Here is a 58,599-nt window from a genome sequence, read left to right as displayed (position 1 = left end):
CATCCCTCAAATGCTTTTGAGGGTTGATTTACTTCTACTTCAGTGTCTTTCAAGCTAAATTTACTTAATTTAAAAGTACTGTTATTCTCTTACAACTTTCAGTCCTGGAAATACCCAGCATTAAATGTATCTGACGATCATGTTTCTTAGCTAAGAAACACACAGCAACCATGACAAAGATTTGACATTGAAACTCAGTTAATAGCTCTATAGTTGAAGTTTTGCCTGGAACAAAGTATAAATTACCACATTGCAGTTATTTTAGCTATGTAAGGCCACTAACAGTCAAAAGTAATAAAAGATGGATAAAGGGGTAAAGGCAATAGTATCTGGCAGTACGGACAGAAGCAGGCCTTTAAAACAAGGCCAGACTTACAAGTTAATCTTCAGCACACAGATGAATTTTGAAAATGTGCTGTTCTGCTTTTCAGAAGCCTGTAATTGTGTGCCATCAAAGTTTTTGCTGTCGATAAGGTGTGGTCCTATTTGTCCTTTTTGTTGGCAGCATGCAAGACGACAGTTTAGAATCCTCAACTTCAATATCTCAACTTCTGAGAGAAAGCTATTTAGCTGAAACTAAACATCAAGGGAGGAGTGAAAGAAGCAGATCAGAACCAGCTTCTCACAGTTTCCATTATGGCAATGCTTCTGGTGATTCAGATGAAGTAGCTGTCCAAGATGACCTTCCAGATCTCTCTGCCTTTTTGAGCCAAGAAGAGCTAGATCAAAGTGTAAACCTGGCGAGACAAGCTATTGATCAGAATCCACTGGAAACTAAACAGGATGAGCTTCAGGCACAGTCACAACGTCCCCCAGATCAACTGAAAAACACAGGAAAACACAAACAAATGGCCCAGTCTGCAGCTCTGAAAACATCAGACAATGGCCCGCACTCCAATTTTTGTCAGGACCATGTCAGAAATACAAAGAGCTCCAAAGGGAGCTCTCAAGATCTAAAGAAACACCTCCCTTCTGAATCAGAATCAAAAAAAGAATTCCTAAACAAGGCAGCAGATTTTATAGAGGAGCTCTCATCACTTTTCAAAGCTCACAACTCTGAAAGGATAAGACCCCGAACATGCAAAAACTACAGGAGCAAAATTGATTCTAAGAACAAGCCTGCTCAAAAAGGCAGCTCTAGCCTATGTAGCACATCAGACAACAGAGAAAGGCTTTCCATTCCCATACCCCAAGACTTGGAAAACAAAGCAGAGAAAACATTTGAACAAACAGATGATCAACAGGCATCAAACTTGGAATCTATCAATCAGTTAACGAGCACAGAGCTAAAACCAGAGTCAGAATCTGCATCTGTATATTCTGATGAGCCTATTGGACAACCACCACGCTTTACTCAAAAACTGAAGAGCAGGGAAGTTCCTGAAGGAACCAAAGTGCAATTGGACTGCATTGTGGTAGGAATCCCAGCACCTGAAGTCAGGTAAACGTATTCTGCACTTGCCATTTTGTATTGCTGTAACAGTAAGTGTATGACTTACTCTTTCCAGATATTTTGATGTGTATGTTTCAGTAATCTGCAGCAGAAGTCCCTTGATCTTGGTCAGTAAAATTTATTGGGAAAAAAAATTGCTTTCTTTAAGTTATACAAAAGGTTGCTTATATTTTAAGGCAACATATTTTGGGACATATTATTTTATTTGAATTTTAGAGAACTGGTTTTTAAGTACTGAACTTCCATAATTTTTAAAAAGTGCTAACTCTGTAGTGAGAAATGTTAGTTATCTTTATGGAAATCAAGACCGATTGTGTAAACCAGCCAAAAATACCAGTGGCTGTGAGATCTTAAGCTGATGCCTGAACATATTTGAGATGAGTGAACATCTGGGTTCTTGTGAACCAAAACCATGCATACATGAACACCAATGGCTGTGAGACCTCAGGCTGACGTCTGAAGGTATTTGAGGTGCGTGAACATAGGTTCCTATAAACCAAAACACATTAACAGAGAGGAAACAATTCATTTAAGTTATTACACAAATAACTAGGAGCAGCTCAGTTCTAATTCAGATTCTGACAATGACTGAAACTTAAATAAGTAGCATTTGCAAAGATGACTGGAGAGGAAAATAACGTGAAAAAACTACACTTTATTTGTTAAAGACATCAGTGGAATGAGAAACAGATTTTTGTAACTTTTAAACTTATCTTGAAAATTCTTAGATTTCATCAGCATTTCTAAATCTAAATTTGTTGATGCAGACCTCATTAGCCAAATTTACTTCTGAATTACAGTTGTAGAACTATATTTCTTTGCTGAGACTGTACAACTCCAATAGAAGAGAAAATTCTATCCATCTTTTAGAGATGTACTATACAAATTTGCATCCTAATATCTCCAGTATCATAAAGACATACCCTTAGACTAGATGGTTGCCTACCCTCTTATAGGCATTTTAGAAATCTGTGTTGCTTTCCTAAATATTGAAAATAACTGCATCTTCGGCATCTAATTAAAGGACTCTGATCTTCACAGATGGTCCCCTTTTGCCAATTGTCAGCTCACTGTCTTCCTTATATACTTAGGCAATGCTGGGTACAGCACTACTATCACTTCTACTGCAGTCAACACCTTTTATTATCTTTCCCACTGAACTAATAAGCACAATCATCAAATGAAAACTATTGCAACGTCCAAAGAGAGAAGCTCCAAAGATCTTTGCGGTAAAGAATCTTTGTTTTCCATTCCCTTGGATTTCCGGCACACCAGCTGCTAATTTTCCAGAAGGAAGAAGCTTTTACAACATATTATTAAGCACATAGGAACAAGGATCTACAAATGAATTTTCTTGTTATGAACAGCCTTGTCAGGAAGACAAGAAGTTACCCCATTCATAGGATCCCTGAGCCCATGACTACCAGACCATTTTGCCCCACTAATGCCTTCAGTAGTAACATGTAGGTTCTCAGCCCCAAACAAGACCTTGCCCCGTGGTGCCATGCAAGGTCTCTTGTCCATGACAGGAAATATCATCAACCCCCAGATATACACAACACTATCTGAAGACTCCTCTTGCTTATAAAGACTTTGAGACTTATTTCTCCAGGCAATTGCCTTGATAAGTCTTTTTGATATAACATAAAAAATGTCAGTAGGATCCCTGGACATGAGAAATCTTTTTTTTTTTTTTTTTCTCCTCTCATCATTCATAGATTATAATACAAAGAAAACAACTGAAATAATCTTCTCTTATGTATATAGACCTGTACACAAACTCGATCTGGCCTTCTTTGCATTCAGAAAAGGTGAATAATGAATTGTGTGTTCGTAGACATATACTCCAGTGCACAATGTTAATTTTATGTATTTCCTCAGAAGGCCACAACACCATCCTTATAACAGCACATCATGCCCATGCCACTGACACATACATAAAACTGACAAGGTGTTCGCACCATCTAAGTTGAGGCATTTAAACCTATATGAATTAGAAGCTGACACTACTAAAGTCACCAAAGCCTTGCAAGGGCAAACTGGAGAACTCAGGAGCAATGATTCATCCCATGAAGGATCCAGGGATGGCCAGGATGCCACTCAATGCAGGAACTGCTTGATTCCACAGAATTGGATGATGGTTATCTTTGTAACTTTGGTCTATTTTTATTCCAACACAACTTAAGCTTTTCCTTTGAAATTTCTATTTCAACATCGGCACAAAGAAGTCCCATGGGGAAAATCAGTCTCAAGCACTCAAGCTCAAGAAAAAGATCAGGCTTAGCTTTAAACTAACAAATAAATCACAAGGGGATAAGTTTGAACTATCTCTCCCCTGGTATTTGTGTGTACATGTGTGCGTGTGTATGTGCTTTATTAAGGAGAAAGCTAGAAATATTAGCTGCTTGAAGTTTCCTGATCATAACTGTTTGTTAACAAAACTTTTGTGCTGTTCATCCAAAATTCTTTCAATGCCACCAATGTTTAGTGTTTGCACACATTAAGAAAGTGTGCAAAAAAAGTTCACTTGTCTGATTGATAACTATTTACGTGCTTCCAGTGATCATGGCATATTTAGTCACTGTTATATCACAAGAAAAACAGAAAATATAATGTACTTTGCGATCTGTGTTCCATTAGCCAAGAGGACCAAGAGAATGCAGATTTTTTTCACTAAAAATAGTGCTTGTCTTTGATCTGCTGTGCAAAGCCTCCAAAATAGTGAAGGAAGCATCTTGCTGGCCATAGTTGTGGAACTGTGTCCATAACTGGGCTCAGAACTGGCAACCGTCTTGCTTTGAGTATAACAGTCTTCTGAGCTTCATGGTTAGTTCACTATCTGTGAAGCTGGGCAAGGAGAGAAGAATTCTAACAGACAAGCAAGAGAGATACAAAAATCAATAGTTCCAGGAAAGGACAAACTGCCAGTGTGGCAACTGATGAAAGAATGTTTAATGCTGATGGGCTTTAAGGCACGATTGCTTCTTCCTTCAACTTAGCTGTATGACCAAGCTCAGAGAACAAGCATCCTTTGGACACACATCAGCAAATGCAGGTTTGCCTGTGTCCTTGGACTTAAAATGGAATTCCTAACCACAGAAAGGAATCCCATGTCACTTACGATGCTTACAATATATACACTTACAATACAGAAGTTGTATGGTGGGAACCGAGAGCATTGTGAAACAAGAACAAAATTCAACAAGCTGTGTAATGTAGTTTCTCAGTTAACACTAGGAACAATCAGATGGTTAAACTGATGTAATGGAGATTATACGAGAGAAGTTAGAGGCAGGAGACATAGAAAGAAGCTGTTCACAGGAGTGGAAAGGACTGGAAAATATGATGGACAGATATCATGTTTGAAAGCAAGACAGTACAAAACAAAATTGATGATGTAAAAAAATTGTATAAATGACATTCATGATGGATCAGGGTCAAAATATCATTGGCAATGATAAAGCAGTAAAATTTACAGGCTTGCTAGGTAACTTAACTATCTGGCCTATATGAGGGCTCGCTGAAGAACAGAAAACTGGATGGTGGAGCAAGAGAAGAAACTGGGAACTGATGTGAAATATTAGTATATGGAAAGCTAAATCGTGCTTGGCTAAATACAGATAGACTTGTCCAACTGCTTGTAAAGATATCTCAGCCTTAATGTAACAAGTGTTATAGGAAGCTTGTTAAGCCTACCTAAACAGAAAGAAGTTTCCATGAAATGTTACCCATTTTCAATATCATCAGCTGAATGCAGTGACACAGAACAGATGAATAAAGATTGATATTCTAGTATGTGGGTCTCTAGCTAGCTCAAACATTAGCTCACAATTAAAGAGCATTACTGCAATTACTGATTGATTACTTTATTCTGACTATACTGCAGGTTAGAAATAAGCATTTAAGAGAAGTGTGTAGTATATTTCCAAAGTGTTAAAGGTTTTGATGACCTACTTCTCCTGCTTCCTTCTACATCTCTGTGTCTGTAAGAGTAGTGACATTCACTCTCCTTTGTGAGCAGAGTGCTCCTTATTCCCTCAAGTTCAGAGGTGCCTACATTTTTCCAAACTGTTTGGCACATCACTCCTAGGTTAATTTTACTTATGAATCACATTGCATAGTTTGGCATACACAGCTATCCTGGAAGTGTCATGAGGATTTGATGTTCTAAAAACAGGCTGCATGTCATAAGGTTTCCATGAAAACATTCTTTAACACAGGCATACAAAGCTTAAAAAGTGCATTTTAGTGCTTCTTTGTTTAAGGAGAGGGACTGCAACTAATCACAGATTTTTAGAGACTCTGAAGCCATATAGGATCGATTAGCATTATTTCTTCCTGGCTGCCAAATGAAAAAATTTACCTGTTTTAGTGCTCAAAGCCCAGAGAGCTAAACTTCTCTTACATGCAACTCCAGTCAAGTCAACGGCTTAAGACCTAGGATGAATTTGGCACAGCAGATCATACTGCTTGTGCTTAATGTGCATCTGCCTTGTCTGATGAAGCTATCGTTACAATTCATGGCAGGAATGAAATGTCAGTGACAGAAAGTATTGCTACTTCAGCCATGCCGCCAATCTCAATGTCAGAACTCCCTTTGGAACTGACATTTCATTGCTAACATGTACAACGTTTTGATGTTAAGAATAAAATAAAATGTTAATAAGCACAGAGTAAATATGGCCATAACAAAGATTTACATAAAGCTTAATTTCACAAGAGATAATTGTTTTTCATTTCTAAGCATTGCAGAGATAACATACATGTAGCACGTTCATTTTTTCAGCTTAATCTCAAAATACTCCAAATTTATAGTGAAAATAGTGACCAAAGAACACACTGCATAGGAGAACTAAACACAGGCGCTTGAAACAGAAGTTTATTCCTGAAGTTTTAACTCACTTACATGGCAAATCTTGGATTAGTCAAAGGAAAAAATAAGTGCAAATAAAAGATTTAACTCAATCCTGCTTCACTGTCTGAGTCTGCTAAAGGAATATACTACTCACGTACCACTAAAATAACTGGAGCAAATAGCTTACGCGGTAGTTTCAAATTTGCTTATAGGAAATTAGAACTGTGGCTCACAAAAGCATGCAGTACAGACTTATATCTACACAAACATAATAGGCTAATTGGAAAAGTTGCTCAGTAGTAAGACAAGGCGTTCTTTTATCTTACTGATGTTTGTATCTCAGCATTTTGTATAAAGTGTTCTGCTTTATCTGTCCTTTGAGTGAGGAGCCACATTTGAGTGGACACAAAAATATAATACCAGTGTACTACTTAAGTTATTTTATTGTTCTGAAAAGATGTTCTGAAAGTAGAATCAAATTCTAGAACAAGGGTATTCCCTTTAATAGTTTTTTATATCTGCTAAAGCCAACATGCTAAAACAAGGCTACATTATAAGGAAGAGGCATGAGTCAGGTATATAAAAAGGCATGAGTAAGTGCCATGACTCACCTCCCAAATCACACAGTTGCCTACAGAAATTACACACCTAAAAGATGACTTGTACATTCATATTCCAAATTTGGGCTTGTAATCATAGAACTATGCATGAACCTTGGGTCTTCCCTCCTGAAAATGTGACTGTTGTTAATTATCACCAATTGCAAATCTTGAAAACAACAGAAGAATAAAACACACTGTATATAGAATTTAAAAAAGAAAAAAAAGAAAGAAAAGAACAAACAAACAAACAAAAACCTTTGCTATCACAGGAATCCTATATAATTTCCTGATCTGGAACTTAAAAAATGGCACTCATCAAAGAATCTTTTCAATCAGCTCTGGATTGTACATTACCATACTTCTCCCTTGGAACTGCTAAATGTCACCTCTGTGTACTCATGGTAGAGTTGTTCCTCTATCGCAGGCACTAGATGTTTGTGTTCTGGATACCAAGGACCCCACTACTGCTATGATGTCTGTATCTGCATGTTTTTAGAGATGTCACTGAATAGAAAAGCAAATGTGATATGCACTTCTGGGGAGTCAGTCAAAAAAACCCCACTGTATCTAATTATTAGTGGGGAAAATACCAGATTTGGGCAAGTCATGATGGGCAAAGTCTAAAATAGATGTAGCTTTTCCTTCTGTTTGAAGAGGTCTGTGTTAGAGGTTCTAGACTGGACTATGAGTGAATATGAACACTACAGCTCAATCAGAAGAAGCTAGAAAGACCATTATTTTTAAAGGAAATATATTTTGAATGGAAGTGTAAACCAATTCTTTCAAAATAAACATGACATAAATAAAAAGCAGGATTTGCAAACTAAATGCTAGTGAAGAACCATACAACCTAATCTACTAGAAAATAATGGTAATGGTACTGCGAACGTGTAATCCTTTTAAGAGAGGTAGTTTGTAAATAATAATTCTAAGACCAGTGATTTTACTTTTTAAAAATTATTTTGAAGTTCTGCTTCAGGCCTTCTATAAAGTATAAAGTGAATGATAGGTAAAAGATAAAAAGGTAAAGAAAATAAAGAAAAGGTTAGATACTCCAGATGAATATATGAATATAAATACATATATATATACTCGCTCTGTGTTCATACTCTTCCCTAACCGTCTGCTTTTGGCCACTGTGAAGACAGCATGCTGGGTGAGGTGGACTTGTGCTCTGAGCCAGAACACCCAGTAAGTTCTTATTTATCTTTTTATGTGTGCTAGTTCACCTGGCATGCTAGGATATGTCTTGATGTTTTTGCTCCCTTTTGTAGGATGACAGCTGTCTCTTAAATTTCCAAAGGTGCTGCACTTTCTACAGGTTTGGTTAATATTCAGAACACTGTTTACACTGTATTGTGAAGTACCTGAGGTTTGAGAAGTAGCATGAATGGCTGCCGAAAGCTATCCTGGAGTGAAGTGTTGTCCTAGGCAGACTGTCCACTGACAGAAAGTACCTCGGAGCCTCTCATTTTGTCCATCAAAGTGGTAGAAAACCTTGCAAATGAACTGTGTCAGACTTCAGAGGGACAGGGGAATGCTGTGCCTCACACTGAGTTCAGGCAAACACCTGTGGCCATTTAAGATCCGGCTGTAGTCTCCTGAATGCCCAGTCCCTTTTTTAATGGTCATTAATATTTACCAAAAGTGATATATAGGAGAATTTGTACAACTCAGTTATCCTAGATCCACATGCCTAGTGTCCTGGTGCAAACTTGTTTTCATTAGACCAGAACTGGGGTGGCTGGGCCTGGGAACACATTTGAACCTTCTGTCCTTGCTTCAGAGCAAGAAACCTCCAGCAAAGATGTCAGCATCAGGATTTCAACATTTTAAAGTACTGCTGCGAGATCCGCAAAGCTTGTCTATCAGAGGCCTAAGGCTCAAATGGAAGAGAAATGAGTAACTTTGGCTGAAGTTCTCTGCATAAAGCAGTGCCAGTTTCTCACTGGTAAAACCCTGCAAGAAGGATGTGGCTGTATTTTAGTGAAGCAAAGCTGTACTTCAGCTGAGAAATGTCAGGGAAGAGAGCTGGGACATTTTACACCCCGCTGGCATCCTCTTTTAACATGATGACATTTACTACACAACTGTCCACTGGAGTCGCAAATGTTAAATTCATAAATGTAATTTTCTTAGATCCATTTTCAATTCTTGTTACAACGGTGGCTTTTAAAAGAGGATAAGCAAGCAGATGTAGACTCAAACCAAGACTTTTAAGTTCTAGCTCTCTAGCTACAAAGGTTTGCCATTCTAATAGGGGAAATTGTGTTAAGCAGTGTGATTCATTCTACAGTGCAGAGCTGTACACTTTCCAAGCTGTACATTATTGTCAGTTGACTGTACAGCTACAGATGACATTAACATGCAGCTTGGAGTGTACTAAGGAATGCCCTGGTTACTTTAAGAAAGCCATGCCGGACGGCTAGGACTGGTGCTGCACAAATAGTGCTTGGTTTATTTCTTAGCTACGTAATCAGCATTTCAGTTCCAGATCTGTACTCCTTCATACCTCATAGTCACTTTGAGGCTCCTCTTTCAATTCTACATTATATTTCTATTAAATTCTGGTTTTCCACTGGTATGGACTGACTTACAGGGTTTTTTCCCCCAAAGATATTAATTTGGGGTTTTCTTCATGCTCTATTTGTAGCACAAACTGTTGTAAAAAGTTGTGCTTCCAAGAGGTGAACAGAATTGAATTGTTAAACAAATTTATTTATATAGTTTTTCTAAATTATCTGAAATGGAAATATGTCGAGTACCTTAACATATGATCCAGGAAATATAAATATTATAATTTATTACTCAAAAAGCTACCCTTATCCTTTCCACAACTAATCGTATTTGCTGTAATAAATACACAACACATTTGCCATTGCTTTGATAAGCATTTGTATGCACTCAGAAACTAGCAGGTACTTTTATCAAGTTACTGTATAAAGGTGGATTAAACAACTATTCATTTTAAAAAATGACTTGAATAAAAAAATGTGGTCAGTATGACAGCCCCCACCTAGGCATGCACAAGAGGCATTAATTACCTGTACCCAACCCATGTTAAGAAAGCAGCAGTAAATAGAAAATACAAATATTTTTGTGGAGTTTTTAATCTATCTACATCTATAAGAAAAGTTATGGTGAAGATGAATGTATCTTAATTTGGCTTTTCAAATTTAGCTAGTTATCTAAAAATACAGGTATTTCTGAGTATTCTACCACTTATTTAAGTCTGGATCCCTATACATAGTACTACACATTCTCTGTAAAACCTAGACTGTTCTATTAAATTTGAATCTGGTTCTGAAAACTCATCTGTTTTTTTCTCTCTGTCTTTTCCCTACTAACAAGCAGCAGCAATCAGGGCTGCCCTCCTCTCCTACTATTTCTCAGGTTGAGCTGATGGTTACTGTCATTAACACATTCCATGGAGGTATCTTTTCAGGTGCTGCTTTTACTTTTGCTTGGATTCCTGCATTTTGTACTGAAACAACCCTTCTGAACACTGAGGGACTTAGGAATGCCCTAGATGAGAGTGTGAAGTCTCTAAAGGGCCTAATACAGTTATGGATATGTAGCTGAGTTTAAAAGAGAAACACAGCAATATGATGCAGAAAATAATTACGGGTCCAGCTGTCTCACCGGCTGTGGCCCTGTGAGGAAGTGCCTCTAGTTTGTAACAGATCACTTCTCCTCTCTTGTGATACACTCATACCACCTTTTATAAAAAGCAGATTGTCTTAAATATATGACAAAACAAAAAGTAACATTATAGTAAATTTCACTCACATTGAGAATTAACATGAACACTGGGATCACAAGTTTGAGTGAAATTTGATTACTTCATTTTTTGTGGGTTTTTTTGTTTGTTTGTTTTGCTACAGTTCAAGCCACAACACAGATGTGAATGTACCTCAAGAGAAATTCAGAGCTGGAATGATAGCATTCCAAATTCAGATCTCTTCTACACTGCCATTGAAATCCATATATCAAGAAAACTATATGCTAGAGTCACTTACATAAACTAGTTGGCTAGTATGTTTAAATACTGAACAGAAAGGAGCTCTGTTATTTGTTGTAATTGAATATTATCAAAATCATAAATATTTTGTCCCTGTGACTGTTGATTCAACACTTGCCTGAAGTACTATGTCAGAACCTTCAGGCTAAACCCACTCATTTTGTCATCAGAAAGACTTTGAACATTGCCGTTCTAGTTGTCAAGTTGTTTGCACTGATACACAATATTTTTTGCCTTGCAGGTGGTACTGTGAAGGGAAAGAGCTTGAAAACTCACCAGACATTCAAATTATCCAGGCAGGTGATCAACACTCCCTGGTTATTGTTGAAGCTTTTGAGGAGGATACAGGACGTTACTCGTGCTTTGCTTCAAACATCTATGGAACAGACTCCACTTCTGCAGAGATTTACATAGAAGGTAGTGTCAGAACTCTTGTGGAAATGGGTTGTTGAAAATAGTCATACAGGATTAAGACACTATTATGTAACAGATTTTTCACAGAAAATACGTAGCAGAGTCATCACTTTTCATCATTATTAACAGTTATTATTTCTCTATAAAATAGCCTTCAGACAAGTGACTGCCCTTTACATATAATTTTATTGTGTTGCTTCCCAGAGATTCTATATACCTCACTGCAAGACTGAAGTCTAGGAATATTCAGATTCTGATGCCACCTTATATTTTTGTCTGTGGTTACTGTACAGAAATATAAGAACCTAAACTTGTGTTTAGTTCTTATTAAACTCTTTTCCCTACAGTCATTATTACTAACTGAATATAGGATAGCTTCATCCAAACCCATTATTGGGACCTTGTATTCAAAATAAATATGCCAGCAATTTGACATTTTACTTGTACAATAGATACTGTGAATAAAACAGAATATATCTGCAGATTTAGGTCTCTCTTCTTTCTCCTGGTACTTTTTAATATATCCTACTTGGCTTAAGAGAGGTCTATTTATTATGTTTCTATTTTAACATTTTTTTGGATAAGGTTTTAGATTGCATCCATCATTCTGCTAGCAGGCTCAAAAATTTAAATAAACACACAGAATTTTTTTTTTTTTTCCTTTAGTCTTCTTTACATTTCTCAAGGTAGAAGAATATACTATGAGTACCATCACTGACAAAAGTGGAACCATTCATAAATTAAAGCACCTACCCTACTTAATACAAGTTTAATTTTGCTCTACTGTCATTCTTCTTTCATGTCTCTAATCTGACAGTGAAAGGACGAATCCTTTTTTAGTATCTGCACTGCCCCTGACATTAAGGGGAGATGTCTGTGCTTGGCAGAGATTTACTGGTTCTGGAGCATGGGGCCAAAGCCGCATTTCCCTCACTCCCTGGCTGCCGGATGGAAGCCAGGCTGGTGGCAGGAACTGCAGAGAAAATGCAAATTCCAAATGCAATGAAGGCTGAATCACAAGAGTAAAATGTCTCAGTAAGACAGCTGTTAGTAAACTAAGCTAATAGCTTCTCCAAGCTGTGCTAAAAGGCACTAGTTTAGGAATAACAGCGATGATTAATAGCTATGATTACAGGTCTTTTTTTTTTTTTCCCTTTTTTGTCAGGTGTCTGGGAAAAAAAAAAAAACACCTCTTATTTGATTCACAACAGGAATTGCAGCCTAAATCATACTAGTGGCATTTTAAAGAGAACCTGAGGAAGCCCCAGGTATACATTCACTCTTGGATGCTGTTTTCCGCATTTTAATTGCACCTCATCCCAAGTCTGCCTTATGTTAACAGCCATTCTGCATCCTACACAGCGTGCAATGTTGGTTCACTTGCACCGCAATGTGATCTTCTGTTTCAGCATAGCTTTATAAAATATATCCTTAGAATGTTGTAGAATCTAGAGGAAATTGAAATAAAGGTTTGTATCATTCAGAGATAAACTTCTCCAAAGACCCCTCTGCTAAGTGATTTTATTTTCTTTTTCATAGGAGTCTCTTCTTCTGATTCTGAAGGCGAAATCATCAAAGACGAAATGGATCAGTAAGTCTAAAATCAATTACATTTTACATATTTCTTACAGTTAAAAAAAACTCACTAGCATAAACATTTCCGTTTCCATTAATATTTTGCAACTTCCAACACATCAGGCTTTTGTTTGGGATTTGTTTTGACTGTTGGGGCTAGGTTACGTTTGTTTGTTTGTTTGCTTTACAAAGAGTATGGAACAAATACACATTTGCTTGTGTGTCTTCAACATTACCTTAAGAACTGAAACCTTAATATTAAATATAAACATAAAAAAGAAACCTCTTACCTTAAATATTATACTTATTTACTAAAAGAGATGCCATTTGACTAGACCCAACCTAAATGCTGATTTAAGCATCTGACTTGGAAAAACAGTGTAGTAAAATTTCTCACATGAAAATATGGTATGTCATTAAGTTTATGGCAGAAGATGGTAATACATGGATTGTTTAGATTTAAGATGAGGAACTTAATACATATGAACTAGAGAAAACTGAAATTATTAGTATAAAAGACTACTTAATTATAAAAAGAAAGAAAAGGTGTCAGATGTAATCTAAAACCTAGGAAGTAATTTTATTTTTCCTATATGAAATGCCTTCTCTGTACATTTAGAAGCTGATACAATGCTTTTAAAACCTACAGTCTTTCAGAATAAAAATCTTTCTAATAAATGAAAAAGGAGTCAGACTGGCTGAGAACTAAAATTTTATTTTGGACTCCTTTGTAGGCATAAATTCAACTCCAAAAGCAACCAGTGCTTTATAAAGAGGAAATGTTATTCAGATAGACTTATGCACCCTGGTTTTTTTTAAGGAGGGTTATACTCATTTACTCTTTACAAAAGTAATTTTATTTTAAAATGCAGATACAAAACACTGCAGTGTCTTTGACTGAAGACCTCATACTGACAGCAAATCCTGTCTTAGGTGATTTTTATTTCAAAGTCATAAAACACTCCAGCTTGGATTAATTTGTAGACTTTGGTAAATGTAAGGGTTTAATATAAAACTTAAGATCAAGATCTCAAAGGTTTTGGGTTGAATTGCTGAGTTTTTCTTAGCAATTTTCTCTAGCTCAGACTTTTCCAAATGTCTCAGGCATAACATTTTTCTTACTCATCTCATTAAGTGTTCATGTAGTGTTGAGCATGATTCTGATCACTTGATGGTATCTCCAAGTTGCTTACCTCATTAAATTGTGAAGTAATGTATTGTATTCTGTATTTCTTAGGGGAAAAAAAAAAAGAAAAAAAAAAAAAAAGTGCTGTTCTGCATTGTAGTGGGATGTCCTCAAATGATGGAATTATGAAAGACCAGGTTTGGGTACAAACAGCATCTTTATTTTCACTTAACTTCCAGCTGTTGTGACATGAATCTGAACACCTGTAATTAAAGGGAGTTAATATGAGAAAAGTTGCCAAGCACTACTTCACAATTTCAAAAGATAAATCAGTGATTACAACAGCTGTATATTCATTTTGAGTAAGGCTCCCACTGGTTTGAACACTGGCTTTCCTTTGGGGACCTGTAGCACATCCCAGAGTAGCCAGTGCATACCTCAAACTATTGAATAAAGACCGTCTCTTCATTGTCTGCATTGTTTTATTTAGCAATAAAAATACATAGGGTCAACTCTTTTATATCCATGTAGAAACAACCTAGAAGAGGTGTCAACCTATACACTACCAAAATTGCATGATACGTTGGTCAGAAAGCATACCTCTCTTTTCTTATTTTTTCAGCAGTAAATTACTGAATCTATATCCAAGCAGACTGTGGTATTTTCATTACCTTATAGGCCCAAATCTTTATACAAGTTCAGGGAGCACTGTAAGAGAAACTAGCACTGTCCTATGAGAAAGTAGCATCATGCTCTCATGTTGCTCTGAGCTGGTAACAGCAGCTATGAAGCCACAATTGGGTTAATCCAGGCCATTTATTACATTTGGTGTAACTGAACTAAGTATGAGAGATTAGAGTGGCAAGATATGCAGCCTGATTCTTACAAAATGCAGCTTACCTAGGAGTACATATCAGTTTAGATAAATTGGAATTCAGTCCCAGAACTGAGGCTGAGGTTGATATGTAACTGGGACAGACATAATTAAGGGACACACAATAGCTCTAGGTTCCAATTAGAGAACTTGTTTTTGGTTAATATTTCACAGCAAACCAAAACAAGCTGACACCTCCTTGAATGCTGTTCGAACTGCAACCAAGCATCAAGAATCCTCCAAGACACCATCTGCCATGGTTCAGCCTGTGTCAACACCAGTTAATGAGGTAGGGGAGACAATACAACGCATCTCAAGGACCAAAAAGCAAGCTCGTAAAAAGATGTATCTTCTACAGTTCGTGACTCAGAACCCCAAAATCTTCTAATTGTTCCTTTGCTGTTGAACTGCTCCAGAACTCATTTCAAATAATTTTCTTTCAGTGATCTTGTTATAAGCTAAATAGTTTCACTACTATTCATAACTGTGAATTCTTTACTAATAGGAAAGAACAGTCATATTTGCTTAAAAATAAAACTGAAAAGTTAATTACAAATTTGCTTTACACTGCCTTTTCCATGTTTACAGTGTAGCATTAGGTGGTAACCAATAAACAGATACTGAAATGCACATTTACTTTTGAGTACGAAGAGAACAGAATTAAGCTTTTGTGACATTTTGCCTTTTTGACAGAGGTTGCCTAAGTCAAGGCTCATAGTTATCTCAAAAAATTACCACTTTTAATCTTGTTGGCTTATAAAACACCATCTATAAAATCTGGCTGTGTTTCCTGGGATACTGAATCACCAGTTCTGCTGTTCTGGGATAGCTTCTATTCAACTAAAGTAAAAACTCTATTAATCAAGTTATATAAGGAAGTTTTCCAGGAGGAGAATAATTTCATTTTAATTTCACTGAGTAGGATCAATAGGTTGATCTTTCATCTCTGTGAACTCTTTGGTTTTGGCAAAGCAGAAGAATTACAGTAGCAGTCACACACAACTTGACTTAACTTTTCCATATTAACATCCATAAATACTTTGTTAAGCAAGAATTTTTAAAAGGAGACTAGCACCAAGCAGCCTACATAGATTTGCTTTAGTAAGGCATTAATGACAGACGTTACAATATACCGCAGTGACGTTTTCCTTGCCATGATAAACTCTATGAGCCAATAAGGCAATAGTAGCATTTTTGTTACTCAGGCAGTAATCTACCCAGGAAGATCACTAACAGTTGTCTGAAACAGAGCAATTTTTATTCATTGCATTAAATATTTTGCTTTGGACTTCATGCACCAAAATCTCTTTTGTCATTCCAAAAGTATGTTTCTCCTGTATGTGGAAAAATATCTTCTGTACACCTAGACATCATCATGTGATGTTTTGCAATCTACAGGCTCAAAGCCCTACTAACTATTTGCAAGGACTGGATGGAAGACCTATAATTGCTGCTCCTGTATTTACAAAGGTAATTTGTTCTATGACATATTTGAAAACTAAAGAGGTCAATTAATTGTACGGGGAGATAATTCAAATTTTCTATCAAAGATTAAAAAAGAATTATGCATTTCCTAAGCCATTCAAGGATTTAAGTGGCTTTAGGATATCTTACTGAAATCAGTATTACTTCCAGAACAATAATACATTTACTGACTGTCTATTCATTCTCTCTATTAGATGTTACAGGATATTTCAGCTTCTGAGGGGCAGCTTGTTGTCTTTGAATGTCGGGTGAAAGGAGCTCCTTCCCCAAAGGTTGAATGGTATAGAGAAGGAACACTGATAGAAGATTCTCCAGATTTTAGGATATTACAGAAAAGTATGTTTCTTGTGTGGAAATATTGTGTTGGATAAAATATAGCCAAGCAACAAAATTGCTAACATAGCCACACTTTGAATTTCTTATTATAATGGTAAGATCTATATAAGCCATATGTATGGTAATAAGTCTGGGGTCCATAGCCAAAATTGTGGATGAACTGAACAGCATACTCACAGGAAGTATTTGTCTCAGATTTCCCAAACTGATTAATTGCTTTGCCTTCTGTTTTGATCCCTTTGCCACTTCAATGTCCTTTTCTAATTCAGCCTTCTGCTGTTTGATTTTGCTTTTGCACCATTTACATGGAGTTCCATTGCCTGCAAATCCCTCATCTTTTAGTCAAGTGCTACATTAATAGTGCTTACAGGCAGTTGATTGCTTATTTCTCCAGAAAAGTAACCTGATGTACACATTAGCATGCTGACACATACATGTGTGTGTACATGACAAGTTGTAAACGTATACTTCTACTTGAAATGCAGTCAGAACATCTGCAATTTTCACCTGTCACCACGATGCTAAAATTGCTCAAACTCAATAGAAATTCCTTAAATACCACACTAAATGAAACCTAAATGAAACAGTTTTTTATCAGAACTTGATTTCATGTCTGTAATAGTTTCAGAAATTGTCTTCAATACACACTAAAGTAATACTAAGATTGCAAAAAAACACTTCTTGCAGAATTCACTTCCTATTCATACATTCTCAGAAGTGTTTGTAAGTGTTCATATGGGTCAGTGGATTTCACATACCCTTGAATACAAGGCCTGGCTGTCTCCACTACCCCTCAAACAGAAAATTGGATCAAAAGGAGTATTCCATCATACTGAAAAGACCAAGCTTCATATTTAGTGTTTACAAAAAATATATTATTGGTAAAAGTAAGTACATTCAATTTACTAATTCTGCTCTTCTTCCCTTTAGAACCACGATCTATGGCTGAACCAGGTGAGGATCACCAAAAGGCTCAGACTTTTTTGGTTATACAAATGTGGTGATTTAACCTCAAAAAATATTAATTATTTAAACTCTATAATTTAATTAACATATTTTTTCTTTTCCCCATGTTCTATAGCTACTAGTGAGATGCATTTTAGTATAGGCTGTTCCATAAATACATAATTTGAATTAAGTCTATCACTTTTGAAGAAAATGTTTCCATTCTACTTTAACCCAGTTCTAACTTAGGACCTAAATGTTACCATCTTACGAGCTAAAGGTAATATAAATTAATGTGTGAGGGTCTCCTGTATAACTGACATTCAGAAGTACACCAGATGATGTAGGACTGAGCTATTTTTATCTAGTTTACCGGTTAGGGAACATTGCATCAGATGTTTAGCCATGTCAGCCATTCCTTTTGCTCCCTACCAGCGTAATATGAGAGTATCACATCAGGTGTTCCACCCCTGATATCAGCAAATCCTATAAAAGTGGGTGGACTTGCTAACTTCAAGGGTCAGAGCAGAATGTAGGCTACTCTGCATGATTCGAGAAAAGAAGCCTTATAGATTTTGATTCCTTCTCCATGAGACAATCACTCTCCCCATTATGCTTTTCACTGTTAAAAATATAAAGCTGCCCCCCCTTAAGACAGAAAAGTACCAGAGTATTAATTCTTATGGAATATAAACTTCTGTAGCTCTTCTCCTTGCCCTATTGAAAGTTTTTCACCCCCAAAAGTATCTTGAAAGAGACTCTATCTCTCTGCAATGTCTCGCAACAACACTTAGAAATGAATAAGTGGAGCTTCTCCCAGAATCCATCAATGCTGTTCCTTCACTGGCCAGTGGCATCACTGCTGAGTAATGTGAAGCAGTTTTCAGAGGGTAATCATTTGGGTGCAGTTGTCACTGCCTCATCACCTGCTGCTCATTCAGAAGGAATCTAGATTTCCATGCACGCAGTGGTTGGCAAATCCAAGTACTATAAACTAGATACTATAATGCCTTAAACTAGCTCTATAATCCTAGTATTATAATAATCTATTATTCTCCTTTAGTTGTTAGGAAATAATCTCTTTGTTGCCCCTAGATTTTCCTCAGTGATGACATGAAATGTGTTTAAGTGTGGTATCATCTTGTACAGAAATACCCATAAAGTATTAACTCTGTAGGGTTTTAGGAAAGTTTCTTGCAAAGTGGTAGCACAACAGTCACTGACTAGTTAAAGAAATACTATCAGCCTAAATTTCAATACACTTTAGATGTTACTCTCCCCCACCCATCCCATCTACCTGACTAAATGAAAGATTCAAAATCCCATTACCATAGGTATTTATTAGCTGGTACTGCTGCCCAGATCTGTCAGATGTTGGTCAGCCAGAAATGTCAGAACCCCAGATTGCCTTTTCAAGATAGAATTTAATTTTTGCTAGTATAATTTTGCTAGCACATGTTTGGTACCCATCAGTCTTCTTCACAAATAACTGAAATTGCAACTTTCTATAAGCATAATTGGCACAATCCCCTCTCTGCAAATCTGCACGGGTACTTTTGGAAAATTATATGTGTGTGTTTTATATTTCCTTACAGAGTGACTCCACTTGAATAGTTCACAGTTAATTATAACTAATCTTTCAATATACAAAGACATAAAAATACATATATTTTAGTGAGTTGTGAGTATAGAGTACGCTATATTTCTCCAAATTAAATTTGAAGTTCTTCAGAGAGAAAGTCTCTACTTCATTTGATTAGGAAAACTTTTTCTAATGTTTGCAAACACTGCCAACACCTGCTCTTCACTTTCATTGGGCATGCTGGAGCACAGAGAGCACCAGTTCCTGCACACAATGCTGATAACAGCTGCTGCGCACAAAGGCTGCCAAAACTGATAATACTGATGAAACTAAAATCAAACTGTGCAAGCTGGAAAATCTTAAGGAAATGTCCCTGAGGGTAGACAAGGCTTTGTGTATTTGTACAATGCATGTTCACTTCAAGTAATAATACTGCTCTAATTCTTTGCAGAGGAAATTTGTACTCTCGTTATTGCTGAAGTTTTTTCAGAAGATTCTGGCAGTTTCACCTGTACTGCAAGCAATAAATATGGCACAGTCTCTAGTATTGCTCACCTAACTGTCAAAGGTAAGAATTTTTTTTGGTCCTTTGCTTGACAGTAAATACAACCAGAGCAGGCTGTTGCATGATAAATTCCAAACTGCTCATCAAACATACAGATTGCTCTGTCTTTTCAAAGTGTCCTGTCCCAATTAGAAATGTGAAGGAACAACGAACCTTATGGAATGAATCCCACACAGCCCTTCCAAAAACACAGCTCCTGCTGAACTCAAGATTTGTGCAATAGCCATTTTTTGAATCACTATGGACTATCTAGTTTGCTGTTTCAATAACCCTTTGATGCAGAGCTCAAAGGAGGAAACCTTAAAACAGATTCTTTCATATTGCCTACACGATTGGTGCGGCCAAGGCACTAAGCTGTTAGGTGAGCAGAGTACAGAAAAGCATAATGCACTGTTGACTCCAATTCAGCTCAAGTTCTGGCAGTGTTCTTCAGAACTACAAAGTCAGAGAATTCTGTGGAAAGAAAGTTTCTATGTCAAAGATGCTGGTGGAATTCACAGAGCATATGGATGAAGATCACTGCTGGATCTTCCAAACTAGAACTGTGTCTCTTTCTCCCGGGCGTTTACAATATTCCTTTGTTAAGAGAATTTCTTGTTCAACAAATTAGGTCAAACAACTCAGTCCAACAGCTGGAAGGACATCAGAGTGACTTTTTCCAACTGTAACTTTTGTGATTTCATTTCATTATAGTTTATTTAGATATCACCAAGTTTTATATTTGCTATTTCAGCATCTGAAGACAGTAGTAATGCTGCTACCCTTCACACAATGAGCTCAAACAACTCAATTCCTGCTGAAAATCAACCTCCTCCACGTACTCCTTCCCATCAAACCCCCAAACCTAAACTTGAAGGGGTTCTTGTGAACCACAATGAACCCAGATCGAGTTCTAAGATAGGTCTCCGTGTGCACTTCAAGCTGCCTGAAGAGGATAAAGGAGGCGAATCACCACTAGAGGATGAACCTGGTGCTGCAAACCAAATCAGACCCAACTATTTCCAAGAGAAGATAAACGGACAGCAAATGAAAATACCAGAGCCAACATCGCCATCCAAGGAACCCCCACCAGTACTGGCTAAACCAAAGCTGTAAGTAAAAGAGATTAAAAGTCCCAGGAGCATCACTGGTATTATTTAGTATTCATAGACCAGGCAATATTGCACTCAAACACAGAACAAAAAGATAGTATCACATGGTGCTGGTCTAATTAACCATACTCCTAGAAAACACATTCTAGAGAGCTGGAGATTATTTCTGTATATCCCTCTTGGGAAAGGGGTTTCCGAATCCAAAAGGAAAATGTTTTCCCTTTGAAATTGTATTTAATTTCACAATGTTTTCTGCTGAGGGAAAAAAAAAAAAAAAAAAGGTGAACAACACTGCTTGTATGCAGGCAAAATAAAAGCAGGTTCTCCAAACATATTTCATTCAATTATTCAATTTTGAGTATGCAATTTTGCCAGAACCAGATATATTCAGTCTTATACACAGTTTGGGCTAGCAACTAGCTAGCAAGTGTAGTCCCAAAGGGCATGCCTTGTGGCTTCTGTGTCTCACAAATGTAATCTCCTCCTAAAACAGATAAAATAATTGGAAATGTTTGATAGTGTGAAACTACTTGAACTAAAAAGCACCTGCATGATGAGTGCACTGTGAAATCCAGGGGAAATTTTAAGAAGTAGTGTAGTTTTCTTAGAGGACAATTTATGGAATTCACACTGCAGTTTATTATGAAATCTCTTTTCAGCGTTTTTGAAACCTCCCAAATTTAATTTAACAAAAAGCATGCAGAGTCCTTAATTTCATTTCTTAAATAGGCAGAAGCTTTAACTAAAGGCTCAGGAAGGACTTTATAAAGTATTCTTAAGCAGGGATGTAATTTCATAGCATAAACATTACAAGAGACAAGACAGAACTTACATACTCTAATTACTTTCAGAGCCATAGTGTATTGAAGGGGGCAGCAGAAGCAGTATTTAAGTTACCCAATGCTTGCATAAAGCAAAACTTCTCTCAAAACCACACCACAAAAAAAAAATCCATCAAAGGAGTGCATTATTATGCAGATGTATATATGAAGGACACAAAATCAAGACTGCAAAACTTCTAACTCTCTAACATTCTACTTTTTGAAAATCTGAAATTGTTATCTTTATCTACCTTTAATGTGATCTTTGTTTAATATTTAATTTAATTTAATTTAATTAATTTAATTTAATATCTTTGTTTAATAATATTTTTAAATAAAAAGGATGTCTGTTGACTTCATGTATTTTGTTTGCCAGTACCAGTTGTGGTTGGTCTCTACTTCTACATTCTTCACTTTTTAACAGCAGCTATTTAATACTTGACAGCATATTACATTATCATGTTCCACATCCTCCATGTCTTTTTTGGTTTTGGAAGGAGAAAAGTTAGACCGGTTTCCATATACGTAATAACTTCAAAACAAAAACAACACTTGACATGGCAAAATAATTTTCCTTAACTATAAAGTAAAAAAGCGATGAAGACATATACAGTAGGTAGCATCGAGGAAACAACAAATGCATGGAATGCAAGGCCTCTCTGAATGATGCACTTCTGCCTGTCGCTGAATGTCAACACCACCTAAACTACATTGGTAGTACCAGTTTCGGTGGATTATTACAAGGCTTTATTAGCCAAAATGCTGGTTTCAGAACCCACTTTGACAGGGTAAATAACTGTAGTCTGGCTTACAAATGCTCATATCCAGTAAACCAAATCCCGCTCCTAGTTACACAAGCAAAGAGGTATCAAGGTGATATAGAGCAGAATTTGACAATGCTATCCCTTAAATATCTTCAAGTAAGATTTAAATTTCATATGTTAAAATGTAAGAATAATCTTCAGTCAAATAACTTTCAGACAAAATCTTTTATGCCTCTGGCAAAGAAGGGGAAAGGAAGGAAATTTTAGGAGCAAGCTAGTATTATGCCCTTCTTACAAAGAATATGTCATGTAGCAGTTTCCTCTATCTCTTACTGTATCACAGGACATAGAATTTTTCTCTCACAATTCTCATAAAGAAATGTAGTCATCCAGTGCATGACCAATTTTGTTCCTCTTTGTTTTATATGTAGTGATCAGAGCCAGCTAAAACAGCTCCACAACCAGGTCTTGCTTGAACAACAGCAGGTCCATCAGACATCTACAAGAGAGCTGTTATTCAGCACAGCTGTACTGAATTCCACCACTTCACTCAATCAACAGTCCACCTCAACTGTGTACAAACAGAGCAAAGCCTCTGCTTCACAAGCATTCAGCTATTCCCGACCTAAGCAGTTCCTGCCATCACAAACCTCAATGCCTACCAGCTCCTCTTCCAGCTCCTCGGTTGCAACATTCAGCAACATCCCTCAAGGAACTCAAAGAACAAATAACAAGGAAAATTTCACAGGAAATCCTCTACCTGCCCAATCAAGGTCTTCAGGAGGTTTTACAAGCAAAAGTGAACAGTCTCTACCAAGCCCTAAAGAATCCATGGTGCCTCCACTAACGCTTTCTACATCCAGTGTAAACCAGCTCCAGCCACAGAGTGTGACTCCTGTTCCTATCTCCCCAACTGGTTGGATTCAGAATCCAGCAGCTTTCCTCAGTGCCGTTCTCCCTTCGCTTCCTACTGCACCAGCAACCAACGCCATGGGGCTGCCCAAAAGTACACCAGCCACGTAAGTACCGTCAACCATGCATGTAGAAGCAGGGGTAAGAAATACTCCTAAAGGAAACTAAAATGTATTTCTGTCCAAGGGTTCTGTGGGGAGTTTACTGAAATGCAAGTCACTCATAAAATAGAAAAGTGAGTTATTAATATATTCTGGTCATTTTATCTAACCTTTACATGCAGTTAAGAAAGGAAGGGATAGCAGCTCCTACAATAAGATACATAAAGGCTAAGAGAAAATCAAGAAATTGAAGTTTATAAGCAGACACATACAAGAATTTGGGGGCTCAGAGATTCATAACACTGTACTAGTGGGAGAAAAGAGATTTCATGAGCTTGCAGAATAAGCCACTCTAAGACCATTTGCCTATATGATCTATAAAAACATTCTTACCTTCTGTGAGCAACAAATCAAGTTTTAAAAGGTACCTCATAATGTCAATTATTTCTGAGTCCAGGTATATCTGAGAAATAACTTATGTAAATGTGTTTTTCTGGTTGCAATACTTCCTATATTTAAAGTCCCCCAGAAAGTCTCAGGAGAAATAATATTGTAACTGACAGCCAGCGTGATTTCTGTAACAAAATGCTTACCACCATGTAAGCAAATAAGGATGATGATATACTGGAAAGGTTGTGATCTTAAGGGTTCCTTCTTTACTAGCAGACTTGAAATTAATATCCCTCTTGTGAACTCCACAAACCCTATGTTAGTATGGCTAGTACCAGTAGATTGATACAACTTTTTACCCACAGAACTCCAAATTCTGCACAAAATAAGGAATATTTCCCTGTTTTACCAACGGTGCACTCCAAGGTAGTGATAGCTATCAGTAAGCCATAAACTCCTAACTATTTTGCTGACACTACATTAACCAATCTGTAATTATAACAAAAAAAAAAAAAAAGTGTCCTAACATTCATCAGTCTGTGTGCCAGGAAATCCTGCCTTCAAACCATTCTTGCACTCCTACTCCCAGAATGAATTCCCACATAACTAGAACTTATGGTGCTGAGATCTAGACCACTACATGGGAAAGAGTCAAAGTGAAGGCACAAAAGATCAGGAAGAAACCTGAGCAATATCTGTGCTAACCTGTGAATATCAAAGTTTCAGCTTCCTTTCTTGGCACTATCAATTATAATAATTCTGGTTATAAAAGCAGTGAGAGCTCACCATGCATGCAGAACAAAAGGAAGGCAATCATTAGTTATGCCTTTTATTTACCTAGAACCTCTGTTATTAAGAAGCCAACTCCTGGTAAATGACTATAACGTTGCACACTCTCTAGTGATGTGCAGCTGCTGTACTTCAGTACTGCACCCTCAGGATCCTGACTGGTTTACTTAAGAATTTAACTATTTCCAAACCTTACTAAAATAAAAGAGACTACATCTATAAAATAAAAATAAGAAGAACTGTTGATGTTTGGTGTCATAAAAGGGTGAGAGAAATAAAATAATTTAATTGAAAGAGTAAATGATCAATGAAGATGTGAGATAAAGATCAACGAGAAATTGTATTAACTTTTAAATTATTGCTTGATGCAGTAAAATGTAGAAATTGTATACCTGTGGTAACACCTATACATATTTCTTTAGCGTTCATTGTGACATCGTTATTCCAGGATAAATATAAATGGAACTTAGATGCTTTTTATAGTATTATAATCCTTATTCTCTTTAACATGTGTGTCTTTAATTCCTTCTGGCATGGGAATGAGATAGTACCAAAAAAAGCAAATCCCATAATGAGCTTTGGCATCTACATAAATAAATAAAAGGTTTCGCCAGAAAACTGAAGTGTAACATCATACCACACGGGTGACAAAAAAAAAATCTATACTGGTTGCTGCATGTTAGTATCAGAATTTTCTTTTAATAGCCCAGCACAGGGATTAACAAAGAAAAATCTGAAGCCTCTGCCGTTAGTAACGGATGATGTTATTCGGGAAAATAAAGCTGCACTTGTAAAGGACCTGGAAAGAAGACTGCATTTCAGAGACGATGTTAATCAACAAAGTAGTCAGCAGGTAAGAAAATTAGGTGTTATTAAAATAAATTTCACTTATTAACAAGGTATGTATTGTGACTTGTGGAACAAAAGCTGTTTGTGCGGTTGTGCTGTTACACTACTTTGCAGAGTAAAGTTTTGTGGTAAGTACTGGCTTGGAATAGCAAACTGGAGATTTAAATAGGAAGTGTGAGGGGATGCAGTGGTAGGGCATTTATTTTGTGACTGAGTAGCATTTTCAATTTCTGATCATCTACATTAGAGACCAGTCAGAATGTAAAACTTCTCTTTTCATGGAAGCTTCTCTACATTGGATTTAATTTTCTCATTTTACATGTTGCTCAACTTATTGCACACATACATGTTCATACACTGTGTATTTCTAACACAAATTAAGGAGTATAGTAATCAAACTGATTAAGAAATGGTTCTTGTTTTTACTTTGTTTGAACTAAAATGTGGCATTCCATTTTCAGCATTAAATCCATCTTTCCAAATCTCCAACTTTTATGAATTGACAGGGACTTCTTAGGAATTTAACAAAGTTTTTGGTAGCTGTTACTGGCACACACCAAACTTTAGGCCTAGCATTATTAGTGTTTAGCAAAATAACAAGCCTTTTACAAAGTTCAAGGAGCTACATTTCAGTTCATTCTTAACTGGAATCAATCAATTCACCCGACGTGGGCAGTGTCTACAAAACTAAAGCACTAAAAAATTAAATACTATTTTGAGGTTGAAATAACTGTAAAGGAGGTTCAAGCATCCTCAAGTAACAGAAGGACACACTAAGCACTGCTGGTTGGCTTTCTGTTTGTAGGCAATTATGCTACTCTCATCTTGGCCCTCCTTAGCTGTCCCGCCAGCTCAGGCTTAACACAGCAAATAATGGTTTACCCTGATCTGTCGTCAACAACAGAAATTTTCACAAGGTCTGTTAGCCCTTCTGACGGAGAACATGCAAAGATAAGCAAAAAGCCATGGAGACTCTTGAGTAAATTACCCTCTGTGGACAACTGCAGTGTAATCCCTGTTTATTTCATTTGGCTGTTGACCTTCCTTTCTGATAGATCACGCTGCCAGAGCACTTTGACTAAAACAACTAGGCAAGCAGTATGTTTTGGAGATGAATCACAAGTGTCACAATTTGTACTTGCTATGCTAGTAAGACAAATTATTTAGAGAGCTGTGGTGAAATACCAATCAGTCTTTTGAGTTAACTGCACGATAACCCCCTTATAGAAACAATGATCACTACTAGTGTCAAAGTTATCTGCTGACTGCAGAAGTTATTTATACACTTATTTGCTGTTCTGTAAGAGACCAAACCACAGCCTTGATTCCAAATTCCCTCAAACACTGAAAAAAATTCAAAGCTGGCACTTCTCTGATTTTTATGGTAATTAGAATACTAACAGTAATGAACTAGAAAACAATTTTAGGATTGCTCAGTAAAAGTTCCCTCCTCATCCTCTCAGTTCTCACCTTTAATCACTTCTGATTTTATTCTTCCACATCCAGAAAAAACACTGCTCAGATTGACTCCAGCAAATTAAAGTCAGAGTTTTCTCCTCAGTGAAAGCAGTGAATATTTCAAGAGATGAGAGGATATATAGTATTTTCCAAAATTCCTATTGCTTTGCCATTTATAGAACAATCAACATCCTGAGAATAATAAGCTGGAGTGCTGGATTCACACCCATAGATTTTGTCTTGTTTTTCCCTCTTGTAGTTAACACAGAATTAAAAAGGAGACATTTTCATCCTGTATATAGGATGCATTAAGTTGATTATTATATTATTATATTATTATATTATATTGCTTTAGTCGATGAGGACTGGGTTAGGGAGCAATTAAATAGTCTGGACATCCATAAATCCATGGGTCCAGATGGGATACATCCGCGGGTGCTGAGGCAGCTGGCTGAAGTCATTGCTGGACCGCTCTCCATCATCTTTGCCAAGTCATGGGAAACGGGAGAGGTGCCCAAGGATTGGAGGAAAGCAAATGTCACTCCAGTCTTCAAAAAGGGCAAGAACGAAGACCTGGGTAATTATAGACCAGTCAGCCTCACCTCTGTCCCTGGGAAAGTAATGGAACAGCTTATCCTTGGTGCCATCTCAAGGCATATCAAGGATAAGAGGGTTATTAGGGGCAGTCAGCATGGCTTTACCAAAGGTAAGTCATGCTTGACCAACCTCATAGCCTTTTATGAGAATGTTACAAGGTGGATGGATGATGGCAGAGTGGTGGATGTGGTCTACCTTGACTTCAGTAAAGCCTTTGACACAGTCTCCCACAGCATCCTCACAGCTAAGTTGAGGAGGTGTGGTCTAGACAATAGAGTAGCGAGGTGGGTTGCAAACTGGCTTAAGGAGAGAAGCCAGGGATTGGTAGTCAATGGTGCGGAGTCTAGTTGGAGGCCAGTATCTAGTGGAGTGCCTCAGGGGTCAGTACTGGGGCGAATATTATTCAATATATTCATTAACGATTTAGACGAGGGAATAGAGTGTACTATCAGCAAGTTTGCTGATGACACTAAGCTGGGAGGAGTGGCTGACATGCCAGAAGGCTGTGCTGCCATCCAGCGGGATGTGGACAGGCTGGAGAGGTGGGCAGGGAATAACTTAATGAAATTTAACAAGGGAAAGTGTAGAGTCCTGCATCTGGGCAGGAACAACCCCAGGCTCCAGTATCGGTTGGGAAATTACATATTAGAGAGCAGTGTAGGGGAAAGGGACCTGGGGGTCCTGGTGGACAACAGGAAGACCATGAGCCAGCACTGTGCTCTTGTGGCCAGGAAGGCCAATGGCATCCTGGGGTGTATTACAAGGGGGATGGTTAGTAGATCGAGAGAGGTCCTCCTTCCCCTCTACTCCGCCCTGGTGAGACCACATCTGGAATATTGTGTCCAGTTCTGGGCCCCTCAGTTCAAGAAGGACAGGGAACTGCTGGAGAGGGTCCAGCGTAGGGCAACGAAGATGATTAAGGGAGTGGAGCACCTCCCTTATGAAGAAAGGCTGAGGGAGCTGGGTCTCTTTAGTTTGGAGAAGAGGAGACTGAGGGGTGACCTTATTAATGTTTAAATATATAAAGGGTGAGTGCCATGAGGATGGAGCCAGGCTCTTCTCGGTGGCAAACAATGATAGGACAAGGGGTAATGGGATCAAACTGGAACACAAGAGGTTCCACTTAAATTTGAGAAAAAACTTCTTCTCAGTAAGGGTGACAGAGCACTGGAACCGGCTGCCCAGGGAGGTTGTGGAGTCTCCTTCTCTGGAGACATTCAAAACCTGCCTGGACATGTTCCTGTGCGACTCACCTAGGCGTTCCTGCTCCAGCAGGGGGATTGGACTAGATGATCTTTTGAGGTCCCTTCCAATCCCAAACATACTGTGATACTGTGATAATGGCAAGGAAGGGCTTCTTACTCACTTTCTCGTAAATACGAATGCAACTCTCCTCTGAATGAATGGTCACTGTACAGCATACAATAAGAATCTCAGAGTATGGGCTTCCTTGTATTTTCCACATGCTAATTTAAGAAGTCCTTCTCATAAAATGTGTTCTGTAGCATACTTGTATTTATATAATTGTATTGTAACCCCATACTTCAATAGCAGCATTTGGTCTCATTTACAGTATCTGCAGAGCATGTAGGGATCATCCAGAATGAAAGCCGTGGATGACAAGTCTACGTCTTAAAGTACTATAGAAAGTGCAGTAACGAACATGAGTGATTTAGATCCTGGTGTGCTATTTATTATCTATCATTGACTTTCATATGAAAAATGTTTAGCTTACAAGTCAAGATTTTCCTAAGTGTCAGCATTATGCACCCAGTATGTTATCTAATAATCCAGATGTACTCCTTCTGTTTCATTTAGTACATCATTCATCACCAACAATAAAGAAATCCAGAATGAGAACGTCGTTGGTAATTTTGCTGATGCGAAGATTCTAGCTACAACTTTGGTCAAGCATATGCACTAACAAGCTGTCATTTTTACGAGAAAAAAAACACCATACCTGTAATTTATGCAGATGGTACCATGCTAAATTGCCCAGTGAAATTTCAGCACAATTAGAAGTTCTTTTAAACAGAAGATATACTAAATGAGGATTAGCTTCAGGCAATTGCAGGAACAGGTTAGGACAAATCCCAGGATATGGGAAACTTAACTTAGTTAAGCCAGCTGAATTCGTAACTTTTAACTCCCGTAACAACAGCATAACTCCTTGCCAGTGGGTATGTGTACTGTTGCTGTTGTCCCAGGTCACACAAATAATTAAGTGTTCTTTATCAGCAGGATGAAAATCTGGAAATTTCACCTTTCAGAACAGCTTCCTTAACCAGAGACCTGAGCCTTTCTCTTACCTTCTTCAGTTCAATGAATAAAACTTAAGACTTTCCATCAGCGTGGAGCAGGGCCGCCTTTAGCATTACATTTCAGTACATTCAGCTTAATGGCTAGGGTTGTTTGAGGAAGCTGCTAGAATCCTTTTTTCCAGTTTGTGTTGGAGAAAAGGAAACAGAGACAGACTGAGAGAGACAGAGAGAGGGAAAGAGAATCAGTGTCCTGCCTAGGAACTAGGATAGACACCTGGATTCTTGTCCTTGCTGTAGTGGATTTTTCAGTATTCCTGCAAAGTGATAAAGGACACGGACAAAGAACTTCCCTGTCCACTCATCTCTGCCCAACTAGGGTTTCATTAGCATTTAGCAGAACTTTCTCTTTGGAGACTGATGTCGAAGTCCTGTAAGAAAAAGCATCCAAGTCTTATAACCTCAGTGAACGTCTGGGCTACTGCTCCATTTGGTGAAAGGAGAGCACAGGTAGTGTTAACGCCACTTCCCAAAATCTGCCAATCTAGTCTATTGGGCCTTTTATCTTCCTTTGCAAGTAACATGTCTCAGCAATGTTCAGTTAGCATTCATCATGTAGAAACAAAAAGACATGTGGGAAGAAAAATGCAGATGGAGAATTTGGGGGGATTTTGGCAAATAGAAAAAATATAAATGTGTAATGTAAACTGATTCTTTTACCCTGGTATTTGAAAACATTTACAGGCTTCGTCAATGGAACTATAAACAGAGGAAATGCAGCTTTACAGGCAAAACTTAGAAATTAATGATATTATCTCCTCAAAACTTTGCTATACAAACAACATAAAATAGAAAAACGAGGTAATTAAACCTCAAAGTCCTGTGCAATCATAAAAATAAAGGAATTAACTGTGCAATAAAAAAGGAAAGGAGAGCTAAGTACCTGGGCCTGGTCTATACTTGTTGGTTATAAGAACTACAAAGTGTGCCCACATACCTGTGTCACTTACTGTGAGGAATATCACATTGGTAATGCTGGTTGGTTCTGTCTTATGTAAGACCAAGAGAGCAGTGTGGTCACTGACTTATTCTTAGGACAAAGAGTAAAGCTACGGCTGCTAAGAAAATTACACACAGCCCTCACATTAATATTCTTTACTTTTACTAGGGAATGTTTTATAAGAAATTTCAGAGCAGAGGAGATGCAAGGTCTGTCCAAAAGCTTTTAGTTCATTAAAAAGCACAGCCTGTAAAGCCATGTGCAGGACCCAACTCATCACACAGGCCACATCACCACTAACACCTCAACACTGATCAAAAAATCATCTCCTTGCAGTTCCCGTTCTAAACAGTCAGCCTCAGAAAGGTCACAAGAGTCACCAAGAACTCAGTTCCCCAAAGCATAAGAATTACACTAAATTCAGTCACTCCAAGGCTTATCAAATGTAGGCAATTTTGGACTAAGGATGGGAATTAAACCCCAAGGAGCCCTCATGGAAGCTTTTTTGCTCTCTCCTAGCAATTAGAAGAGATTTAAGAACCTGACCAAGGCAAATTTTCAGATCTTAACATTAATAGGTATAAACTCACAATATTCATGGGAATGAATAGTTGAACAACCATCTGTAGCTGTTTTCTCAAGATCGAGATCTAACCAACAACAAAGTACAGACAGGTTTTCCTGGTAAGGATGCTGGCTTGCAGAACTCATCACCTAGGAAAGGGAACATGAGCTCCTCATGCTTACACACACACTCCTAAGCCACTCACTGCAGCTGATAACTCTGTAGGAGTTGGAGATACAAACCTCATTTAATTTTTCTTCTCTTTTCCTCTTGCTCTATCACTTTGAGCTGAACAATATTTTGAATATTGTCTAGCTGTGTACCACAGATGACTTGCCAGACTCTTCAAGGGCTTATGTTTCCATTTGGATAGCATGATACTCATTCTTTGTGCCATGTAAGAGGGACCAACTGCAAGCAGTAAGTCACTTCAGTGATACCTCTCCATGGGCCATGACAAGTGAAGAAAAGCATGCACATTGGCTATTGGTTTTTGATTCCCACTGCTGAAAGAGAGAGTATCCAAACTAAACAGAAGATTTCAGTCAGAGTAACCTGGATTAGACCTTGAAGCCAAGGAGATTTACAGCTTGGGAACAGACACTGAGAAGCAATATATGCTGGTTTCTTAGATAAACTGTTAACTGCATTTAGAATATCTCTGCCAAAGAGCCAATTCAGTAAAAGTTACAAAACTGGGATTGAATTGGGAAATTTCCCTGGAGTTGGCAATGAGTGGCAAACAGAATTATGTTTTTACACAGTATATGACAATCAACATTCAAATAAAGTTCCTCTAGCCTTTCTATTTATGGTAATTTCCATGCTAACATCATAATATTTTGATGCTGCAAGCTTCTACTAACTGTAAGCATGTATTTTTGCTAAAATCTGGATCCTGCTAAAGTCAAGAGCAAGATGGTTTTAACTTGAACAGATCTAGGATTTTAGAACTCATATGCACATACAAAGGTGTTTAAAAACTTACAAGAATTACTGCAGTCACTGCAATTCCCAGTTTTTGCCAAAAAGGTTTACAGGTAGCAGAATGGCCCAGGAGGTACATTGCTTGACTCAACATCTAAGAGAACATGATCCAACCACTTGCTCTGTCATCCACTTTCTATGTTACCTCAACAGGTCACTTTGCTTCTTCAGGCCTCTTTAGCCCTGCCCTGAAGGGCCCTTGCTGTCAGGTGTTGAAAAAAATGATGGTGATGAGGCCAAACAGATCGATCACAGAGGCAAAATAGTGTGAATCTGTACCTTCAACAGGACTTGCACTGAGAGAAGATTTTGTTTGCCATGCTGGACAAATGACAGCCATCCAGCAGCACCCTACACAATATTGCCAAGGCAGTGCAAAGGCTAGCACCTTCCCAGAAGAGAAGCTGCATTTCACTTCTTCACCTACCCCAAATTCCCACTAGCACTTATTTGACTTAATTTTTTTTTTCCTTTTGAGGTACTTTTCCTCTCGCTCACTCCTGCAGAACAGGTCACTGTGGGATCAGATGACCAGTAGCAATGGCAGGAGGGTCATGTGGGAGCATGTGAATGTGAGCAGGGGGTAAGCAAGGGAATGCTACTACAAGCTGGCAACTAAACTGGTTCAGCTACATTGTCAAATCATATCCTGAATACGCTACACGTCTCTGTGGCAATAATGCTGCACAGCTCACTTATAATATGCTACTAGTGACTAGAGGAAAAATGGTACAGAACTACTTAAGACACATATTCACCAGTGCATTTCCTGGCTTGGCTCATGTCATTTTTACCAAGTTTTTACCCTTCTTCTTATACCCTGCAAATATTAATGCAAGCACCACCACCTACTCCCCTTTTGCTAATGCATGTGAGTGAAAAATCCAGGTTTCAAGAGTTGCAGTATACTCCATATATAGATATAGATAATGATATACAATTATAATATATATATGTATTATATATATTCTGATTTGTACACAACATTTACACCTCTAGAGAGAGGCTTGAATTTTACACTTTTCTAGCTGGGAGATAGCACAATTTTAAATATCTGGCTACTATATTAAACAAGTATATAAATTCCTCTCTGTAAAAATTTTGTGTTCCAGGAAAGCTGCCTAAAAGGAGCTGGAGCCCTATATTTCTGACCAAAACAGAGCCTGAATCTTTGTACTCTTTCTCTTGGTCTTCTCAGTATGCTGACTGCAGCCTAGTTTTAACATTGTACTCAGTGATCACATCGATTTGTTCCTTGCTTTTCGAAATGCTTGCCTGAACCACAACCACTTTGCCCTACTCCACTTAGGTAATCACATTCAGAAACAGCTTTATGGCTCATGTGATAAAAGCAGCTCTTCAGAAAGCCATATTAACAACTAATCCTAGAAGAAAATCTGTGAAAGAGGCCAAAACCTCCTAGATTATATTCTCTACACAACTGTATATTTCCACTTATTTCAGAGATTCTTGTTTGGTATAACACCTTCAATCTGTGTAGGTTTGTGTTAAAATTTCCACAGCAGTATTAATTTAGTCTTGTTGGTTTGTGTGTAAATTGGTGTGAATTTATATATGTACACTAAACAATACATTTAGAAAGACAAAGCCTGAAGCGTGAAGCACAACACACAGGCAACGCTTTCGATCTGTGGGAATTCTAACTTCAATATTTTCTAATTTAAAATGTATTTTTGAATAAAACTCCTTAAAATGATGAGTCCAAACACACGAAGTCAGCCTGCACAGCTCCTATCCAGGGACTGTTGTGTTAGCGTTGGAACGCAATGACTCTCGCGGCTTCCACAGGCAGCGAATTAGCTGCCAGTGATAACAGCCCAGTGTTGATAGTGCAGCAATATGCCTTTGTTGTGACAAACTGCTACTTTTATTTTATACCTTTTCCTATGCGTGCATATACAGCCAGAGTCACACACACTCAAGAAATGTGAGAGAAAACCTCAACATGATTAACTTCAAAGTGGCCCCATGAAATGCATTCTTTCCTCTATCATATTTTCTCCTGCAAGCAGATGTACGAAAAGGAAGAACGGCCCATATTTCTTTAGGAAGCAAAGTTTGTAAGAAGTTAGTATCTTCAGCACATCAGTCAGGGAAAAATGATACATTGTGTTCACAGAAAACTTTTTCAGATCTAAAACATCAGGTTAACTACAGTTTGAAAATAATTCCTTTAAGTTTACTTTCTTAGTTGGTTAGACAGCTTAAGACAAACCTGTACATTTGGAGTAGGGGTAATAAAAGATGTTAACTGTCTCTATCAGCATTGTTTGGTTTCACCTGTAGGCCAGCTGCTACAGCAACCCTACACTATTAATTTCTTATTATATTGCACAACTTCTTTTGGACAGCAATGAATCTGAAAAACATCAGTATGAAAACCTGCTGACTAAACTCAGCTATCTATAAACAATGCTGGACTTTCCTGTAGCTTGCACTACTTCATTGCCTTTTAACTTCACTTTGTATTTCTGGAGTCAATACCTTACACATTAACGTCATGCCTTGAAAGGGTAAGGGTGATGCCTTCCTAGCCTCATTACTTTGCTCTGCTAGAGAACACCATGTGATGGAAAACTCACTTCAGGGACCAAGCAATGATTCCCCAATCTTCAACTATACACCTGAAGTGTACATTAGAAGTGTAAAAGTACAATACTGCCTTTTTAATTTGAAGCTTTATACTTGTCATCAGCAATTCTCATTTCCAAAACCTGCTTTGGACACAGTTACCAGAAAAATGAACTAAAGAAGAATTTGATCTAGAGATTAGTTACATCATTCTGAAAAAAGTCATCACATTCATGCTTTGTGAGTCTAATGAAACCGGCATATAGCTCAATAAATTTGAAGACTGAGGTAGTCCAGTGGCAGATTTATGTATTGCCATAAAAGCATGATGTTAACTGCTGGTAAGGTTCACAGAGCAGTAAATAACTGGCCTGCTGACTTCCAGGTTATGCAGTTTGAATGGTTTTGTATGCAAAAGCAGATGCAGGACCCCCACTTCTTCTTTCCTTTGTCCTTTATTATGTTGCACAGAAAAACTAGAAGGTGTTGGATCTTGCAAAAGCCCTCTTCCAATTTTTAGTCTTCTAGTCTACTGCTTTCAGATTGCTATCTGACTCTGACAAGTCTTACTACTTTTCATTGCCACTCATTTTATTCTAATCTGAGTTAACCTCTCTGAGTAAAAATTCTTCACAGCCTTCCTGTGTCTGTGCTTCTGAGATAACCAATTTGTGAGTCACTTGGCCAGCTCTGTTCATCAGCCCTACTGCCCTCCAAACATACCTAACACTTGAAAAATGGCTTATCTTTACAAAGGGAATACGAGTGCTCGAAAGTGCTTAAATATGATAAATGAGAAACACAGGCAAAACAGTGTATTTACCTTTATAATTACACAGTCATATAACCAATTTTGAGAAATCATGAGATAATTTTTGAGAGGTTCATTACAAAACAAACAGTAACATGTTTAAACAGGCAGAAATGACACTCTCACTACCATACTTGCTATGTTGCCCTGACCTTCATTCATGCAACAAATCATTAAATGACAGAAAGGGAAGGAGGAAAAGAGATTACTCCTATCTTAATTAATCCTTAATTAGCCTCCGCATTTCCAAAGGCCACACAGCATGTGAAATCCCTGAAAACAACTTCATCCTTAGAAGAATTCGGTATAGTATCTTCAGGTCGTACTAGAAAATTCAGACACTCAGGTTAATCCTTTCACAGTAGGAAAATTTTTTGCCAGTGTTTTTGCTCTCTGCTGCCAAGAACTACCTAAAAAACATGAAGGAAACTGTTGAAAGCTCTCAGAGAAGTGGCCTGAACAAATATGTTCTTCAGCACATTGCATGCAACTAATTATTTAGGTTTGAATTCCTTAATTTATGGCAGACTCTAGAAACAAAATATAACTGCAGCACATTTTGGTGACATGGCTGCTTCTTAGAACATAGCAGTGCCTCCATGATTTTTACTTGATTCTTCCTTCCTAAAAACACACAGGCCCTTTCTCATTATCAAGGGTAAAAGATGGATTAGATTCCCGTAGAACACTATAACCAGCTTTCACCATCTATATGGAAAAAATGATAGCTTTAGTGAAATGAAACTTCTAAATGAAACTTTGTAAGGCTGTTTGCTGATCAGCAGCAGTTGGCCAGCCCACAGAGCAAACAGAGCCAACTCAGAAAGAGGCTGCTAGTCACATTCCACAAACTTAAGATTCAGTGAGAATCTGTGTCTGTGGACCAAATTCAGACTTTTCAATATGTCCTAGTTTACGTAGGCTTTTTTATTTTCACTCGTTTAGAGTTAGTCTAACAGCACAAATGACTGCAAATACCTCAGCACACCACTTGTCTTGTTCAGAAGTGTGCCTCTCCCACTCTGCAGGAATACCGGATTTCCAGCTTTGAGCAGAGGCTGATGAATGAAATAGAATTTCGCCTTGAACGTACGCCGGTGGATGAATCGGACGATGAAGTCCAACATGAGGAAATCCCTACTGGCAAATACATAGCACCCATCTTTGACAAGAGACTCAAGCATTTTCGGGTAACGGAAGGATCTCCTATTACATTCACTTGCAAAATAGTTGGAATCCCTGTTCCCAAGGTAGGTCATTCTCACTGTTAGCAATAAAGGAATAAAAATCAACTACCTGCTATTTTCTAGATATCTCTCTGGAAAGTCTCACTCATGAGAACTTAGCTCTGTGGAGAGAACTCTAAAACAAATTATTTCCCTGCTTTCCAAAATAACAATATCTGCTCCAAACCATGAATCAGGCCTTGATGTACTGTATGGACTGCCTCACAACCATCAGACTCCAAGAGAAACAGAACTTCACAAACCCACAAAAAATTAACTTCTCAGAAAGATGAGATCTGAGATAACCAGTAATGTGTCTATAGCCAAGAAAAGAGAATCTGACAGGCCCAGCTATGTAAAGAAGATGTGCAGCTTACCAAGTTCAACCTGGAATCATTCTATTTCACATTGCAAATGATCTGCAAATTTCATAATATTCTAAAATTTTTACTAGCATTTTGTCAACTTATGCCATGTTTTTATCTACATTTTTTCTTGTCACTACAAAGCAAGTGTTAAGTCACTGGGGGGTGTCTGATCACTACAGGTATACTGGTTCAAGGATGGCAAGCAGATTTCAAAGAAAAACCCACATTTCAAAATGAACAGAGAAGAAGATGGAACATGTTCTTTACATATTGAAGCTTCTACTAACGATGATGATGGCAACTATACAATTATGGCTGCAAACCCACAAGTAAGGTGTTCTATTTTCGTCTACAAAAATGCTTGTTTCATCTTTTTCTAATAAATATTAGTAGGAACACAGACTGGGCCACCTATTCTGACATCAAGTGGTGATGGTATCAAAAATCAGATACTTCAGAGGATGGTAGAGGAAACCATGTAACAAAGAATGATTAAACTACTCCCCTATTCTTACACATTCCAGTCACAATCATTAAGGATATTTTCTCACATTAATAACTCCTGCCCTATCTTCAGACCCCCGCTCTGTTGCTGACAGATATACCTTTTGAGATGTGGTGACAAGACAGACATGGTATTTCAGGCAGAAAGAATAGAGCAAGGGAAAACAAAAAGTTACATGAAGTTTGAAAGTGTTACCAAACACAATTACTCTGTATCTGAGAAGCAAAGACCTGTCTCTGCAGTCTCACCGCCTAATACCATTCTCCTTCGCACTATGTGCTAGCTTAGCTGTTCATACAGCAGTATACTCAAGTAGATCAGGCAAATTTTTCAGTTTAAATTTTGTTTTGTTTCTGTGTGGCTGCATAAACAATTATGCTATTCAAAGGTACTAGCAGACAGCACCTGTGGAGACAAAGGAACGAACAAGCAGGGCCAGACACTGCTTAAGCTGGTTTCCAGAGCAGCACTGCTAGATGTACGGCCACGGCCACCAAGAGTCTGAGGAACACGCTGCTCTAGGCAAAGAAATGCCCCCCTCAGCTGCACTCCACTGCATGCAATAGTATTTGCTTTGAAAACGTAACATTTCCACTCAGTTACTTCATAAAAATAAATCCTAATGCATTGTACACATTAAAAATTTCTACTTTAAAATTAAATGAGTTATTAACCAACTATTACTTCTGTTTCCATTGTGATTTGCAGGGGAGAATCAGTTGTTCAGGTCACTTGATGGTTCAGAGTATCCCTGTTCGGGGCCGAATCTCAACAATTCAGCCTCACAGGTAAAAGGAAAGACACATTTCTTCAGACCCTCCTCATGCTTCTTACAGAACACATTGAAAATAACCACCTACTGTGCTTCAATGCACTCTGTACTTCAGTCCTCCACCGTAAAAGGGAAATAACAGAAGCAGTTCCCTCCCAACAGGTCAATTCAAGAATGTAATATTTTCAAAGGTCATCTTCAAATATAGGGATGTTTAGTTGTAAAGTATTATTTGATTTACCAGTTGCAGTGGAGTTAAATGCAAAGGATGGATTAGCAAGATGAAATTCAGCCAAAAAAGCAAAAAGAAGTGAAGGACAGCTTGGGAATCCAACAATACTACAGAATATAGTTAATTTGATAATCTAAGTGGAAAATATGCAAGTATTAAATTAAAATAAGTCCATTTCTTTCTGCCCTTTTATTTAATTCAAGCTATCTGTTCATCCCTTTTCACAATTTCTTCCTTTTTCTAAGCATTAGGAAAAACAAGTTTGGCTTCCAAACATACACCTGCAATTTTTGTGTTGCAGAACACGACCCTGGGTGCCAGAAGGAGACAAAGAGGCAGTTCAAGAACGCTTTTTCAGGCCGTACTTTCTACAGGCTCCAGGTGACATGGTAGCACATGAAGGGCGACTTTGTAGGTTGGATTGTAAGGTATTAACTGTTTCCTCTGCTCATTCTCACTTTCCCTACCTCTGTACAAATATTGCTACGTGTTTTCAATTTCTTTATTGCATTCGTGAACATTTTCTGTTAAAGTTTTAGTGCTTAAAAAAAATATTTCTTATTGCCATTGTCTCTGAGCTGATTCAGGGGATTTCTTTTCAATACATGCTGTATGAAATGAAGAATACAGAAAAGCCCAGAAATAGAAGGCTCACTTACAAGGTTGTTCAAATTACTAGACAGGTTCACCATGTCCTTTACTGGTCTGAACTCTGGAAGTTCATCTGGGAATGACAGGTCCATTATCAGATTCTTGAGCATAATCCAGAATAGCACAAAACCATGAGAAAGAGAGGATTCAGCCTGCATTCTGTTCAAACAAATAATCCCATTGTATTGGACTGAATTACTGAAGACTAATACTCCCTGAAAAGAGGGAACAGAGCCCAGTTCATTTTATGCTTACCCAGCATGAGATTCAAATCCCAACATGAGAGAGTTGTCAGAGATTAGAGTACATGCAGTGAGCATCCTGTTATTGAACAGCATTAAGAAACTCATCTGCTCCAACGTATTTTGATAGCCCCTTCATGTCCCTGTCACATAGCAAAAGTGGTAGTGCTCACATTGACCTCTTCCATGCTCCAGAATGTCTCTACCCTGTAGAAGTTAATGCCCTGAAGATGAACAAGATTCATTACTACTTAATTTACAATGTAAAGTTTACTACGGAGCATGCCACAGAATTTGGTTATTCTTAGCTCTGCTATCCTGGCAGAGCTCGTGAAGCCTTAAAGCATGTCTGGCATTGCACAAACCTGCAGGAGAGCAGTCTCGTTCAGGCAAGTTCCACTTCCCTATTTCTCTGGTTTGTAGAATATTGTTTGGAAAGCAATATTTTAGGCATGAGTAAGTACTTGTATCTATTGGAAAGATCTTTAGAGTACAATACAGTCTAAAAATGTTTCTATAAAATACTTAACTTACAGTGTTCTAAAGCATGTAAGTTTAACAGTTAAAAAGAACTATATCATTCTGCATCAAATTTTACAAAATAAAAAGTTATTTGTGTGACTCTGATATATAACTAACCAGCAGAAAAAACAGAAGCTGAGAAATAAATAATAATTAAAAAAATCTTTGTTCCAGATTCTGGTTTCATTCAGATGATCTCTGAAGAAAGGCTTAGCTATGAATTTACTAACATCTCTTTGTCAGTTTGACATTTGTCTCTGGCTGTTTCACTGTCTGTTAGGTGTGTGGGTTACCAACTCCAGACCTGACCTGGCTCCTGAATGGCAAACCTGTGCTACCAGATGGCACCCACAAGATGCTGGTCAGAGAGACTGGAGTTCACTCTCTGCTTATTGATCCTCTCTCACAAAATGATGCTGGAACTTACACTTGCCTTGCCACTAATAAAACAGGACAAAATTCATTTAGCCTGGAGCTCACCGTTGTAGGTAAGAATCATTGAAAAACTGGTCAAAATGCTGGAGTTAAGAAGAGAGAATTATTAACAAAGAATTCTGTCTCATCACTTCACCTCTCTTGTCTTGGCAAAATGAGACTCTTAATTATCTCCCCAGAAAATGCTTAGGGTTTGAATTCATAATATATGTTGAGGTCTCCTAGATGTCAGTCCCAATTTTATTGGTTTAAAAAGGTTTTTAAATAGAAAAAGCTAAAAAACTGAATACTGTTCTTTAATAAGGCCTTGCAAGAGGTGAAATCCATAGATCTGGCATTAATTTCCTGCAATAGTAGCATGTTTAGACCCATTAGATATGCATACATTTTTTTCATGAACATCAGTTCTGCCGAGTATTTTCTTTATTTTACCTTACAAGGGCTATGTTATGGCCCTTCGCCTCCTTTCTAATATCCCATTAAAAATTCACAACCTGTTTTGATATCAAAATAATTTTTTTTTGGTCATGTTCTTCCATGTTCTTCAATGTTGTTCAAAGCAAAGGAAGCAATTCACAACCTGTTTTGATATCACAATAATTTTTTTTTTGTCATGTTCTTCAATGTTGTTCAAAGCAATGTTGTTTTTCCAGCAAAGGAAGTAAAAAAAGCCCCCATGTTTTTGGAGAAGCTTCAGAATTGTGGAGTTCCTGAAGGGTACCCTGTCAGATTAGAGTGCAGAGTTGTGGGAATGCCACCCCCTATATTTTACTGGAAGAAGGATAATGAGACGATCCCAACAAACAGAGAGAGGATGAGGTACTGTACCATCATACCCATGCTTGAAGTTTCTTGTGGCCGGACCAACTGTTTCCATGAAAACCTGGGGCATAAGTACAGGTGGTGTTCTTCTAAAAACAACTTCTTTCACCCACATAATGTTTTAAAAAGCTGGCTTCACTGTGAGATGAACAACTGCTATTTCCTCGATTCAGAATAAAGGCATGAAGCATAATAATGCCACTGCTCTGGAAAGCAGTGATAGACCTTTCAGGTCATAGGCCTGATAGAGGACATGCATCTTTTTATCGAAGATGCTATGATATGGTATGGTATTTTTTTAATGCATTTTAGCACCTTTTTCTCTCTCTAAACAATTTTTTTCCTCAGTTGGGCTCTAACTATGGATGAATTCAAACTCAGAACAGTTAGAACATAGTTTTGAATGCCCCAGGGCACAGGATAATAGAGAGTTTAGCATATCACATGTAGTGGCTTATAAGAAAGTTTGGTCACAAACACAGGCCAAGACTTTGATCCATGCTTACAGAATACAACAATGTTTGGATTCAGGTCTTGCATACCAATGCATCACTATTTTTTTAGGTTTGCAAAAGAAAAGCTGATGAAATAAGGTGCCCATCAGTAATTAACGAGAAATTAATTGCTTTCGTTTCTTTTGTAAAGATTTCTACTTCAGCATAAATCTGATTATTATTATTTTATTTCACTTAGTTCCAGTTAATGATTTGATGCAGCCATTGGCTCTCTGATATCAACCTCAAGTATTACGTTTTCACACGCACAGCCTGCAGGCGATCTGTAAAGAAACCTGCCTCTGTAGCAGTGTCTGCTGTGAACACACACCTAGCTTGAGGGAAAGCTTACCCAAAACAATCTTTCAGTGGTCTCCCTGTCCCCACTCAGACACTTCTGGCCCTCTCCAAAAAGCCCACCTGACTCCAATCTTCCAGAGCCTCTAGTCTTTATTCCTCTGCCTCTAGGCAGATTACTCAAGGATTTATTCCAGGTACTAGTACTTTTACAGGAATTATGGTTATACTGATGCAAACACTGTAGTTAATGTAAAATGAACAACCATCCTAAAAGGCTTCATTCCCAGTTGTTTCACGGAAGCTTAGAAAACAGGTGTTTTCTTCAGCCCAGCAGAGGAATGACTAAGGGAAATCTCTGACACCTCACAATGCCAAGACCTACAGCAGGCTTGTATGACCTCTGCTACTTCAGCCAGTCCATAGGCACCATTGTCCGTGTCTGTCCCTGTCTTGCCTCACTATTATTTTCCTGCCTGAGGCCCAGAGACCTTTTTTGTATCATGATATGGACATGCATGAGCTTCTATATTACTGCGCCCCAGCACAAGGCAAATTATGTAGTGCAGGGAGCAAAATGTGAATGTTCCCTTTTTTTTAATTAGATCTGTCAGAAGCACAAAATGTCCTCTTGACTTGAAATTCTGCATTTTACTGCTTCATTCCAGTTCATAAGGAAACAAAATCTCAAATTTCAGAACTTCCTGCAACTTCAAGTATTCTGATGTGCTCATCTCCCACCTCTTCCTTTATAATGAGTTGATAAAAAGGACCAACCCCAGTCGAGAGAGCAGAGGAGCCTCAGTTCTCTACCATAGCTTTTCCTGGAAGTTGCAGCCACAAATCTTGGATCACAGAAGAGGAAAGGAAGAGGAGAGAATAATGAAGCAGGTTTTTTTTAGAGTGCTGGCCAAACAAATCTTTAAGATTTTGCCACTCAGGCATTTTCTCGGGGAAAAGGGTCCCCTAAGAAAGTTTCCGACTCGCTCTGGTTACTGTTGTGAAAAATATCACAACTCTGTACAAATATTCTCAGTATTTTGTTATGTTATTCTTCCAGCTTCTCAACTAGTAAAAAATACAGTATGACTGTGCATTTGAATGCAATAAGCAATTCCAATATTAACACATACAGAGCAACAATTCAGCTCACACTGTCACACCATGGCTTTGCACAGCTGAGAGCAGCAAGAACGGATTTCTGCTACTGTGATTATTGGTTGAGGCCATCCTGAAAGCAAGTCTATTGACTATAAATGTCCTGGACTGCTACCTCTTTGAGAATAGAAGTTCCAACTTACCTATTTCATGTTTAATGTACATATTGTAAAATCTGAAAGTTGATGTCCTCTTGAGAAATACTAATTCCAAAATACTTGTTTTGCCAGCATGCATCAAGACACAACGGGCTATGTCTGCCTCCTGATTCAGCCTGCCAGGAAAGCAGATGCTGGCTGGTACACCTTGTCTGCAAAAAACGAAGCTGGAATTGTCTCTTGTACTGCTAGACTTGACATTTACGGTAGGTATTAGCTAGCAAATAAACAAGAAAATACTTTATTTGGCTCATCCCTGCCCTCACCTAGCTCTTAGTCTGTAAAACTGCTGGGTTTGATGTGGATTAGAATTAGTGTCACAGCATGGCCACAGCTTAATACAGCCACCAGGAGGAGGTATCATGATACAGCTAAATGGCCAAATTAGCTCTTCTGCATCAGTTTAATGGCAGGTAAAGAGAAAAAAAACAGACGAGGAGGTTTACAAAGTATTCTCTACTCCCATTTTCTGCCTTTCAAGTTCCCTAGATACATAAGCATATAATAACATGTATTCAAGTTGAACCTTAACTCTGTTCCCTCCATCAGCAAGTTTGCTGATGACACTAAGCTGGGAGGAGTGGCTGACACGCCAGAAGGCTGTGCTGCCATCCAGCCAGACCTGGACAAACTGGAGAGTTGGGCAGGGAATAACCTAATGATATTTAACAAGGGAAAGTGTAGAGTCCTGCATCTGGGCAGGAACAAACCCAGGTTCCAGTATAGGTTGGGAAATTACATATTAGAGAGTAGTGTAGGGGAAAGGGACCTGGGGGTCCTGGTGGACAACAGGATGACCATGAGCCAGCACTGTGTCCTTGTGGCCAGGAAAGCCAATGGCATCCTGGGGTGTATTACAAGGGGGGTGGTTAGTAGATCGAGAGAGGTTCTCCTTCCCCTCTACTCCGCCCTGGTGAGACCACATCTGGAATATTGTGTCCAATTCTGGGCCCCTTAGTTCAAGAAGGACAGGGAACTGCTGGAGAGGGTCCAGCGTAGGGCAACGAAGATGATTAAGGGAGTGGAGCACCTCCCTTATGAGGAAAGGCTGAGAGAGCTGGGTCTCTTTAGTTTGGAGAAGAGGAGACTGAGGGGTGACCTTATTAATGCTTATAAATATATAAAGGGTGAGTGCCACGAGGATGGAGCCAGGCTCTTCTCGGTGGCAAACAATGATAGGACAAGCGGTAATGGGATCAAGCTGGAACACAAGAGGTTCCACTTAAATTTGAGAAAAAACTTCTTCTCAGTAAGGGTGACAGAGCACTGGAACAGGCTGCCCAGGGGGGTTGTGGAGTCTCCTTCTCTGGAGACATTCAAAACCTGCCTGGATATGTTCCTGTGCGACCTCACCTAGGTGTTCCTGCTCCAGCAGGGGGATTGGACTAGATGATCTTTTGAGGTCCCTTCCAATCCCAAACATACTGTGGTACTGTGATACTGTGACATGTGCTTGTGCTACCGCCCTGACCTGAGATGGAACAATAAATTGCACACAAGAAAGCAGACCCCTCATCTAGGGAGCATGTATGACGCAAACTACATCTAATTAATGGAGGCTAGTTTGCATCTAATACGTTTGGGATTTGGAAGGCCCCAGCCCAGTTCAAGAATTATAACACATCATTTAATTACTCTGTATCTATGCAAGATGTAACAATTTATGTAGAGCAAGAGAGTACTTTGATCAATTAAGTAGTATAATAAAAACGAAAACACATTCCACAAACTATTGAAATATAGCCACACCCTCAAAGGAAAAAAAAAAAACCCTACATGTTTCCAACTTTGTATTTCTCATTTAGGGGGAAAAAAAACTTATCAGGGACAACCACAAGTCACTACTGTATTTCTGTCAGTTTTCCGCCACCTTGTGGTGTTAGAGACCATAGTCATGTAATGTTGAAGTGAGGGCTTGTGAGTCTTATTCAAAAACGGTCACATAAAATGAAAAATAATTCCTTAGGTATCTAATTCTTGCAAGACATAAATTAAATTTTCATATAAAGGATTCAAGGTACAAGCAGGAAAATGATGGGAAGTAAGAAATGCTTCCTGATTCCAACCATATTTTCTAAAGACTCTGCAAGTCTTATACATCAAAGGGAGTGACAGAAGTAATTTTTCTTTATAATCACTTCTTTTTTAAAAAGTCCTTATATTATTCCTTCGAATTTAAATACTACCAAAAAAAAAAAAAAATCAGGAAGAAAAGTCCCCCAGAGGATGGAGTAGTAAAAAATTAAAGCCATGTCCAGTTTACTCATCTCTGTTCATGCTATCACAGAATCACAGAATGTTTGGGATTGGAAGGGACCTCAAAAGATCATCCAGTCCAATCCCCCTGCTGGAGCAGGAACACTTAGATGAGGCTACGGTGTGGTTTTGATTGCAAGAGCTTTGGAGAAGGCTCCAAAGATTAAATCATTGAATTTTGGACCTAGTGAAATTGGTGTAATCATTGCCATTGCATTGAATAGGGACGGAATTCCATCTGTAAACTTCAATAAAAATACTCAACCTATAAACTATGTAAATCATGATTTTTGAAGGAACAGACCCTAAAACAGTCAAAAACACCACTGTGCTCTCTTCGGATGCTGGAAGCAACTTTTCTGTTGCATGCATTGATTTCTGTTGTTTCATTGTTAACTTAATTAGAGGTTTATACAGCCTATTCTTTTCGTTGCTTCAGCTCAGTGGCACCATCAAATTCCACAACCAATAAAGCTTCGACCTGGTGGCAGCTGGTATGCAAACCCCAGTGGTCAAGGACTCGACATGTTTTCTGCCTTCACAACTACTGAAAGCCCTATGCTGTTTTCATCCTCACCCCAAAAGGTGGTGGAGAGTGAAGAACTTTGAAAAACAAACTAACAATTGTTCCAGTTACACCTGCAGAGATACTAGAACTGTGAAATAATTAAAAAAAAAAAAGAGGTACAAGTCAAGATGCCCAAGGTTTACAAGCAACTTGTTTGTAATTAAGTGTACTACTGCTGCAAATGTTGCAAGTAACATATCATACCAGACTTTTGCATATTATTTTACTGCAGGATAATTGTGGTATGGAGTGTTGTGCAATAAATTCAGTACTGTGTAGTTTGCTAAGAATTACATAGTAAACATAGTTTTAAGCACTTAAATGCCAATACCACTTCTACTGCTTGAATTGAAGCTACTGTACTGTAGCAAGCCATATTAAGGGTTGGTGGTGTTTAGCTGGAATACTGCCAGTGAAACCACTGATTTTACAATAACAACAATCCTGAATGAGGGTAAACAACATGACTTTGAATGTAATTCTAAAAAAACATGCCAGATAATCACAAAGCACAAGCTGAAGCAAAAAGATGTAACTCATTTTTATATATTATCATGTCAGATAATCTTTGAATTTTTGAACTTGAGACTAGATAAATATAGCGTTTCATGTAGGTATAGCTGTATACCCTATATATTTATATTTGTGTGTGTGTGTACTCCATGAACTGTGTACTCATGGTGTAAGGATTCATAAAGTAAGGTACAGGGCACGTGCATTGGATACTAACATAGGAAAACAAAATTCCTGTTGTCTGAAGCATGTTCTCCAAAGCCCATAGCTGAAACTGTTCTCCAGATGTGCTTCGTATCTTTTTCTTGACAATGATAGTGATGCTCTGCCTTTAAAAACAGATTATATCAAGCTTGTAACTTCACCATTTTTAAATAGTAGTCTCTTTTTCTTAATGTTTAACGTGACTAAAAGTACATCTACTATCTAGCTCATTTTTTAACTAACTGAAAAGGAATTATCTGTTGGAATTTAAATTTTCACCATCATTTAGGACATAATCAAAAGTGTAGGATCTATTATAAAGACAGAGAAAATTCTGTTAATATACAAAAGTTATGAAGTTAAGCAACAGTTAGGTGCAAAGAGCTAAAAAAACTACTGTGACTAATAGTACTAATAAAAAAGGCAATTAAATGAAAGTGCAACAGAAGGTGTTAAGTAACAAGAGTTTTTGATTGATTTAAATATATTTAGCATCTATACAGTTGTACTAATACACCCCAGCGTTTAGGATCTGTGAATATCTAAGCTGATTTCCTGCATCTTTAAATAATTGCTATCATTCTTCTTTGGACATTGTTTTCAAGCAGTTCGTTCTTACTGTGCTTTCAACATGGCTGGAGAATGCAACCCAATTCTGATCAAAGTCACAGAGATTAAAAGAACAATTAACAGACACTTTCATTATAGACCTTATTTGGATTTTTCCATGTAACTTTAAAAAATCACATATGCAAAGAAAACAATGAGGAGTTATCTTAAGAGCAAAAGGATACTGGATACAGCTAGAGACTGAGAAAGAGACAGCATTTCATTGTGTTTCCTACAAGTACAGCTTATTTTGTCTCTAACTGTTTGGAGGAAGTGAATTTCTTGTATTGTTGCACTTCCCATCTGAGTGTAGACCATAAAACAAAACTATTATTATAACTTTCATGCTTTTATTAGAAATCTCTGGTGATTCACCCCAGACTGAACAGACCAAGAAGCTAAAATACATTCTTATCCTGAGATACAAAAGAAGGTGCAGGTACTTCAGTGGGAAAGCAGAAATACTAGTTGTTGCCTATGTTGTACCTCCTCCCTCACAAGCAAATTAAAACTAATAGCTGTTAAGAGTGATGCACTGATTCAAGTGACTTCAGTTATGTGGTGCCCGATTTAAGACATATCGTGGGTCTCATTTTCCAGGATAGAAAAAGTATTGCTCATCTTATCCTCACTCCTCACTTCTTTTTAGAATGGCTAAGGGATTCCAAAACTAAACCTAGACTGAGTCAGATTTGGGCAACACAAAATATAAAGTTTTCCATATTAGTAACTACTCTTGGGGAAATCATTCAATGAACGTTATTGGAATTTGCTTATTTAATCCAGTGCTGTTGTGAGGAAATTAAGACACAAAAGATCAGATTCTACTCCCATCTACAGCCCTGGTCTTCCCAGAGTCCTTTACATAGTTTAGAAGAAAAGAATGCTGGTACATACTATTAGTAAATACCTGGTTACCAGTGCTGGAATCATACTTGTTAATATTATTGACAGTAATAGCGGTTCTAACATTTTACATCAGACAACACACCCAAAAACTCAGTACAGTTTAGAAGACAAAGTGCACAGAGAAAATTTGTAAACTATATCTCTTCAACCTATTCTCCATTATTTCAGTGAAATGTCTCCAAACTTACATCATTGTAACCGGAACCGACAAGTGGAGGGTGAAGCAGTACAATGTTTTTTAAAATGCACATTCAGTTCTTTAGAAGTGGGAAGACAAGAAGACATGCTGAAAGACTTGGCAAAAAATTGTGTAAGAAGGATTAATCCTCAGTCACTCAAGAAAAGGCCCCAGAAGTCTCACTAAGAGGTAGCCTATGGAGAGTGGATCACCATAATCTGTCCGCTGAATGTGAACATTCTTTCCTTGAGAGTATTTACTAGTGAAAGGATCAAAACTTTACCTATCATATCTCCATACATAATAAGGAAGTCAGTAATTTCAATTACTTTCAGTGCCTTTGATATAAACAAAACCAGAATCTGATCCCAAATGGTTTGTAGTCACTACATTTTGCTCATTAACTGCTATAGGACATTTCTGCATATACTGAGCCTATAAAATGACTACATAAAGGAAGCTTATGTGAATTAATGTAAATGCTGTTAATCAGTGGTATTGATGTGCTTATCACAAAGAAGACCTGCTAGAAAAAAGAAAAATTAAGTTTGGGTTGTTAACTGATGGAAAAGTCAAAGGAAAAAGGCTTGTGTAAGCCATGGAGACCACACTGAGTTGTCACAAAATATGTGATGCTGTTTGAGTTCACGTCCTATGAAGGATGGCACTATCTAATCAGGCTGTGTCCAGATGCACTAGAGACTATGCAACTGTGCTCCCTTCCTGAACAGCTTGGCTGTTCATTGTTTTTGTCTAATTCAATAACCGATTTGACTTCACACTAACGTGGTGTTTCATTCTCTTATTCAGGGTGGGCTACTGCAGCAACAAAAATCAATGTTAGAACTTCCACTGAAGTCAGTCTTAGCTATTATCTTCCAAAAGTCCATTAAATCACCACAATGTGGAGCATAACACTGATCAGTGAGATACAGAAATGCCCAGTTTTGTAATCTCAGTGTTTTCTGATTCAGAATTTTGTAGGTTTATTTTCCTGTTTCCTTCTAGTCCTGGTTTTGTATACAATCAAACAGACACACAGCAGAAGTGACAACTTCTATATTGCAATTCTAGAAAGCAAAAGTATTCTCTTACCTTTAAAATTTTGTGCCAGCTTGGTGCAAAGCCAGTCCTCAGCAGCATCACATAGCAGTTTGCATTGAGACCATTGGCCTTGCCTTATAAAGCAGCTGTGTTGAGTTCCTGTGCTTCCATGCAAAAGGTGGGACATAACTTCTGAATGCCTCATGTCTGCTCATGTGAGGCGAAGATGAGAGCACATACTTCAAATACAAAAAGCCAAGTCTGCAGTCTTTATCTTAATGTGTAAACAATTGCCAAGCCCAACTGTTTACAGCAATCACAGGTACATCAAAGCAACAGAACTGGAATAAGGATTCCTTTAAGTACTATGTTCTCAATGCTACCAGATTTATAAGCGTTTCTGGAAAGTGTCTTCATACAAAATGACCAGCAAGACCTAATTACATATTTTAACTGTTAAATCTTGGAGAAGTGATTCACTGTTAATTGCCTTACTGTTTCCAATACAAGGATGCTAACTTTGAGCCTTAAAATTCTATTTTATTTTTTTTTCTTCATTAAAGTTGATATTTTTTATTTTTTTGATCCAGTCATTCTCACTGTGAAGAAAAATGTTAATGTCAGTTTAAAGGTTTATTTTAAGTGCGTATGAAAGGAAAAAACAAACACCTGCCTGTTCAGTAATGTATTTCCCTTTGTCTCCCTTAAACTTAAATAAATGCTTCAGAGTTGCATACAACAGTGTATCCTTCACGTGTCCGAATAATTGTGAAACTGTGCAACAAGACCAGAGGTTTCCTCAGAAGTTTGTTGTGACAGCTGATTAATGGAATCAGACATTATTTAGAAGAAAATCATAAAGAACTCTCAAGTTATACACTAGCCATGCTTCTAGCAGGTAGTTGTGAAATACAGTTGCTTTTTTAAACAATTCTTACTAGTAATTTGCTTTGGTTTTAAATTATGCTTTCTTTTTTCTAATAACCTCAGCCCCTTCATCAGCATTTGAAAGAACAAGTTTTTTCAGGGGTACCAGAGCAGAAGCCAAGGAGTCTATAGGGCAACTTGCACGTTTGAAAGGTCAACAGATTTACCAAATTCTCAGAATGTTGGCAAATTAGTCTCCAAAGCTTACACTTCTACTCAAAGACTGCCATAGCTGAACTCCAGTGTGTCTCAAATATTCATGCAGAATCTGTCTACACCATTGCTTGCCCACCCCACACACTCCCCTGCAATACCTGTTTGTGGGCTCCAGGCCAACACTCCCAGAAGCTTCTCTGTGCAGCAGGACACAGGAGACCTGCTACACAGGACTCATTTTTTCAACCCTTAGCTGTGTAATCCAGCAGTTGAACAAGTGAAAATTGAATGAGGGTAAGTCAAATACACAAATCACACTGATTTTCACTCTCTCCATACAGTCTTCAACTAGAATGATTTAGCATATTGCCTAAGGGTCTGTTAGTAGACTTTGCAATTAATTGTAAATGAGCAGCAGATAAAATCCAACACTTGAAGGAAGCTTGATTTTATAGCTCAGATACAGAAGAGAACAGGGCAAAAAAAAAAAAAGATGCACTCCATTACATTTCCTGGTACTGATTTTGCTTTCCCATGTAACCATGCTTCTCCATTCCTACCTGGCTTGATTTCTATGTGCTTCTGTGCCTGCTAGGTCAGAGACAATGTTCTTAAGACCATTTTGTCTAAGCTACAGGTCCACGAGCTAAAGCAGCTACCACACTTTTTATTATTTCCTCTGACCAACACGAGCTGCTTTTACTAATGCCTTTATACTTCCAAGCCCACCACAGATACAAAGAAACATATATTGCAATATCCAAAGAAATCTTGGACCATATGTACTGTGAATTTAACGGGAGTTCTCCATTTATATCAGTGAGAAATTCTGTTCAGAAAGTGACCATCCTTTAGGATCATACAACCCATTAGTAGCAGGCAACACGGTCTTGTAAAGAAATGGAAAACTACTGAAGACATTATGAAATTCTGGAAAAAAACCAAACACAACCTACTATGCACCCCAGGCTGCAGGAAATAATTCAAAAATGAACTTCTTATTCCTTGCAGTTACATATGAAGACATTTAAAATAAATTTTGTGTAAGATATATTTTGCATGCTAATTTCTGTGCAAATGAAAACTGAATTACAAATAAGGAAAAAACAGGAGACAATATTAAAACATACTCTTTGGTAGAAAATACATTTAAATATTATACACAGGGTTGCTTTGGGTTTTTTAAAGCCACGTTTTCTTAAAATGTAATTAAGCTTAAAAACATAACACATTTTTTTAAGCGTCCAAGTATCAGGTGAAATCAATATTTGTTACAAGATATCTGTGTAGAGGAAACACTGAACTGCTTCTTCAATAAATAAACACGTCTTTATTCTCTGTGCAATTGTTTATTTCTCTGGATATTTTGTAGAGGGAGAAGAGTCGAACATATTTAGAACAAAAATAAGCTGTTCTGTAAATGCTTATTGAATTTGTAAAATCTAGATAAATTTTAGTCCTAAAATACAGAAAACAGCATCCATATTGCTTAGCCCAACTAGCTGGAAACCTGAGTGTACAGGTACCCACCTTAAGGCAAAAGCTTATTTTGGAAAACCCAAACTGACACGTCACAGTAGGGACTTCCACCAGGGAAGTTCTGCTTAACAAGATAGAGTAAACTTAGCTAAATATTAAAAAAAACTAATGATACTCATGCTTCCCCATATGAAGAAGCTGTAATGTCACTGACTTTACAAGACTATAAGTTTAGCAACATTTTCACTTTTCAGAATTTCTGCTACAACATCATTTAGGAATTCCAGTCAAGAGCTAAGCTTTGCTCTGTATGTGTGTATAGTACAAGATGGACTGTGCCCTAATGCCTTATAAATGGAAAATAGAGGCCTAAAAAATTGGAGTGAGTTAAAGCTGTAAGACGTGAATACATATCCACTGATGACCTCAATAGTAAGACAGGAAGAAACCACTGACTTTTCATTACTGACATACATATTGGGAACGTGCGACCCTAGTTCTGCTCTCAACCACTGAAAAGTCACTCCAGTTAAAATGTCACTCCAGTTCTGAGTGCAAAAATAACTCTGGTCACCTTGTCCAAACGTGGTAACAAGATTCAAAGAATCATAGAAGCAGAGTATCTACAGCTACTTCAAAGAGAAACCCGGCAGTCGGAACCTTTTAGAAGAATAAAGGTTAACGTAACACAAACAGATCATTAGAATGTCATGCTGAATTTCAACAGTGAAACATGTATGCATGTTGCATACAACAAACATTTTATGAAGCAAGCATTTCTCATCACCAATATTTTCACAATTATGTCATTCTAGAATTACAATGTACTAATATTACAAACAGAAGTATTTCAGGTTTGCACTGCTGTTCAGCGGGACAACAATTTATGAGCAGCCAAAACTCAGTCATTAAGAACACAACTAGCTCTGAGCACCTAAGCTTTTGCTTCATTTGGAGGCCCACTGGAAGCAATAATTATTTAAGGAGAGTTTACTTCAAATGCCCATACTAGCAAAGTCCTGTACAAAAGAAAGATCAGAGCCATTACTTGACACGCATCAAACAGCCACCGTAGAACTAATATTGGGGTGCAATAGCCAAATCCAAGTTAAACAGTCCAGTTTACATTTCACAAAGTGTCACTAAACTATTTGTAAAGGAAAGCTATGAAAAGAAACCAATGACTTCCTGAAGAGTTGTTGAGTTTGAGAAATCCAAAGCAGCATGCATAATACCTGACCTTCAGATTGCCTTCAGAAAGAATTTTTAATGATTAAACTCCCCCTCACCCCAGTTAACTTCCCAAAAAGCTTTAACAGACCATCAGTAGACAGACAGCAGTCTATACAAAGAATTTACTCTGCTGCCTTCAGTGCTATAGGAAATGGGAAATCCCAACTTGCAGCCCAACACTGCACTTTGCAAGAAACGAAACTATGACAGCATTATATAAAATCATCATGTTTACACAAGTAACATTACTAATTATTAGCAATAGATAAAGAGATCAAAAAACATTTGCCTCCCGCTAGCACAAGCAGATTTAAGAGAATGGGGATCATAATGTTATCGTATTGTTCAAGAGCAGAGACTGATGCAATGACCTGATTTACAAAGTGTTCACAAGCTATCTACTGCACTAAAGGGCTTTTTAGGAATTCAGTTTCAATTCTTCATAATTTTTCGTAACATGATCACAGATACTTTGTGCTTTGTGTTGGCTTGCTCCTCTTTATATGATCTTACTATCATTTAATCACTCATTGCATATTAATCCATTATTTTTATAATTATATTTATCATCATATGCAGTAGACAGTAAATTACAATGCTGAATGGAAGAAACAAAATTGGAAAAGAAATGGATGTTAAGTACTTTTACATAAAATACATATAAACAGCAATGTTATGTCCCACAAAATGAAATTATATGTCAGTAGTGCAGAAACACATCAGTACTCTTCTTGCACACTACTCTAGCATTTCTACTTTTACATTGTATTCCTCTTCCCACCAAAGGTTTAGAAGGCTGTCTTTCACTAAGCAGAGTTTTCCACATCATATAAATGTGTTATTTATTTGCATCATTATCCCATTTCAGGATGGAAAACCCACTATTGTGCTAGCAACGCAGGTGAGACAATGTCTGCTTAAAGTTTCCAGGTAATAAATTAGTGTAAGATGGCACAACATTTAATTATTTAAGGATTATGTTGATTGTTATTACATACATAAATTTGTCATTTAATTATGAGCAATATTAGAACAGAATTAACTTGGCTATATGATGGACAACGATTAAGTCTATTCTCTCCATATAAAGTTCCACAAAGAAATTGGTAACCTGACTTCATATTCCCAAAAGACTGAACCAACTTTCTGTTTGCCAATAAAGACCTAATGTAATTCATAAGAAGAAAAAGACCACACTTTAATAATTAACACCTTTAGAGAGGCTAAAATACACATTAAAAACATTCCTGAATGACAGTGTTTAAAGGAGAGAACTGCTCAGAATATACAGTGCCTCTTCTGTATGTATTTAACCTAGACTGAAAGTCTGTCCCAGCAGCTTTCATGTCAGGATCAGCCCAGCTCCTGCCTCAGGAAAGGTACAAGTTTGCAGGACAGTAAGCAAGGGCAAAATGTCATTAAGGGCTTGGAGAGAAGACAGTAACGTCAGGTCTTTGTAAGCAACTGTTCCTGCAGCAGAGTCCCTCTCCCTCAAAACAGGGCTTAGTTCCTATTGATGCTTTTGTTTTGCACTGAAAGGTGCTTAACTGTTGACAATGACTCCTATCAAAGCTATTCATTTTTCATTTGAAAGAATTCTAAAATACAAGATATGGCAGCAGCCAGCAGGGAACCCGCCAGCCTTCCCTGCTGGAAACCCACAACAGCTGTTCCAGGGCAGCAGCTCCTGTTCTCCTTCTCCCTCACACTGAACGCTGGCAAGGGCTTGTTTCTGGAAACTCCCCCCAGCAGCACCAGCAGAAGTACCCTCAGCTTCAAGGTCTGCTGCCGTCAAAACACACATCAGTACTCAAACCTTCACGGACTCTGTATCCTGCTAGGAACACATCTGCTTCTCCAGCTGTCCTGCCCCTACTCATTGTTGTACTTCCCAATCTCCTTTCCTCTTCTGCCTTTTCTACCCAGATCCTTCCATCCTCCACAGGTGAAATAAGCAAACAAACAAAAGGCAATTCAGGGGATCACTGGGGCTGAAAAGAACTCAAATGCTTTGCAAGAATCTCTATGATTTTTTACCAAACTCTTCTTTTTAAAGGCTATTTTCAGAGATACGTAAAACACACTTCTTTCTCGAACTGGGAAGAAGCATCACATGCCAGTTGATTCTTCTGCACATTAAACTGCCAGGATGGTGCAAAGTAGTGTAACATCTGGGAAAGCCAAATATAAGTAATTCCTAGAGTATGAATTCCAGGTAGTTGGTGAGGATGTATCATAGAAAACACTTTATTGATGATATACAAAATCTGTTATTGTTTCCAGACAACAGAAAATTATAAAATAAAATCCAAACATTAAAGTGTACAAAAATCTAGAAGTTTAAATTATTTTCACTTAAGCATTCTTGTTTCTGATATATAATCACATACACTTTTACAGCCACTGAAAAGAAAAACATTCCTTCCAAGACTTTAAATTAGCTCTTTTTTGAGCATACAAGAGACATCGTAAATTGAATTAAAGCAAACCTACACAACCTTGGAACCCATACATCAAACTTACAAAGTTTAAGAAAGCCAGTTCTCTGAGGACTAGAACTCCAATACATTATAAAACTTTTTCCATGGTAGCCATTTATGTGAAAACAAACCACAGAGAATAACTTCAATGCTGACACAAAAATAAAGTAAATGGAATGAAGTTAATTTCTGGTGTTATTCCATTCAGGTACATCATGGGTCAATTTGGCCCATGATCTGTAGAAAATAATGTCATGATTCACCACAGTTAAAACTTATTAAATAAAAGAATCAAATTAACTAGATGAACTAGGAAGCAACTGTCAGAAAGATTTCAAATTAAAAGTATGCTTTCCACCAGCATTAAATAAGTTTAATCTTCTGAAATGCATATTGATTTAAAGTTCTCAAAGCAAATTTATTTAGTCCAATTACTATAAGATGCAAACAATAATAAGCTATTATAATGCAAATATTACCTTATTCAAGCAGATTAGCTCTTACTAATTATTAAATTACACATCTGGCCTGCTGCATAGTCTTAGTTTGCTAAAAGTTCTAATTAGCTATTTGAAAGTGTTCAGGGTGATAACTGAATATTCGTTGTGCATAAGGATCAGCGTCCATGGCCATTTTCTGTCCTGTGTAATGGTGGTAGCTCTCCGGGTGGAAGTGTTCACAGTGCAGCCCGATCCATTCTCTTTCAGTACTGTATCTTTCTGCTTCGGCAAGTATTCTAGTAAGAGCCATGATATAACTCAAAGCCATCTGCAGGGTCTCATACTTGGACAGCTTCTTATCTTGACCCCACTGTGGAACCACCTTTCTCAAACGATCAAAGGCTGTGTTCAGTCCTTGCATCCGTCTTCTCTCCCTGGCATTGGCAGCCAGTCTTCTCTTTGCAGCATTCTCCATCCTTTCAGAACTGCACTTCACAACACAGCCTGCTCCACTTCTGCACTGGATGTTGGGTTCTACGCCCGAATCCAAATGACTGGATTTACAGGTTTTCATATTCAATGCAGCTTCAGCTTCACACACACACAGACTACTTTTTAAAAATTAGGTATCTAAAAAGTGGTAGGTAAAGCACTCATGTGAGTAGCCTGCGTACCTCTTAAATCTGTTTCCAGATATCAATGGTTATTTTTCTTAGCATTAAAAAAAAAAAAAAGAAAAAAAAGAAAAAAAGAAAGGCTTCTGGTTCTTCTGGAAATGTCTAAATATTGCTTCTTATTGCTTAAGAAAGAATAAAGAGTTTCTAATGTCTTCTGCTTTCATTCTTTTAATTTCTTTAAACTCAGAGAGGTAGAAAGTAATGAAATCTCCATTCTCAAAATGTATATTACTGAATAAAACAGTCCATTTAATCCAAAAAGGATCTTGAAGGATTAAAAACACATCAATTCCAAATAACCACTTCAGATGAAATAAGTTCTGATTCAGTTTAGGAGAATATTTGGAAATTATGAACTGTTGCGATCTGAAGACATAACTTGGTAACTGAAATCGCTCCTGTCTTGACTCCTTCCGGCAAGCAATGATTGTGTCTTACAGAGAAGATGAGGCTTTATAGAAACTGCAAAAGCTAAACAGGTGGTAGCAGGTGGGCGGGCGGCATTCTGCTTCCATCCCAGTACCTTCCCACCCTGGGAACTACAGGGAAAAAAAAAAAAACCACCAAACAGTAAAATCTGAACATTACAGCCTTCATCTGTTGAGAAGTCTTCTAAAGCCATTCTGTCCTGCCCTAACAACTTGCCATCTGGAGCAGTGTCTGTCTGGCCCCACAAGACTCTGGGCAGTTAAGCAAAAGATCCTTTCAATGGATAATCTGTTGCAACTCAGGAAAAAAAAATCTCTGTGCATTGTAGTATTTGTACATTAAAACATAAAAATTCTGGTTAGATAGTATTAAGGGTAGTAAAAAAACCCCTGTTCTAATGAAAAAGAGGAGAATTAGTTTAATGGTATATGGCTGAGAATATTATAGTTTTGCACTATATGGTACCAAAACAAGCAGACTGAAATTATTAGAAACCTTTCAGGACTCACAATTTTAGTACTGTGTAAAGTACATAACATTGCAGAGAGAGCAGTATCTTGAGAAAAATTTGGATTATGTATTTGCATGTCAGCAAATCCACTGTCATTAAAATAATTTAAAATATATTTAAACAGTTACAATGTAGCTATGGATTTATCTAATAATGATTGTAAAATATTTTGATAGGTTGTGACACAGACATACACAAAAAAATGTAAGCATACAAATAGTCTGAGACCTATCCTTTTGAATTCACCATATTAGAGTATATGTGTGTATTTTAAGTGAATATTTCT

General features: G+C 37.7%; 2 protein-coding genes across 2 annotated transcripts; one reads left to right on the top strand and one right to left on the bottom strand.

Annotated features, from left to right (window-relative positions):
- Nucleotides 1–506: 506 nt before the first annotated feature.
- On the top strand, nucleotides 507–46,565 carry MYPN (myopalladin; the record flags this gene model as incomplete). Its single annotated transcript, XM_080347482.1, is given in 21 exon segments — nucleotides 507–1,441; nucleotides 11,173–11,348; nucleotides 12,885–12,936; nucleotides 15,095–15,209; nucleotides 16,319–16,390; nucleotides 16,600–16,741; nucleotides 17,672–17,695; nucleotides 19,720–19,836; nucleotides 20,567–20,924; nucleotides 22,941–23,528; nucleotides 25,407–25,554; nucleotides 36,847–37,068; nucleotides 37,592–37,741; nucleotides 38,626–38,705; nucleotides 39,223–39,349; nucleotides 40,010–40,013; nucleotides 40,016–40,077; nucleotides 40,617–40,824; nucleotides 41,425–41,590; nucleotides 43,773–43,906; nucleotides 46,396–46,565. Coding segments are annotated over 21 exon segments (4,050 nt in total).
- A 10,249-nt stretch (nucleotides 46,566–56,814) lies between these two features.
- ATOH7 (atonal bHLH transcription factor 7) lies at nucleotides 56,815–57,270 on the bottom strand (the record flags this gene model as incomplete). The annotated part of the gene is made up of 1 exon (XM_080347720.1): nucleotides 56,815–57,270. The coding sequence occupies one exon, from the start codon at nucleotides 57,268–57,270 to the stop codon at nucleotides 56,815–56,817; it is 456 nt and encodes a 151-aa protein (XP_080203846.1).
- Between the last annotated feature and the right edge of the window lie 1,329 nt (nucleotides 57,271–58,599).

The sequence above is a fragment of the Nesoenas mayeri genome (genome assembly GCF_963082525.1).
Source record: "Nesoenas mayeri genome assembly, chromosome: 7".
NCBI classification, from domain to species: Eukaryota; Metazoa; Chordata; class Aves; order Columbiformes; family Columbidae; genus Nesoenas; species Nesoenas mayeri.
Note: the sequence above shows the minus strand (reverse complement) of the source record. Positions and strands in the feature narration are given on the sequence as shown.